This window comes from Panthera uncia, chromosome B1, assembly GCF_023721935.1.
Source record: "Panthera uncia isolate 11264 chromosome B1, Puncia_PCG_1.0, whole genome shotgun sequence".
In the NCBI taxonomy this organism is placed as follows: domain Eukaryota; kingdom Metazoa; phylum Chordata; class Mammalia; order Carnivora; family Felidae; genus Panthera; species Panthera uncia.
In genome coordinates this window covers 129,692,579-129,764,667 of record NC_064811.1, presented here as the reverse complement: position 1 = coordinate 129,764,667, position 72,089 = coordinate 129,692,579, and the positions used below count along the sequence as shown (strand labels likewise).

The 72,089-nt window shown below is 37.1% G+C and overlaps 1 protein-coding gene and 1 pseudogene across 1 annotated transcript; both read right to left on the bottom strand.

Annotated features, from left to right (window-relative positions):
- Positions 1-14,145: 14,145 nt before the first annotated feature.
- On the bottom strand, positions 14,146-14,786 carry LOC125923782 (cyclin-dependent kinase inhibitor 3-like; annotated as a pseudogene).
- A 24,611-nt stretch (positions 14,787-39,397) lies between these two features.
- On the bottom strand, positions 39,398-42,558 carry NPY2R (neuropeptide Y receptor Y2). The gene has a single exon (XM_049632338.1). The coding sequence runs from the start codon at positions 42,547-42,549 to the stop codon at positions 41,401-41,403; it is 1,149 nt and encodes a 382-aa protein (XP_049488295.1). The 5' UTR covers positions 42,550-42,558; the 3' UTR covers positions 39,398-41,400.
- Positions 42,559-72,089: the final 29,531 nt, after the last annotated feature.

The window sequence follows — 72,089 nt, the reverse complement described above, 5'->3', positions numbered from 1 at the left end:
ACGCAGACTACAGAGCACGCCATTAACCTGTGCCTGAGACCTGTGCCTCCTTACTCTGAAAACACAGCAGAAAGATTAAAGAGCTTTGGCTTTACCATGAAAGATTTAAAACAGAATCAAACAAAATATGGCTTGAACATAAACTACTGGCCCTTTGATTGCCTCACATCTCCCGAGAATAGGATCATCAGTGTTGCAAGGCCTATAAGTGAACAGAAAGCCATCCGTGTGAGCCAAAAGGGTTAATACTCATTCCAACTGGCTCCTTACAACTACAGGTGGCTTAGGCAGTGAGGAAATCGGGACATTTGAATTACAACTGCGCAAACAGATTTTATTAGTAAAAGTATTAAAAGTTCAGTGGAGCCTTCCTTTTCTGAAGATAATATTTCACCTTGGCTTTCACACTGGCACCTAGAACTCAGGGCAGGGACTTGTGGTCAGCGTGGCACGGGGTGTCAGAAGTCCTTCCAGGAACATGTCTCATATCCTTGGTGAAATACTGCATTTTCTATAAATCATAGTACCTGCCTTTCAAATCTGAAGCAATGGCTTGTCAACAAAATCTCAAATTTATGAGTAAGTATGCAAAAGCAAAAAGGGGAAACTCGGTGTAAAGTGGGAAATAAGTCAATGTACATTTCTGAAATGACTATGTAAAAACAATTAACCACTTGGGAAATGTGGACCGAGGTTACTTAGCCAAGACCTATCATTACAGCTAATGCAATATCCCTGTGGCTTCATTCACCCAAAAATATATCTAATACAGCCCAATGTGGTTAAGTGTGTGCTTACTGCTGCTTCCCTTAATAATGAATTTTAAATGACTTACAGGCCCTATAGCTCTCAGTCCTGATATGTGCCTCTAATGGGAATTCATGCAGCTTAATCAGTATTCACCTTACTGAAACGATAATGCCATAGATCTTGGTGGTGAAACAAGCCTCAGTCACAAATATTCCGCCTGCCGCTGCCTGAAATAATTAGTGGCTGCAACAGGTGGCCCTGTTACTTTCCCGTGTTCAGGAAAAGGAAGGTCTGCTCACAATAGCATTCTGTGGGCAGCCCGCAGTTCTCTGAATGAGTTGGAGTTTACTTCTCAGTCTTTAAAAATGCATTAAGATTGGTACTTTCCAAGGAAAGTGGCCTGGGAGGATTTTACTGCTTTGATAAGTTGAAAATTAAGAATACAAATGATTGAACCTATACTTTAATGTTCTCTTGGTTTAAATAATTGGCAGGTAGCTTGAGGGCTGAAAATCTCATTCACTGATAATAAACCAGTATTGTAAAACATATCGGAGATGAAACATAGATTTTCTATAGCATTGTGTGACTTTAATACTATACTGTTCATTTATCTATCATATAAAAACTAAAACATTACTTTTCTACTTTTTTCACTTTATACTGGGATAATGAATAAAACCTATTAAAATTAATGTATTATGCTAAGCGAAATAAGTCAAAGACAAATATCATATGATCTACCTCATATGTGTAATTTAAGAAACAAAACAGATGAGCGTAGGGGAAGGGAAGGAAAAATAAAATAAAAACAGGGGAGTAAACCATAAGAGACTCTCATAGAGTACAAACTAAAGGTTGCTGGAGAGGTGTTGGGTGGGGGATGGACTAAATGGGCGATGAGCATTAAGAAGGGCACTTGTTAGGATGAGCACTGAGCACTGGGGGTTATATGTAAGCGATGAATCACTAAATTCTAGTCTGAAAAAAAATAAGTGATAGCAAAAACACTAATGGTTTTCTGGCTTTTATTTCACCTAGTCTAAATATTCTATCATAGAAATAGATGTACAGAATAAAGATGTATTCTAACACAAACAAAAATCCAGAATCCCATTTATTTTTGCCAAGAAGGATGTATGCATCTTTTGAAAATAGTATGTCCCTGAAACATGTACCTATAAAGCAAATTATTTTGAGCTAATCAGGTACATTTCACAAGTTGAAATCTTTTCCAGACAAACATAACTCTATTAGACTGAAAGGCAGAATCAAAAGCATCAAATGAGCAAGTTGGTAAAAGCACAATTCAGAGGAGTTAAGGGCACATGCTTTAGAGTCAGATCTGTCTGGCTTACATATCAGCTGCATAAATTTGGAGAATTTACATAACATCTTCAAGACTCAATGTCTTCACATGAATAGACATTTTTTTCCAGAGAAGACATGCAAATGGCCAACAGACACATGCAAAGATGTTCAACATCACTGATCATCAGGGAACTATAAATCAAAACTACAATGAGGTATTACCTCACACCTGTCAGAATGACTAATACCAACAACCCAAGAAACAACAGATGTTGATGAGGATGTGGAGAAAGGGGAACCCTCTTACACTGTTGGGGATGCAACAGTGTGAATGGAAATAAGTCAATGTACATTTATAAAATGACTATGTAAAAGCAACTAACCACTTGGGAAATGTGGACTGAGGTTATTTAGCCAAGACCTATCATTACAGCTAATGCAATATCCCTGTGGCTTCATTCACCCAAAAATCCAGCAACTGCACTAGTAGGTATTTACCCAAAGAATACAAAAATACTAATTCAAAGGGATACATGCACCCTGATGTTTATATCAGCATTATCTACAATAGCTTAATCATGGAAACAGCCCAAGTGCCCATCAACTGATGAATGGGTAAAGAAAAGACGATGTGTTGTGTAGATATCTATATCTATCTATCTATCTATCTATCTATCTAGATATAGATATAGATAGATAGATATAGGTGATATAGATGATATAAATATAGTATGGTATATTTATGTGGTGTATATAATGGTATATATACACATGCTGTGTGTGTATATATATACACACACCCATCTTCTTTTCTTTATCCATATATACTATATATTACATATAATGGAATATTACTTAGCCATAAAAAGAATGAAATCTTGCTACTTTCAATGACATGGATGGAGCTAGAAAATATACTAAGTGAGTCAGTCAGAGAAAGACAAATACCATAAGATTTCACTCATATGTGGAATTTAGGAAACAAAAAAAATGAGCGAAAGGAAGAGAGAGGGAGAGAGAGACAAAGAGGGAGGCAAATCAAGAATCAGACTCTTAACTATAGAGAACAAACTGATGGTTACCAGAAAGGAGGTGGGGAGGGAGGATGGGTGAAATCGGTGATGGGGATTAAGGAGTGGACTTGTGATAAGCACCAGGTGATGTATGGAAGTGGTGAATCACTATATTGCACACCTGAAACTAATATTATACTGTATGTTAACTAACTGGAATTTAAATGTTTATTTATTGTTGAGAGAAAGAGAGCATGAGCCAGGGAGGGGCAGAGAAAGGGGGGACAGAGGAGCTGAAGTGAGCTCTGCACTGACAGCAGCAAGTTCCATGCGGGGCTTGAACTCAGGAACCATGAGATCATGCCTGAACTGAAGTCATACACCCAACCCACCCAGGTGCCCCTAAACAAAAGCTTTTTAAAAAGACTCAATGTCTTTATCTTTAAAGTTAGATAATAATTCTTACTTTGTAGGTTTTTATAAAGAGTAAATTAATTTTATAAAGAACATAGCTTTGGGGACACCAGACTGACTCAGTCAGTAGAGCATGCAACTCTTGATCTCGGGATGGTGAGTTTAAACCCCATACTGGGCATAGATCTTAATTTAAAATGAAAAACAGAACACAGCTTAGAGTTTTACACATAGTATATTTTTAATAATAAGTACCCATTAGAGGGCACCTGGGTGACTCGGTTAAGCATGTGACTTGGACTCAGGTCATGATCTCACAGTTTATGAGTTTGAGCCTGACATTGGGCTCTGTGCTGACAGCTCACAGCCTGAAGCCTGCTTCAGATTCTGTGTCTCCCTCTCTCTCTTTGCTCCTCCCCCGCTTACACCTGTCTTTCCCTCTCCCTCTCTCTCCCTCTCTCTGTAAAATAAATAATAAGCATTAAAAAGAAAATTAAAAAAATGTTTAAATAATTAGTATCCATTATTTTATGCAGTCAAATTCACTAGACAAATACTTAGTGAGGTCTTTTGTATGCTAGATAATATGTGCTAACTATTGAGGGGTAAACTGGTTAACAAAAGCAAGCATACTTTGTATTTTTTTAAAAAATGGCAAACATATTGCTAACCCTCCTAGAGCTTCACAGTCTAATAGGGAACATGATCAATCAAATAATTCCACAAATAAATTTAAAATTATGATTGGAAAATACATGGCACTATAAAAGTGTATAACAAGGAATATAAATTAAAGAATGGGCACACTTTCTTGGCGAAAGTGATGATTCAATTGAAATATGAAGAAAAAGTAGGAATCAAATAAGTAAGGTAAGAAGAGAAGGATTTTTCAGGCAGCGTTCATGACACCCTGCTGGATGAGGAATCACTGCTCTTTAGAGGAACTGAGAAAAGCTATTGTTACACAACTGCTAAGAGTGAGGCAGGAACATGTAGCTGAGGTGAGGCTGCCCTAGGAAGGGTTGTTTCTACCCAAAGGTCTTGGAAGCCTTTAAACAGAGTGGTACCATAAACAAACTCGCATTCGAAAAGATCGTCCCAGCTGCAATGCTAAGAATGCACTGGTGAGGAGGAAGAGGGAACATGTACAAGCCAATTAGGAAGCCAACGAATGCGGTAGTTTAGGCAAGAGGCAGTGGTAATTTGGACAAGGGTTGTAGTGGAACGGAAAGAAGTGGATGGATTTGGGAATGATTTATTAGTTAAAATTGACGGATATATGCTTTCTTGCTAAAGGTTTATAATATAAATTATTCCTGGTCCGTTCACTCTTGTTCTTTTCTAGATGTCTATTTTATACCTTTTCCTTTATTTTCATGCCCTCTATACCTATCCCCTGTATCCTTATTCTCAGTTGATATCCTTGTTCCTGAGTCACTAAGGAAATGGAAGTAATCAGAAGATAAATTCTAGGGCCCCCAGACTGCACTCTTCTGGTCACCTACCAGCATCAGCACCCACATACTCTGTTCCCCTGCTGTCAGCCTGACTATACTATCCAAGCTCTGTCTCAAGCTGGTCTGTCCACATGTGTATCTGACTCTATCTTCTCTCAACTTCAGTAACTCTCCTCTTTCTGTCCTCCATCATCTCTCTCCTTGTGGGATCATTCTCATTAGTGTGCCAAGATGCTCTTTCTTCTCCCATCTTTAGAAAAACTCTCTTGACCATATTTTCCCCCATAGCTACTACTCTACTACTCTCTTTTTCAACCCACTGCAATCAGACCTGCACCATTCCACCAAAACTACGAGTTACCATAACCAATAAGGGTTAGTTATGCACAGCTATGTATGGTGGGCCTAGGAAAACACAAGAACAGGCTTAGAAGAAATGGAAACTGTTAGTCACAAAAGCATGGCCACATAAACTCATTGTTATTACAAACTAGCCCCCTAAACCTTTCATGTAAATTCACACTGACTGACCTTCTATCTGAAATATTTGGGGCATTAGGTGTTATGAACCAGGACCAACGTGAACATTTATTACCTGTTGCTGTGCCTTCTCTGTTGGCTTACTTCAGGCCTTTCTGTGATTCATAGCTATCTCAAAAATTTAATTGGTTGATTTTTCAATTATATTGCATTTAGGGTTATTTGTGAAATAACCATGCATGTAATTGTCATCATAGGATCATTGCAAATATGAAAAGTAAAAAAGATGCCATTATTAACCACCAGAACAGCAGAATTTAGAACATATCATAGGGGTGGGGGGAAGAGAGAGAGAACGCCTTGGAACCGATTTCTTGAAACTGTTTTTCTCAATCGATTTCTCTCATACTGAAAGAGCTGAAGGCAGAAAACAGTACCGTACATGAAGTGAAATCAACAAAACTTTTTTTAAATAAATGGGTTTGAAGATCAGAGTTATACATGTCACATAAATAAGTAGGCTGAAAGTGTACTTTATCTAGAAAATAATGAATTTAATAAAAGAAACTGTAAGACATCTAACATTTCTTCTATATAGACTCCCTCAGCATTTTCATTTGAATTCTGCATTAGACATTCAAGTTCTTATTTATACATCTGGCACAAATCAAAATTGATGCATTTGTAAAAAGATTTTTCATTAGTGTTGCTATTTGAGCAAATGAGTTGATTCATAATACCTTATAACTTGCTTCGGATGGACGAAAAGCAATATTGTTATTTTGGCATTGAAGACTAATGAGGATCTCAGCATGAGAAACTGAAGATGTTTATATATCATTCAAAAAAATACTTCAACATAGCAACTAAGTTAGACTGAAAGATACTTACCAAAATATGTGCTAGAAAATGTTCTGTTGATCAAATTTTTATTGCATCTATGTACAGTTAACACTCCAAATATCTTCAGGTTTATAAAAAAGTAATGGAGGTAAAGTATACGTTTAGTATAATATGACATTTGCTTGACTTGCACACATAGAAAATACTAAGAACAATAACAAAAAACCTGAAAAAAAATCTAAATATTTCACTGCTTGTAAAATGAAGTATAATAATGTCAATTTTAAAATATTCATATCGTGACTATTATATGAGAGATATTCAATAGCTTTAAGTTTAGGGCTGTCCAAAATGGAAGCCACCAACCATATATGGCTGTTGTGGTCTTGGGAAGTCCAGTTAATCCAAATCGAGATATCGTATAAGTGAAAAATTCACATCAGATTTTGAAGAACTGTTATTAAAAATATATGCAGATAAAATATTATATATATATAATCTCCTTTCTTTTTGAAAGATATTTTTTACTGATGGTAGACTCTTGGATTGATAGTTTTGTTTTGTTCTTCAGTACATTAAAGATATTATTGCATTATTTCACGGTTTCTCATAAAAATTGAGCTACAATTTTCAACTGTTCCTCTGTAGCTAATGCCTTTTATTTCTGTTACCAAAATTTTCATTCTGACTTTTGTTTTCACTCGTTTGAATATGATATACCTGTGAATGTGGCTATGTTTTGTTTTGTTTGTCTTTTGATATTTTCCTGTTGTTGTTCTTTGAGTTTTTGGATCCACTGTTTGGCGTGTGTCAATTTTAGAAAATTCTTGGCCATGATTTTAAAAAATATTTCTTTTTTGTTAATGTTTATTTATTCTTTGAGAGAGAGAGAGAGAGAGCACAAGCAGGGGAGGGGCAGAGAGAGGGAGACAGAATCTGAAGCAGGCTCCAGGCTCTGAGCTGTCAGCACAGAGCCTGACTTGGGGCTCAAACTCCTCAACTGCAAGATCATGACCTGAGCCAAAGTCAGATGCTTAACCGACTGAGCCACCCCGGCACCCCCCTAAAAAATATTCCTTCTGCCAAATTCTCTCTCTTTTCCTTTTGTGTTTCCAAATACACATGCTATACTGTTTGATGTCTTAGCGCGTAGATGCTCTGTTCTATTTTTGTTTCACTCTTTTTTGGGGATAATTTCTATTGCCTTGCCTTAAGGTTCACTTATGTCTTCCTTGGATGTGTTGAATGTACTTATGATCACATGAAAAGTGTTCATCTTTTCTGCTATTTTCCTCATTTGTAGTATTCCCATTTAATCATTTCTTAATGTCCTGTCCCTGTTGAAGTTAACAATTTGATTTTGCGTGCCATCTACCATTTTCATTAAAGACACAAAAAACATTTTAAATACCTGTCACACAGTCCCAACATCTGTGTCATTTCTGGGTGTGGTTCTGGTGATGACTTCGTTTCCTGGGAGTGCATTTTCTCATAAGTATTTGTTTGGCCTGAAAATGCACACACATCCATCTGCTGGGTCTGCATCCACATCTACATCTCAAGAGAGGGTCTCTGTACACGCTATTGTTCCTCGAGGCTTGTTTGCTTGTTGGTTGTGAGTGGTGGTGGCTGTTGTCTGTTCTGATTCTCAGCCGTGGGCAGGAACCTTATCCCTGGGTGTCAGAGGTGTGGCCTTCTCAGTCCTTCTGCCCATATTCTGGCTGGATGGGCCCCCACATGCTTTCTTACCTCTTCCTAAGAGTTTGGTTTCTCTGTTCCCTTCCCTCACCAATGTTCTAAAGGTGAAAGTGTTTGGTTTCTTCCCTCCTGCAGACGTTTCTTTCTTATGAGGAGATGGGGGAAAGGGTCAGTGGAGCTCCCTGGCCTTCCGACAGAGGTGCTATTCCCCACCCCAGGGGTCTGCACCCAAACAATACTTTTTCGTCTCTCTGATCTTTTTTGTGATTATATGTGGGATTCATGGAGAAAATCTTGCAAGAGGGCATGCACTCCTCTAATTTCTAATGTCCCATGGGTTCTACACTCTCCTGCAAGTCTGCCCTGGACCTTCACCAATATGTCAACTATTATGGCTAGGTTCCTCTTATTAGTGTCTACTAATCTGGTAAGTACATGTTCATGTCTCTTCTCTCCTTGAAGGTGCTGGTCTCTCCTTAGTGTTTGGACAAGTGGTTGTTCTGGAACCTCAGTTCTCTATCAGATTGTAAGAGTCATGAATTTGAAGTTATGCCAGCTATTTTTTTTAATGTGTATTTATTTTTGAGAGAGAGATAGACAGAGTCAAGAAGGGGAGGGGCAGAGAGTGGGAAATAGAGAATCCAAAGCAGGCTCCAGGCTCTGAGCTGTCAGCACAGAGACCGATGCAGGCCTCGAACTCAACAAACTGTGAGATCGTGACCTGAGCTGAAGTTGGATGCTTAGCTGACTGAGCCACCCAGGCACCCCTCAAGTCTGTTTTTTTTTTTAATTTTTTTAAATGTTTATTTATTTTTGGGAGAGAGAGAGAGACAGAGCATGAGCAGGGGGGGCAGAGACAGAGAAAGACACAGAATCCGAAGCAGGCTCCAGGCTCTGAGTTGTCAGCACAGAGCCCGACGTGGGGCTCGAACCCACGAGCTGTGAGATCATGACCTGAGCTGAAGTCGGATGCCTAACCGATTGAGCCACCCAGGCTCCCCTCAAGTCTGTTTTTTTTTTTTTTTTTAATAAAGGTGGGAGTGATGTTCTTTCCTGCTCTCTACACTCTAGGAGAGTACAAGAAGTCCTCAATGAGATATTTTATATTCTTTTTTAAAATAACAGGTCTTCAAAATCTCATGTGAACTTTTCAGTTATAGCATATCTCAATTTGGATTAACTGTTTTACAAGATCACAATAGTCAATAGTTTCCGTATTGGATATATATTTAAACGTATAATATATATGTATATATATGGGAATATATGCATATGTATGCATATATATGCAATATATGCGTATACATGGGAATTCATCACTAGCAGACATGCACTATAAGAAATGTTTAATAAAGTCTTCAAGAGAAGAGATGCTGAGACAGGAAGTTGAACCTACAAAAGAAATGTAGAGGGCTGAGCTTGAATAAAGGTAAATTGCACTTTTATTTCTTAAACAAATCTAAAAAATAACAGACAGTATAGAGCGGAAATAATAGCAATGTAGCTTGTACTTACAGCACACAAAAAAGTAAAATAAATGACACTGATAACGCAAAGGATGGGAGAGAAGAATCAGGAATATACTGTTGCGGATCTTCATGGTACCTGTGAAGTGGTAAAGCATTTGAATTTCTCTGATTATTTATAATTTATAATTTATAAATTGTAATTTATAATTACAATTATATTGTAACTCCTAGGACATAAATGGTAAATCAACGTGAGATAAAATGGAACCATAAAAAAAACTCAATTAAACAAAAGTAAGACAAAGGAAGTGTAATAAGAAACAGAGGGAACACATAGTGAAAGAATAACTGGGGAGATGGCTCTCAGTCATTCCAGACACCAACCCTTGAGTCAACCCAAGTCAATCTAAATAAATTCAGGGCCCAGACATTATAGAACAGAGACCGGCCACACTTTTTGTGTGTCTTGTTCAAATTGCTGACCAAAAGAATTGTGAGATGGCATAGTAACAAATTTTTTGTTTTAAAACATTATGTTTTGGGGTAGGTTATTATATAATAATAAATAATACAAACAGTTGGGAAGTACTAAATTGCAAGAAATGAAAATATATCCAAATTAGCCCAAATAAAAATATATTTATGATAAGGATGTAGGTGTATCTCAAAACTTAATTTTTTTTATTTTTATTTTTTAAAGTTTATTTATTTTTGAGACAGAGAGAGACAGAGCATGAACTGGGGAGGGGCAGAGAGAGAGGGAGACACAGAATCTGAAACAGGCTCCAGGCTCTGAGCCATCAGCCCAGAGCCCGACGCGGGGCTCGAACTCACGGACCGCAAGATCATGACCTGAGCTGAAGTCGGACGTTTAACCGACTGAGCTACCCAGGCGCCCCTCAAAACTTAATTTTAAGAAACAGATGTGGGGTGCCTGGGTGGCTCAGTTGGTTAAGAATTTGACTTCAGCTCAAGTCATGATCTCACAGTTCGTGAGTTCAAGGCCCCAATTGGGCTCTGTGCTCTCAGTGCAGAGCCTGCTGCAGATCCTCTGTCTCCCTTTCTTTCTGCTCTTCTTCATTCACACGCCCTCTCTCTCTCTCAAAAATAAATAAACATTAAAAAAAAAAAAAGGAAACAGAGTTCTTCCTTGTAGGTCACCCAAAGTGTTGAGTCACCAACCCGCCTTGTACCTCTTTCTCGTGTCACAGGTGCCTTCTCTATACCCAGTGCAGGTCAATAGACTGGTATGTGAGTCACATTGTCATTGCCACTGATTGCTTTGTGGAGAGTAAGTATAATAAGATAGTAAAAAAGACAGGGTTGATTTCTGTGAGGAAAAGGAAAGACTGATTTAAGGATTCTAGTTCACCATAGCTATTCTATGACCAGAGGCTTAGGGCTCAGCCAAAGTGACTGAAATCCCAGCTACTCTATTTTCTAGCTGTGAGGCATATTTCTTAACCTGGCTAAGTCTCAATCTTCATATAATCATTTGTAATAATAACAATTTATAGGTATACTTAAGGTTCAAATGACACGATGTCACTAATGTCCCTGGTTCTCAAATAAACCATTATTATTTTAGAACTTTTTGGATAACTGGACAGTCAGTAGGTTTAATTCACTAGACATAAGATGAATGAATTTTGAGGGCGGTGTGATATTGTAATGTATAAGAAATATATATTTGCTCTGTTTCTGACTCAGAGCTAGTAAAACCCTTGGAATTTCCTTGGCGAGGAGAGTGGCAAAGGTTTGTTATGTTCATGAGATGACTTTTGGATCCCACCTAAGGATGGTGAAGGAGTTGTTTCATTTTGTGGATTAGTATCATCAGCTTCTTGAGAACTCTTTGTTGAGATAAATTATAGGAGCGACTCTTTAGAAAATAGTATCTGATTTCTAATGCTGCAGAGTGAGAGCATGGTTGGCCTGATGGAAGACCGACAGCTTACTACGGAATAATCACAAACGACTATATGTGTTCTTGAGGGAACAGCCAGCCTGGTGAAGTGAATAAAAGCCACTCTAAGGTCTGTTTACTCTGAGAAGGTGAACTGTCTTTCATGAATGCCAAAATGGAACACCGCCAGATGAAAGAGCTGATATGTTTTACATGAGAGCCATGCAGGGCTGGTTTTATAATAATCAGTATACCCACCCTCAGAATATAGCTCGTCACCCAGGCCATGGTAAACACTATGGTTAAGGAAGCTCCTTTTACATGCACACCCCATCTAACTTTATTGTTGTAAAACCATAAAACCAAACTTTATGGAATTTGCTCTCTCAGCTTCCCTTCATGGGTCTTACAAATGCTAATAAAAACATCCAGTTAATTAATAAGGCAATGAGAAGAAGCAGAGGGAGAGTCAAGAGACTTGTCCAAACTAGGTAGTAATTTTTAAACAGTTATTAAGAAATAAAGAGGAAACAGAGAGGGGAGAGTCACGGAACTTGTCTCAGCAGGGTAGAAATCTTTAGATGCTTATTAAGGAATGGAATGAATAAAATGAACATTGATTGGGTTAAAACAAAAATATTAACACAGCATAACCTTAAGTTGAGTGGGCCGAAGAGTTCCCTATGTTCTTCCAACATTAAAGGGTCCCAAACAAGTCCACTCTGCTTACCCCTGTTTGGAGGAATTTACAAAGCCATAAGGTGGAGATTTTAATGAGAAACTTGACCAAAACCAACAATCTCTTATGGCAGTAGTTAGGGTAATGAAGTTAAAGATTGACAAAAGAGCCAGAGTTCCTTGGTTCCATCTCTTACTGGGGACCCAAAGCCTTTTGCACAAATGTGGGTGAAACAAACACTGTGTGGATAAGAGAAATTTCCAGGATGTCTTGATATGGGAATCCCATGAAGTGGTACCAGAATCCATTGGTGAAGTCCTAACTGGGGCTACAATTAAATTGAAAGAAAAAAATATGTAATGGTTGATAAGATTATAGAAGTTGGAGTATTTAAGCAGGTATTAGGTAAAGAAGTTGTGTCTCCTTTACCTGAATGTCTTATGGGAATGGGTATTATATCTGGTGGGGAACACTTCCCCTACCTAGTATTATAAAACCAACATCTGTTGATTAAGTCCTAAGGAAGGCTACAGTTAGGAATGTAATTGCTAATAAAATTAAGGTATAATCAAGATTTAAACAGATTTAATGTGAAATGATTGCTTCTTTTTTTACCTGATTATATTTGGGAGATAGACATTGTATCTGACTGGAAAATGTTTCCCCTACCTAATATTATATAACAGAATGCATGTACATCCATGCTTCATGCAATATTCATTGAACATGCTAAATGAGAAGCAGTAAGATTGCCTGAGCCTGCATGGTCTAAAATGGAACCTAGAATGCTGGTAGAGACAACTTCTGTCTCTGTGCAATAGCCCTATGTGGAGTATTGACTGGGGCTTATAGCAAGAGTTATATCCTTTTATAATAAACCAGTAATCTAGTAAGTGAAATATTTCCCCTGAGGTCTGTGAGCCGCTCTAGCAAATTAATGGAATTCAAAGAGGGGTTGGGAACCTTTAATTTATAGCCAGCAGGTCAGAAGTGCAGGTAATAACCTGGGGTGACATCTGAAGGGGGCTGTGGGAGCAGTCTTGTAAAACCGAGCCCTCAACTTATGGAATCTGATGCTATCTCCAGGTAAATAATGTCAGAACTGAATTGAATTATAGGATATCTAGCTGGTGTCAAAGAATTACTTCTTGGTGTAGTCAACCTACCACTCCGCTATTGCTTTGGAATTGGTACTACAACCTATTTACTATCGTCAAAGCTTTGCAAAAATTATTATTCAGGGAATGTGTGGAGGTGGATCTCAGTTGTAACCTGACACTACAGTTCAGCAAATTAGGGCAATGAAGTGACAAAAGCATCCTGATGATTATACAAATCACCAGTACACTGTGCTTTACCCCCTTGCCCCAGGATGGTCACCTCCAGTTCTAACCAGTTGATCTCGAGTACCTTTCAATGTTGGGAGGGGAGTGCTTCTTATCATTAATATTCAGAACGTGTTTCAGAGTCAAGTTGGGCACAATTGACCATTTGTCACCGGACAAAACATACATAGGTTACCTTGCTAGCCTTCGTGTAAGTCTTGCAAAGATTTGCTGAGATGAGAAGCGCAGAAAGCCATGTAACAGGGAGATGGTTGTCCTATTGCATACTGTCTGAATACGGACGACAATCCAGACTGAGAAACTTCTCAATACCAATAAAAGAAGAGACTCAGAAAGACTGAGCAGAAGGAGCTGGTAAAGCTAAGAACTTTGGAGCTGCCAATAAAATGGCACAATATTATCTTCTTGGATCTTACATAAACGGTGACTAGAGATGGAGGCAGACTCTGTTAACTAAAAGCATTACAAAAGCATTTAAGGAATAGGACGTGTCATTTTTAATTTCCAACATCAAGCATGACTCCTAGATCCTCGTTCAAATATCTATCTTCCTTTCTGTGTTGCAGTCTCTTGGAGATTGCATATATGCAATTATTTATTTATTTATTCAATTATTCACTTTTTTTTTTGGAATTTGTCAGTAAAAGCTTTAGGAATATCTGCACATATACATTTATATTCAAGCCGATAACACTGGTAAGTTTCATTTCAATACAAATCATGTTAAATAGTTCTTAAATTTCAGACATGGTCGTATATATGTCATTTAAATTTCTTTTTTATCTAGATACAGATCTTGACAATGACTCTCTTGATGCTAGGCGTACAGCTAGTTTGTCCCGAAACTCATGAAAATAATGATGTTGCTTTATAGTCTTGTATTGTTCCAGATCCTCTTGGGTCTCCCAGGCTGTCTACAGCTTGCTGAGAGGAAGCTGCGTGAGACAGGAACAGTAGGAGACAAGTGGGTACAGACAAGATCTCCCAAGTCCTCCATAACAGTGGATTAAGATTTTTCAGTTCTTTTTTAAGGCAGATTATAAGCCCCTCCATTATTTCACAGCAGATGGCTACATCGGGAGTCCCTCCGTCTGGGATTGGATGATCATGAGTGATAATTCCATAGTGATGGTAGAGGTCCACAAGGTTTGGGACGCGGTATTTTGACAGTTCCCCTCTGGGGCAGAAAATAAATACGCCTCGTATATCACAGCTCCTTAGTTCTTCTGTACCTTTTTGGATATCTCTTCTAACATTTTTAAATTTACCATCTGGAAGAGCACATAACCCAAGAAACTGAGAACAATTTACTCGTGACAGGGGTAGTCACGGTATCTGAATTGGATTCTGTTCATCTTCAATAGGCTCTTCTTCTGATGCGTCACATTCACTTGTTTGCAATGAACTGGGTGATTTCATCACGGGCTACCCCACATCACGACTGGCTACCACCTCCAATCACTTATTATTTTATGAACTCATTCATTAAGAATACACTACGTACTGAAGATTATCCTGAGTGTGAGGAATTAAATAACAAATAAGCTGTGGTTCCTGGACTCGAGCTGTTGTCAACCTGGGCAAAGTCGGATGTCAGACAGATATATATACAAAAATTACAATATAGAAATATAAGAACAAAGGTGTTGTGTAAAGTGCCACGGGAGCATCAACCATTTAGTGCCCAACTACACCTAAGGTTGGGGAAGTCACCAGCAAAGGTCAAAAAAGGCTTCTGAAAAAGAATCAATGTGGTATTTAAATGTATTTATTGAAATAGTAGGAGCTTATTCAAATGGCAGGGGAAAGGTCATTTTACATACCAAGAATAGAGGTGCTGGATCAATTAGAAAGCTTTGAGCTGTGACTAACAAAAAATATGATTAAATGTAGCTTAAACAATAAGGGACTTCTAACACTTCTAACTTGGAATGGCTAGAGAATTGTGAAGAAGTGGATAGAACACAATGTTTACAAGGTTCATAGTTATCAGATTATAAAGAGCTGTGTGTACCACATTAAATAATTTTCTTTTGCTTCCTCTACTTTTGTGTCATATTCAAGAATTTATTACCTAGGCCAACGTTATAAAGTTTCCCCCTGGGGCACCTGGGTGGCTCAGTCAGTTAAGTGTTCCACTCGATTTTAGCTCAGGTCATGATCCCAGGGTTGTGAGATTGAGCCCCACTTTGGGCTCCACACTGAGCACAGAGCCTGCTTAAGATTCTCTCTCTTGCCCTCTGCCCCTCCTCCACTTGCACACACATGTGAGCCTTCTCTCTTTCTAAAATAAAATTTAAAAAATTAAAAAGATAACAGCTTTTCCCGTATGTTTTTTTCTAGGAGATTTATAGCTTCAGGTCTTATGTATAAATCTTTAATTCATATAGTTTATTTTTGTGTATGGTGTAAGAAAATTGTCCAACTTCTTTCTTTTTTTTTTTTTTTCTTTCATGTGTATATCCAGTTTTTCCAGCACCTTTTGTTGAAGACACCATTTACCAATTGTGTATTCTTGGCTCTCTTGTGAAAGGTCAGTTAATTGTATATGCATGGGTTTATTTCTGGGTCTCTATTGTATCTATTGGTCTATATGTCTGCCTTCATGCCAGTATCATACCGTTTTAATTACTGTAGCTTTGTAATATATTTTGAAATCAAGAAATGTGATGCTTCTAGCTTTGTTCTTTTTCAAGATTGTTTTAACTATTTAGGGTCCTCTGTAGTTCCATGTGAATTTAAGAATTATTTTGCCTATTTCTATAAAAAATGCTATTGTGATTTAGACAGGGATTGCATTGAATTTATAGATTGATCACGTTAGTACTATGGATATTTAACAATAAGTCGTTCAATCCAAGAGTATGAAATACTCTTCCATTTCTTTGTGTCTTTAATTTTGTTCATCAGTGATTTATAGTGTTCAGCGTACAAGTGTTTCATCTCTTTGGTAAGGTTTACCCTGAAATATTTTATTCTTTTGTGATGTTATTGTAAATGGGATTGTTTTTTAAATTTCTTTTTCAAACAATTCATTGCTAATGTATAGAAACACAACTTATTTATTGTATGTTGATTTTGTATCTACAACTTTACTGAATTATTTGTCCTAACGGTTTTCTTGTGGAGTCTCTAAGATCCAGAAATACTGTTCCTGGGTATTTATCCAAAAGAATTGAGTATATGTGTTGCCAAAGTGAGCACTATCCAAAAGAATTTAAATCACATCTTGAAAAGATATTTGCAGTCCTGTGTTCATTACAGCACTGTTCACAGTAGCCAAGATGTGAAAACAACCCAAATGCCCATCAGTGGATGAATGGATAAAGAAAATGTGGTATATACAGACAATGAGCTATTATTCAGCCTTCAAAAAGAAGGAAATCCGGGGTGCCTGGGTGGCTCAGTTGGTTGGGCATCCAACTTCAGCTCGGGTCATGATCTCGAAGTTCATGAGTTTAAGCCTCAAGTCAAGCTCTGTGCTGACAACTCAGGGCCTGGAGCCTGCTTCAGATTCTGTGTCTCCCTCTCTTTCTGCCCCTTCCCTGCTTGTGCTCTGTCTCTCTCTGTCTCAAAAATAAACATTAAAAATAAATAAAAAGAAGGAAATCCTACAATGTATGACATGGGTGAAGCTAGAAGACATTAAGCTAAGTAAAATAATACAGTGAATAACAAATTCTGTATAATTCCACCTATATAAGGTATCTAGAATACTCAAAGGCATAGAAGCAGAGAGTGGAATTTTAGGGCTAAAGGGAATTGGGGAGTTGTTATTCAATGGTTGTTACAGTTTCAGTTATACAAGATGAATAAGTTCTAGAGATCTAATGTACAACACCATGCCTATAGTTACCAATATTATATTGTGCCCTTAAAATTTTGTCGAAAGAACATGTTAAATTACATTTTTTATAATAATTTTCATTATAATTTTTTAAAAAGTAGGGCAGAAAAAAAAGGAATTTGAATTTCATCCTGAAAATAATAGAGAGTAGTTGAAAGATTTCAGCAGTGGACAGTATGGTCAAAATCAAATTTTATAAGCTATTGTTAAAGAACACAATTCAATTGAGTGAATTGTAAAGATCTTATTGGCTTTATTCAGTGACTTGTGAATTGGGCAGTATCCCATCCAGCACGGAGAAAGGAGCTCCAAAAGCTGTACAAGGCAAGAGATTTTAGGGTCAGAAGGGAGAAGTAACAAGGAAGCAATGGTGGGCATTTGCTAACCGGTTAAAGCAGTTAGTTCCCTCATATGGAACAACGGGAAGTCTCAGAGCTGCTGCATCAGGCAACTTGTGCTGAATAGGCATGTTGAGATTTGTTGCTGACATAGGGCTAAATTTGAATGACTCCATCTTGGGCCTGATCTGGGTTACTTCAACACGATCTTGGCAAAGAATGGAATATGCATTGGAGTGGGGCAAGGCTGGAACCAAAGGTCCAGTAATGAAGATAGATGGGCTCTTGGAAGGATTTTTATTGTAGAAGATAGGGGAATTCAAAATAGCTCTATGGTCCAAACTAGGGGTTGGATACCAGTACTATTAAACATGATAGTAAATAGAACCAAGAAGACAAGATATGTGAAGGAGGTTGAAGTTTTGAATCTCTTGAGAGCAAGAAGAAAAGTTGACAAAATTTAGAAATTCTCTCTTCTACTTCTGGGTATCCTGTACCAAATATACCCTTGGTACCTATCACTGGCCATTACACATAGCTGAGGTTGATTAGTTATTTAATAATAAAGTCTGACAAATCTAGTCATTTGAAACTAAATTGTCATTAGTTAGAACTTAATAGTAAATGGTTAACTTTGAAGGCATGGTTTCTAGCAATTTCTTTTTTTTTTTTTTTTTTTTTTTTTTTTTTTTTTAAGAGAGAGACAGAGTATGAGCGGGGGAGGGTCAGAGAGAGAGGGAGACAAAGAATCCTGAGCAGCCTCCAGACTATCAGCACAGAGCCCACGTGGGGCTCAAATTCACAAACCGTCATGATCTGAGGTCATGATCTGAGCCGAAATCAAGACTAAGACGCTCAACCGAATGAGCCACCCAGCTACCCCTCTAGCAATTTCATGTATGAAAATTTCTTTATATGATCATAAAAAAATTGCGTATCCCACTGGAGTAGAAGTATGCTTTTACGATTTGTTGATAAAATGCCTAATGGCAAAATGTTACCTGGAACCTCTATTAATCAAAACAGTCTCATGCATTTAAAATAGACTACAATTGTGTATGCCATGCATTATTTATTATTTATTCAATCAACAGTGATTAGTGTACATATGGAGTTACAGACCTCTTGAAATAACTCCAACTTCCAAGAGGCCCCAGAACACCATGTGGTGCTTGATTGTTTTGGTTTAATTGTCACATCATAGAAATAAAAGCAGGAAAATCTTAGAAAGTCAGATAGAACCATCTACTTCTGATAATTTAAATGCTCTATAATCTTCAAAATCCAATCCATTTAAATTTTTTTTAATCAATGTAATTTTGACATTTCATTGGGAAGAATGTTGCTCCTTATAAAAACCCATATAAGTGGCGTCTGGGTGGCTCAGTCGGTTGGGTGTCCGACTTCGGCTCAGGTCATGATCTCGCGGTCTATGAGTTTGAGCCCCGCGTTGGGCTCTGTGCTGATAGCTCGGAGCCTGGAGCCTGTTTCGGATTCTGTGTCTCCCTCTCTCTCTGACCCTCCCCTGCTCATGCTCTGTCTCTCTCTGTCTCAAAAATAAATAAATGTTAAAAAAAATTTTTTTTTAAAAACCCATATAAGAAATCCTGATAATTCAGAGTTTTCTTGGCTCCAGGATAAATCACAATTATGGTGATCTTCTCATTTTATTAATCTCTGGGTTTACTTGCTTTCAGTGTCTTACATTACAAGACAGTCTTAACACTATGCTCAATCTGGGCTACATATATTTCCATGCAATTTTAATTTTCTTTCATTATTAAAAGCATAAAAATTTTAAATCCTTGACACTATTTATGGAAGTCTCCCCTTTTCATTAGCAAATCCTTATTAATCCTATTAACTGGTGCTGATATTTATTTAGTACATAAAATATTCATTCTCCAACTTAACAGTTAATTGCAGCTTCCTAAAATGTGTTTCTAGATTGTGTTAAAGAGATATCTGGATTAATAGATAGCAGAGCTGAGAATAACAGTGATTTCTAAGTCAGCTGCTAGGTACACATATTAACCTGCCCCCCCCCCAGTGCTATTTAATATTTAAATTCACTGCTGTATAACAAATTCTGAATAAAATACTTTTTAAAATCTCACCTTATTTGATGATCTATAGTTCGAACATACACGAAGTCAGGCATACATGATTTGTAATTTTTTTAGTGTTTATTTTTGAGAGAGGGAGAGAGAGAGTGTGTGTGAGCAGAGGAGGGGCAGAGAAGAGAGGGAGACACAGAATCCGAAGCAGGCTCCAGGCTCAGAGCTGTCAACACAGAGCCCTACGTGGGGTTCAAACCCATGAACTGTGAGATCATGACCTGAGCTGAAGTCAGATGCTTAACCTACTGAGCCACCCAGGCACCCCAGGCATATGTGATTTATAAAGCCAAAGGAATTATATAAGCAAATGTCTTCTAATGGTTATCATTGGATTAATTTCACCAAAATAATTAATTTATATTGCTTCATATACTCTCTAAAAGGAACCTGCTATTTGTAAACATTTCCTCAAATATAAGCACATGCTTTGCTAATAGAATTTCTTGAAGAATGAAGACAGCAACTTGGATTATAAAGGTCAATGACAGTGCAAGACTTGAGCTTTACAGATCATCAAGATGCTGTCTTGTTTGGCCAATATCCCCAGCAGCTTTTGCCCAGGTTAGGACTCTGAGCATCCAAAGAAATGCCGAATGTGTTCCTGTCCTGCTCCATCTTTAGCTAAATAAGTTTGTAATGTAGTATCTATGTATGTATGTCTCCTTCCCAGAAGTCTATAACCTACTGAAAAGCCAAATTATCCCTACACTATTTGTTGCAAAATTATTTCCCTATCGCTGATTTGAAATCTCACACTTATCAAATGTTGAATGTAATAAGGTCCTTCACTGAACCCTCTACCAATTCCATTGATACCTCAACCTAGTAATTAGACAATGTGTAATAGTTCTAAATGGTATTGCTTCATACAATGGTTAATATCTGATAGAAAAAGGGTTTGTCATTCTTTTCCATAACATTTCAGGTTATAGATATTTTGTTTTCCAAATGAAATTTAAAATTGTTGTTATCAAGATTCTCCAATCTAATTGGAATTTAAGGAGAATTAATTTTGATTTTGAGTATTTTTCTCTGTGAGTAAAATATATCTTCATTTTAAAATTCATTCAATTCATTCTGTAGAATTTTAAAATGTTCTTCATATAGTTCCTGTGTATTGTCTTTTAACATATTAATAGGCTATTTACTTTTCATGCTGTTTTTTTTCTCTTTTATATTTTAGTTATATATTAGTTACATTATTATTGCTAGCCAAGCTACTGATTTTTTTGTCTTAAATCTGTACCAAACAATTGTTTGCCTCTTCCTTTTTTATGTTAAATCTCTGGGGTTTATGCGTATAATTATATTGTCTACAAATCAAACTGTTTTGGCCCTATTTTTCATTGTCTACTTGGTTTTACCTTTCCTTGGCTAATTGCATAGCTAGCACATACAGAATAATATTAAAATTACTGTTCTTCCATGTCTTGTTCCTAACCATAATGAAAATATTTCTAGCATCACATGGTTAAGCCTGATCCCAGAATTTTATTTAAAATATTTTTAATTTTTTGGGGGCGCCTGGGTGGCTCAGTTGGTTAAGCGGCCGACTTTAGCTCAGGTCATGATCTCGCGGTCTGTGAGTTCGAGCCCCGCGTCGGGCTCTGTGCTGAAAGCTCGGAGCCTGAAGCCTGTTTCAGATTCTGTGTCTCCCTCTCTCTGACCCTCCCCCGTTCATGCTCTGTCTCTTTCTTTCTCAAAAATAAATAAACGTTAAAAAAAAATTTTTTTTAAATTAAAAAAAATTTAAAAAATTAAAATTAAAATTAAAAAATAAAATAAAATACTTTTAATTTTTTAAATGTAAGTATTCTAAATCCTAAAATCCATTCAAATCCTACAGTACATTAGAATAATAATGCACCATGACCAAATGGCATTTTTTCCAGACATGTTTCCAAATTGGAAAACTTTAATAATTAACTTTGTAAAACACTAATATCCCAGGAGAATAGCCATGACAATATCATAGCTGATGCTAGAAAAGAACTGACAAAATTGCCCAGGTATTTTTCATTTTAAAAACTTTCAAATACTTGTAACCATGTTGTGCTAGCTTTGAAAAAAGAAAAAAATATGAAGGCTCTTCTTTTGTTCATTGTATCATGAAGCCTTGTCTGAATCCACTTATGAAACCATCTGGGACCTAGGCAGGAATGGGATTCACAATATGAAAAATTAATGGGGCAAGCACACTGGTGAATCAGAATGGACACAGTCTTTACTATGTAATTTTGGGGACACATCTACTGGATAAGACCTTTTCTGGGAAGGTAGAGGGTACAGAATGGCTCTTGTTAACTTTCTCAATTTTTTTCCCCCTTTGGCCTATTGATTTCTGTTTGGATTCTATATCATTATTGAGGCAAATGTTGGCAATGAATATTTGCTAGAGTACCACTTATTTCATTTTTTCGAGTTTACTGTGTGTAAAGTATTGCATGAAAATTATTTGGAAAATTAATTCGAACTTGTATGTGGCTATTGGCCCAACTGTTATAATTTTGCTTAGTTGAAATTTACCTTTTTTTTGTGATTAGGATATCTATTATCCATCCTAATTGAGGTTTTAGCCAAATATAATATTTGGCTTGATATTATTTGTTGTTTTGCCTTTTTTGTATTAATTTTATTCTGTTATTATTATCATCATCATTATCTCCTTGGTTCTGGTAACTTAGGTTTAGTTTTTTCTGATTTCTTGGGTTGAATTCTTAGATTACTTATCTTCTTTGTTCTTTCCTTTTTTTCTATTTTCTGTTATTATATATATTTAGACATTCTTTAATTTTAGTTAATTCAGAAAAATCTAGAAAATACACGAGACAAATGATTAAAACATTCAGCAATTATAGATAGTTACCTTTAATATTTTGAGGTATACTACCCAGATAAGTTTTTATAGTCATCTAAGCTTGTAAGTAGATGAGATTATATCATAATACTTTCTGTTACCAGCGATTTTCCTAAACAATTAAATAATAAACAGTTTATGTTCAGATGTGCACACACACACACACACCATAATAATAATCATCATTATCATTATTTTTAATGATTCCAGATAATTTTATTTAACCTACATCCCGTATGTGAATTAATAATTACTTTCAAATTTTTACCTTCATTAAAAAAATACACAGATCTTTATGATCAAATTATTTTCTTTCTCCCCATTACTTCTTTCCCATCAGGTAAACAATCTTAATAATCTAGTATATATTGAAATCCATATTTGAATATATTTGTGTGTATTTTGCTTTACACATCTCTCAGTTAATACACATCATGGAAATTCTTATAGTTCATCAGTTATATATAAAACACATTTTATTTAATAGCTGCATAATACACCTGAATATATTCAACCATATTCCTAATTATGGATTTTAGAATTGTTTCCAGTTCTTGGTCACTTCAAAAATATTTTTATGTAGCCTTCTGTAATGCTGTTTTTTTCCCCATAAACAGATTCTCAAAAGTGGGTTGCTGGTTCAAATTTTGTATTTATGTTACATTTTAATAGCAATTGCTAGGTTGCTTTCTAAAATTATTGTAGCAATTGGCATTTCCTTCATCAATGTAAGAAGAGCCTACCACATGGCTTTCCAGGGGAATTCTACCAAACATTTAAGGAAGAGTTAACACCTATTCTCTTGAAACTGTTCCAAAAAATAGAAATGGAAAGAAAACGTCCAAACTCTTTCTATGGAGCCAGCATTACCTTGATTCCAAAACCAGACAGAGACCCAGACACTAAAAAGGAGAACTATAGACCAATTTCCCTGATGAACATGGATGCAAAAATCCTCAACAAGATATTAGCCAACCAGATCCAACAATACATTAAAAAAATTATTCACCACGACCAAGTGGGATTTATACCTGGATGCAGGGCTGGCTCAATATCCACAAAACAAGAACCATATGATACTCTCAATAGATGCAGAGAAAGCAATTGACAAAATACAGCAACCTTTCTTCATAAAAACCCTCAAGAAAGTAGGGATAGAAGGATCATACCTCGAGATCATAAAAGCCAAATATGAACAACCCAACGCTAATATCATCCTCAATGGGGAAAAACTGAGAGCTTTCCCCCTTAGGTCAGGAGCAAGACAGGGATGTCCACTCTCGCCACTGTTATTCAACATAGTATTGGAAGTCTTAGCCTCTGCAATCAGACAACACAAAGAAATAAAATGCATCTAAATTGGCCAGGAGGAGGTCAAACTTTCACTCTTCGCAGATGACATGATATTCTACATGGAAAACCCAAAAGATTCCACCAGAAAACTGCTAGAAATGATCCATGAATTCAGCAAAGTTGCAGGATATTAAATCAATGCACAAAAATTGGTTGCATTCCTATACACCAGCAATGAAGCGACAGAAAGAGAAATCAAGGAATTGATCCCATTTACAGTTGCATCAAAAACCATAAAATACCTAGGAATAAATCTAACCAAAGAGGTTAAAAATCTATACACTGAAAACTATAGAAAGCTTATGAACGAAATTGAAGAAGACACAAAGAAATGGAAAAAGATTCCATGCTCCTGGATAGGAAGAACAAATATTGTTAAAATGTCGATACTACTCAAAGCAATCTACATATTCAATGCAATCCCTATCAAAGTAACACCAGCATTCTTCACAGAGCTAGAACAAATAATCCTAAAATTTGTATGGAACCAGAAATGACCCCAAATAGCCAAAGCAATCTTGAAAAAGAAAACCATAGCAGGAGGCATCACAATCCCAGATTTCAAGCTATACTACGAAGCTGTAATCATCAAGACAGTATGGTACTGGCACAAGAACAGACAGATCAATGGAATAGAATAGAGAACCCAGAAAGGGACCCACAAACGTATGGCCAACTAATCTTTGACAAAACAGGAAAGAATATCCAATGGAATAAAGACAGTCTCTTCAGCAAGTGCTGCTGGGAAAACTGGACAGCAACATGCAGAAGAATGAACCTGGACCACTTTCTTACACCATACACAAAAATAAACTCAAAATGGATGAAAGACCTCAATGTAAGACAGGAAGCCATCAAAATTGTCGATGAGAAAGCAGGCAAAAACCTTTGATCTTGGTTGCAGCAACTTCTTACCCAACACATCTCTGGAGGCAAGGGAAACAAAAGCAAAAATGAACTACTGGGACCTCATCAGAATAAAAAGCATGTGCACAGTGAAGGAAACAATCAGCAAAACTAAAAGGCAACTGACATAATGAGAGAAAGTATTTGCAAATGACATATCAGATAAAGGGTTAGTATCCAAAATCTACAAAGAACTTATCAAACTCAACATGAAAAAACAAACAATCCAGTGAAGAAATGGGCAAAAGACATGAATAGACACTTCTCCAAAGAAGACATCCAGATGGCCAACCGACACATGAAAAAATGCTCAACATCACTCTTCATCAGGGAAATACAAATCAAAACCACAATGAGATACCACCTTACACCTGTCAGAATGGCTAATATTAACAACTCAGGCAACAACAGATGTTGGTGAGGATGCAGAGAAAGAGGATCTCTTTTGCATTGTTGGTGGGAATGCAAGCTGGTGCAGACACTCTGGAAAACAGTATGGAGGTTCCTCAAGAAATTAAAAATAGAACTACCCTACAACCAGCAATTGCGCTACTAGGCATTTATCCACGGGCTATAGGTGTGCTGTTTCGAGGGGACACATGTACCCCCATGTTTATAGCAGCACTATCAACAATAGCCAAAGAATGGAAAGAGCCCAAATATCCATCGATGGATGAATGGATAAAGAAGATGTGGTATATATATATATATATATATATATATATATATATATGTGGTGGAGTATTACTCGGCAATCAAAAAGAATGAAATCTTGCCATTTGCATCCACGTGGATGGAACTGGAGGGTATTATGCTAAGTGAAATTAGTCAGAGAAAGACAAAAGTCATATGACTTCACTCATATGAGGACTTTAAGAGACAAAACAGATGAACATAAGGGAAAGGAAACAAAAATAATATAAAAACAGGAAGGGGAACAAAACAGAGGAGACTCGTAAATATGGAGAACAAACTGAGGGTTGCTGGAGGGGCTGTGGGAGGCAGGATGGGCTAAATGGGTAAGGAATCTACTCTTGAAATCATTGTTTCACTATATGCTAACTAATTTGGATGTAAATTTTAAAAAATAAAAAATAAAGTTAAAAAAAAAGAACCACCTCAAAAAAAATAAATATTAAAAAAAATTTTTTAATAAATAAATAAATTAATTGGCCATGAAGACAAAATTTAATGCACATTTTATTAAATGTCATATGAAGAAAGAATCTATAAAAGTTATAAGAGCTAGAACACATGATAGAACTGAAAGACATAAAATTAACTCAATAATGTGTTCACCTCCATTTTGACATCCATTTTGGATAAACTGGCCTATTATTTGATTCCACAAATTAACCTCAACAACTCCTTAAAATCAGGGATCACGTAAACAAATGAAGTGGCCATAAGGCTTTGGAGAGATCTGGCAGATTACTTGTAGCAATAATTTCTCACCAACTGTACTTTTGAAGCATGGCTTTGTGTTTGAATAGTCACAATTTGAAGCTGATCATCACCTCTGTATGCCATTTCTTTATGCTATTCACCTCTGTCACCCTAAGAGAATACAGCATTTTTTTTGTCTCCTCTAAAAAAAAAAAAAAAAAAAGAAAGAAAAAGAAAAAGAAAAAGAAAAGCCTAGTACTCCTGATCTCACCAGCACTGAATGTTGGTAGCTTTGAAACATTTTTCCTGCTTAGCGAAGCTTACCCGTGTATGCACATCCAATCAAGAAACGGAACATTAAAAACATTTCAGAACCTTCCCTTTTGCCTGCTTCCAAAAAACTACCTCACCACCAAGGTAGCCATTATCTTGACTTCTAACAAGATAGATTCATTCTGAGTACTTATTAACTTTATACAAAAATACTCATATGGTATATAATCCATTGTGTTTGGTTTCTTATGCTTTCATGATGTTTTTGAAATTCATTCCAATTGTTGCCCGTGGCAAGAGTTTATTCCTTCCGACAGAAGGAAACTTTTGCAGGTGACGGATTTATTACTTTGATTGTAGTTGGTAGCATGAGTATGTGCATGTTATAACTCATCAAATTGTATACATTAAATATAAGCAGATTTGTGTATCAGTAATGATAACTCAACAAAGCTGAAAAATTACTCCCCAATACTTAATTCCATGAGTATACAACTATTTATCTAATCCACTGTTAGGGCACATTGAGGTTACATTTCTGCTTTGGGCTATTACAAATGGTGCATGTGAACACATGAATATTCTTGTCATGTGTATTGGTGAACATATACATGCATTTCTTTTGGGTATGTAAGTAGAAATGGAATTGCTTAGTAATAGGGTAAGACTATTGAGCTATGGCAGCCAAACGGTTTTTTTTCAGTGACTTGACCAATTAATATGCCCATTCATGCATAAGATTTCTACTTGCTTTAAATCCTCCTTAAAACCAATCTTAATATTAGTATTTTCTTCCTTTTCTTCTTAACCATTTGGTATGTGTAGTTGTACCACACCGTTTAAAATTGATGTCCTTAATCTTTCATGGTGGGAAGTCAATAGATATGCTCTAAAATTGGTAAATCAAGAGATAGTGATTTAAAAACACTGGAAAACTTAAAAACAGAATAGAAATCTTAGAAAATATCAAAAATATACCACATGCATTACCACCACTGTCACCATCACTGCGACTTCAACCAACAAGTAAGCACAGACCATATAGTTATAGTTAAAAAAAAAGGTACATTCAATGTCGCAAAACGTATAACATACAGACTTAGTGAGTTAGCACGTCTGCAAATCAATTGATACAAGAAGGAAAAACTGAATTGAAAAATAATGAGACTTATATAGGAGTAAATTCAAAGCCCAATCATATTCTATACAAAATAAACATGTTTCAAAAAGCAAAATCAAGATATTAAAAGTAAAAAAAAGATGGACAAATATGTAACAAAAAGATGCAAATTAAATTTAAATGAGTTTTGTGTTAGTATGACCAAAGAAAGCAAATTCAAGGTAAAAATAGAGATTCAACTCTCATACTGGGTTTTCTTTTCTTTTTTTTTTGTTTGCACAAAGTAATATCAAAATTAATTTTGAAAAATCTATAAAATATTCAAGAGATCTAGACAAAAATTAGTCATAAAATATTTATAGGGAAATTTTAATTTAATTCTCTCAATAGGTGAGATATAAAGTTGGTAAATAATAAATAGAAGATGAAAATTATATACTTCATAATATTGATTTTTTTATCAGAAATGAATACTTTGTTTTGTTACGTGTTTTATGTGTGTCTATTAAAATGATTTTCTTTTTTAGTTTGTTAATATAATAAATAATGTATATTGATTACCTAATGTGAACTCAAATAAACCCCACTAGATCATTAAGTATTTTCTTTTTTATACATTATCGGATACTATTGCTAAAGTTTTGTTTAGGATGATTTCACCTATCCTCATAAAGGACATTAATCTGTGGTTTTCTTTTAAAGGACTTACCCTTACTCCCACCTTCCATCTTTCCCCACTATCACATTTTGGCTTGAGTTTAATTATTTTTAAATCTGCATATTACTTTTTAATGTGACACAAACACACCACTTATATACCAATTATACCCAAGATAATTGCTTAAAAGCCATACTTCTGAGCCCAGACGAAAAGCCTGAAACAGAATCTGTGGAAATAAGATCTGAGAATTTAAAAGCATTTAAAAAAGCATCAGAGAGGGTGCCTGGGTGTCTCAGTTAAGCATCAAACGCTTGATTTTAGCTCAGGACTCAGTGTCACAGTCCTGAGATTGAGCCCAAGTTGAACTCCACACTGGGCGTGGAGCCTTCTTAAGACTCTCCATCTCCTTCTACCCCTCTCTGGCTTGCTCTCTCTTTCTCTCTCTCTCTCTCAAAAATAAACAAACAAACAAACAAATAAACATCAGACACTTATACACACTAATATTTGGTCATACTTACATTTTTATTTATATGTTTAATTATTATATTTGAACTTTTATAGATTGATCTAGTAGCTTTTAAAAACATCAATTGAGATACTAATAAAATTAATCAGTGTGTGTCCAGTTTTTCCTACCTTGCCTTCACATCCTCTCCCAGCTACTGCATAATAGCATTATTCCTATATTAACAAGAGTTACAATATTTGCATTCTGGGCTCTAATGAGAGCTTTCATATTTTGTTGAATTCCTTCTGTATTTAAAATAGTTTAATATCGTACAGTTAGGTCTTGCTTTTATATCCAATATGCCAATCTCTGCCTTTTAAATTATAGTGTTCAGACTATTTACATTTAACATGATTGCTGATAAGATTAGATAGAAGTTATTTTGCCATTTGTTTTCTGTTCTTCCCAATGGTTTTGTTCCTGTTCTATCTTTGTCATCTTTTGGATTCTTGAGTATTTTTGTGAATTCATATTAACTCTTTTGTTGGGTTATTATCTATCTATAACTTATGAAAACTTTTCAGCCATTACATCAAATATGTTGTCGCTACTTCATTCCTTTGTTGACTCCAATTACACATATTTAAGGTCCCTTGGAGTTGTCTCACTGATCACTGATGTTCTTTACATGTTTATAATTTTTTCTTTGTGTGTTTCCTTTTGGATAATTTTTATTGCTATGCCTTCAAGTTCACTAATTTGTTCTACTGCAACTCCTAATTGTCCTTCCATTATCTCAGACATAATTTTCATTTCCAGAAATTTGGTTTGGATAATTTTTTATACTTTCCAGTCTATAAATAAAAATATTGAATATATTGAATAGTTATAATAAGAGTTTCAATGTTCTTATCTGCTGATTCTAACATCTATGTCAGTTCTTGGTCAGTTTAGTTTGATTTATTTTTCCTCTTATTATGGGTCATATTTTCTTGATTTTTGTGTACCTGAAAATCTTTATCAGAAGAAGGAATTTCTCAATTTTACTTAAGGGAGATCTGTATATATTTTTTTATAGCTACAAACATTTTTGAGCTGCATTTTGTAATACAGTTAAGCTATTTGGAAACAGTTTAGTCCTTTCAGGTCTTGCTTTTGAGATTTCTTGAGAAGAACAAGAGAAGAATTTTGTCAGGTCTAATGATTCCTCACTACTGAGGCAAGAACATTTCAGGTACTCTGCCCAACCCCCAGTGAATTACAAGGTTTTTCAGTATATTAAATTTTCTACCCTTGCATGTTCTCTGGATACTATAACTCTAATATTCTAAGGTAGCTTCTTTCTATAATCAGGAATATTTTTTTTAATTTTATTTAAATCCAAGAACATATAGTGTAGTAATGGTTTCAGGAATAGAATTTAGTGATTCATCACTTACATATAACACTCAGTGCTCCTCTCAATAAGTGCTGTCCTTAATGCCCATCACTCATTTAGCCCAACACCCCTCTATCAACCCTCAGTTTGCTCTCTTTATTTAAGACTCTCTTATGGTTTGCCTCCCTCTCTGTTTTTATCTTATTTTTCCTTTCCTTTCCCTATGTTCATTTGTTTTGTTTCTTAAATTCCACATATAAGTGAAATAATATAATATTTATCTTTCTCTGACAGACTTATTTCACTTACACTCCAGTTCCAACCACGTAGTTGCAAATGGCAGGATTTCATTCATTTTGATTACTGAATAATATTCCACTGTGTATATATACCACATTTTCTTCATCCATTCTTCAGTCAATGGACATTTGGATTTTTGCATAATTTGACTATTGCTGATAGTGCTACTATAAACATTGGGTGCATGTGTGACTTTGAATCAGCATTTTTGCATACTTTGGATAAATGCCTAGTAATGCTGGGTTGTATGCTAGCCATTTTTAATTTTTTGAGAAAACTTCATACTGTTTTCCAGAGTGGCTTCACCATTTTTCATGCCCACCAGCAGTGCAAAAGTGTTCCCCTTTCTCCACATCCTCACCAACATCTCTTGTTCCCTGATAATGAGTAATGTTGAAAAATGTTTAACGTGTTTGTTAGCCATCTGGATGTCTTCTTTGGAAAAGTGTCTGTTCATGTCTTTTGCCCATTTCTTCACTGGATTACTTGTTCTTTTGGGTGTTGAGTTTGATAAGTTCTTTATAGATTTTGGATACTAACCCTTTATCTGATATGTCATTTGCAAATATCTTCTCCCATTCTATCAGTTGCCTTATAATCTTGGATATATTCTTAACATATAGGTAGCTCTACACTTTGATGAATACTCAAAGGAAAAGCCCTGTGGTTCTCTGTAGATCATTATCCTTGAAGTTTTCTTTTTTTTGGACTCTGACTTGCAAATTATATCCTCCTTTTTCTTCTCCAACTTCCAACTTTATTTCCTGAACTCAAGGATTTTTCTGGACTCTATCTGTGTTCCCTCTCTATCTGCTGAATGCTGAGGATTCTCTAAGTAAAACAATTTGGGAAAATTTTAGTACTAATCTTAAGGTTTTTTCCCCTTTCAGAGATTATTATTTAATGTGTGGTGTAAATAATTGAAATCATACAGAATATGTTTTCTGATAACTAAGGTATTAAATTAGAAATCAATATCAATAATATGTCTAGAAAAGTCCCAAATATTTGAAGATTAATACACTCCCCAGGTCCACAGATCAAGAAGAAATCATAAAAGAAAACAGGAGATAATCTAAGTGAGTAACAGTGAAAATACTATACACCAGAATTTAGGAGGGGAATATAGCTGAAAAAGATTTAAAGGAAAATTTACACATCTAAAAGCTTACATTACAAATAAGATATTAAAAAAAATAAGCTTCAGTTTTGAGAAGGTAGAAAAATTGCCAATTAAACCCAAAGTATATAAGAAAAAAAAACAGCATAAATCAGTGAAATAGAAACATGAAAACAATAGAAAAATTATCAAAGCCAAAGGTTAGGTTTTTTTAAAAGATTAATAAAATTGGTAAACCTTGACAGAAATAATCAAGGAGAAGGAAAAGAGAAATCTAATTATCAAAATCAAGAATTAAAGAAAAGATATCAATATACCTCTAACAGAAACTGAAAGGTTAAGGGAATATTACAATAAATTTATTTGATTTTATTTTATATTTTATTTTATTTATTTGATTTAATGTTTATTTTTGAGAAAGAGAGAGAGACAGACAGACAGAACAAGAGTGGGGGAGGGGCAGAGACAGAGAGAGACACACACAGAATCCAAAGCTGGCTCCAAGCTCTGAGCTATCAGCACAGAGCCCTGACGTGGGGCTCCAACTTACGAACCATGAGATCATGACCTGAGCTGAAGTCAGGTGCTCTAGTGACTGAGCCACCTAGGTGCCCCTACAATCAATTTAATGTAAAAAAATTTCAATAGCTTGGATGAAAGGAACAAATTCCTTGGGAGATATCATATACCAATACCAATCTAAGGAAAAAAAAGAGAAAATCTGTAGAGTCCAGTATTTACTATACACATTGAATTTGAAATTTGAAGAAAACCTTCCCACAAGGAAAACTCTAAGCCCAGATGATTCCATTGGTGAATTTTAGCAAACACTTAAGAAAGAAATAATATTAATCCCATGCAAACTCATTCATAAAATATAAGAGAAAGAAATACTACCTAAAATGTTTTATGAGGTCACCTTAATACTGATATGCAAACTTGATAGAGTTTACAAGAAAATAATTATATAGACCAATATTCCTTATGAGCATAGATGCAAAAATCTTCAACAAAGTATTAACAAAGTGGTTTTAAGAATATATTTTTAAAAAGATAATACATCAAACTCATGTGTGAGTTATACCAGGAACCTAAGGTTTGTTTCCCATTAAAAATTCAATCAGTAGGGGCACCTGGGTGGCTCAGTCAGTTAAACTTCTGACTTCAGCTCAGGTCATGATCTCATGGTTCTGCAAGTTCAAGCCCCATGTCAGGCTCTGTGCTGTCAGTGCAGATCAGATCCTCATAGATCAGATCCTTGTTCTCCCTCTCTGCTCCTCCCCTATGTGCACTCTCTCTCACTCTGTCTCTCTCTCTTTAAAAAATAAATAAACTTTAAAAATCAATATAATTCAAATTCATACATTAAAATACAAAGGTATTTCATAGTTGCAGAAAAATTGAGAAAATGCAAAACTCATACGTAATTTTTAAAAAAGAACTTCAGCAAACTAAAACAAGAAGATAACTTCCTTAATCTGATAAAAGTTATCCGCAAAAAAACCTATGGTTATCATACTTAATGGGCAAATATCAAATGTTCCACCTAATCATCCCCAGAGGTTAAAAACAAACCAAAGATATCATCCCTTCTATTCACCACTTTACTAGAAGTCGTAGCCAGTGCAAATAATTCAAGAAAATGAAATAATAGGATTCAGATTTGGCAAGAAGGATGAAAACTATCTTCATTCACAAAAGGCATAATTGTTTACACAGAAAACCTTAAGGAACTTGCAACACATTGCTAGAATTAATAAGTGAAGTTTCAAAGTTTAGAAAAAAATTAACTGTATATAACAATACCTAGTTGGGACATGATATTAAAAAACAATTCCAATTTTAATAGCATCTAAAAGCATAAAATACTTGATTAATTTAACAAAAGATATATTAGCTATGCTGAGAAGAACAGAATATTAAGACAAATTAAAGAATACAAACAAATGAAGAGATATACCGTGTTTGGGTATTAAAAGAAAATGTTGTTAGGATGACAATTCTCCTTAAATTGATCTATATAATTAATATAACCTCAATCATAATTCCAGAGTATTTTTCTACAGAAATTGACAAGCTAGTTCTAAATTTTATATGGAAATACAAAGACCTGAGAATAGTCAAATTAATATTGCAAAACAAGACCAATCTGACAGACATAATTACGATATTTTTAAGATATTGGTATAGGTATAAGGATAAACAAATAGAGCAAACAGATAAAATAGCCAGAAATAGTTCTAAACAGTCAACTAAATTTTAGCAAAGATGTCAGGGCAATGCACTGTGGCAAAATAAAGCCTTTCAAATGATAGGTGTCGGGAGAATTGAATAAATATATGAAAAGTAAATAAACCCAAATACAAACATTAATTGAGACAAATCATAGATGTGAAAGCTAAAACTCTAAAGCTTCTTGGAAAACACACAATATCTTTCTGGCCCATGGGTAATGGCCAATTGATATAAACAGACACTTCTCTACAGAAGACATATGAATGATGAATAAGCATATCAAGAAGTGATCGACATCATTAGTCATCAGAGGAATGCAAGTCAAAGGCACAATAGGATTTCCACTGCAACGGAAAAAAACAGAAACACTAACAACACCAAGTGTTACAAAAGTGTGGAACAACTAGATCTATCAAACTTTTCAAGTGGGAGAGTGCACTGGCTATTTCTCAATAAGTTCACTATATATCTATGCTATGACCTAGTAATTCATCTATTTTTTTTTAATTTTCTTGAGGAATATAAAAATATAGCTCTACAAAAGGACTTAGGGAAGAATATTTATAGCAAATTTAGCCATAAAGGCCAAAAACTTGAAATAATCCAAACATATATTAAAAGAATGGATAAATAAATTGTGGTGTATTCACACAAATGAATGTGACCCAGCAATAGAATAAGAATGAATTAATGATATACACAGCAACATGGATGAATCTCCCAATCATTGTATTATGTAAAAGGCACCACATACCAAACGATACATATTCTATGGCTCCAAGAGTATAAAGTTGAAGAAGAGACAAACTGAATCTATGACAACAAAAATCAGCACAATGGTTGCTATGAGGATGGGGCAGAGACTGACTGGAAGTGGACATAAAGTGATGAAAAGCCTGCTTCTTGACTGAGGTAAGTGATCACATGTGTATATACCGGTCGAAACTCATAAAATCATATACATAAATCTGTGCATAGAACTGTAAATTTTATTTTAATTAAAATATAAAATATAAAAATAGAGGATTTATTCCGAGTGCAGGGGCTGGTTGAGATCTCAGCAACACTGCAGACATTCAGGGAATCTTCCAGTGAGTCGGTACCCATTTGATCTACTCAATGCAGACAAACAGAACTGGCGGTCTTCTGCCCCATTTCTTTAAAATGTTGCTGCTCTTTCCCCACCATTCTTACTTTCCCTTCCATATCTCCCTCTCCCCACAGGAAAAACAGCAAAAACAACAACAACAACAACAACAACAACAACAACAACAACAAACCACTTGCTAGAGCACGCTCTCACATACATTTCATCCCTAGCTGGTAAAAAGCAGGAACCAATTATCACAAGAATTTGCTATGTTAAGGCTCAAAAAACTTATGTAATTATTTATTGAATGAATGGACTTCCAGCTATTAAAAAAAATCAATGACTAAATTAAAATGTGTTTCCTTCCAGAGAATGATGAGAGCTTGCAGGTGATTTTAATTAAAAAGGGTCAGTGTTGGTCTCACGAGTACACACAATCCAGGTAAGGAGATGCTTGTCGAAGATTTTCCACCTTGCTCCAGGACGCTTTGCTCAGCATTACAGACCCTGTGGTGCAGCCATTACTTTGCTCCTGACTCCCTCTCTTTTCAGCATTCCTTGTTTCTGGTTCAATCCAATCCCTGCCCAGATGCGGCCACTTAGTTCCATGGACACTGCTCCCTTGGACTTGGCTGTTGCTCTGACCTTCCTAGATTCAGTTCTAAGCTTTGTCTGATGTAGACTGACTTGTGGGCCTCTCCTGCATTATGGAATTCATTACCTGTTCCTGGGATTTCCATTGCATTGCCTGTTCTTGTAGCCAGTCTCTGGCAATGGAAAACAGAACTAGGGAGGAGGATGATAGGAGAGAGAAGCTATGAGAAGGACATGGGCTTGGGAGTAACAGAACCTATGATAAGAAATAATGAATTCTCTGCAAGAATGACATAATTGCACATTCATGCAACTGTCTTTAAGAATGTGCTGGTGGGCAAAGTGTATTTAGTAAGACATGGTGAATATATTAGTACAAACGATTAGTACCAGTAGCACAACTGTTCAAGATATATGCTCAACTATGCTTTGCACAAAAGTAGCAGCACATCACAATATTTACAGTTTCATAATTCCACTTGTACTCTCTAATTATATCCACTAAAAAAGTAGCTGTTGGGACCTGTTTTTTTTAAGTATAAAACTCATGACTAATTATCTGTTTCACGTCTGAGAATATAATGACAAAAACTATTCACTTGGGGTTTTTTTCCTTTATTTTTTGAGAAGATAATGCAGCATTTTAAAATTTTAATGTTATAACATATGCCTGTATCATGACAAGCTATGTTGTGTTTGGCAAGTAATTTGTTAAAGTGTTAAGTCTTGGCAGTGATAGGGCATCTGGATGACTCAGTAGGTTGAGCATCTGACTCTTGATTACAGCCCAGGTCACGATCTCACGGTTGTGGGATCAAGCCCCACATCGTACTCAGCACGGAGCCTGCTTGGGATTCTCTCTCTCTCTCTCTCTCTGCCCTTCCCCTGCTCATTCTCTCTTTCTCTCTCTCTTTCAAATTAAATAAATAAACATTAAAGAAAAAACTTTGACAATGATTTATTCATAAAGGACAGTAGATTCAGAGTTAGTCATTTTCACTTACTTCCATTCAGTTACATATTCATGGACTAACAAGAAAGAGTTGGAGTTACAGATAACATGTGAATTGTCTAACCCACATTCCATCTTTCCTGTAAGTTCACCCATATCCAGAACTTGTGAAGTCTGTGAACATCTGACTAGTGGACCACTGCAGAAAAAAGGTCAATGATCTAACAGATGTCTTTTATAAATCCTCACAAGTCGATCTTTAGTGACCCTTTGTTTAATAAAATTCCTACCTTTGATGTCATAAAACATAATCATGAAGATGTCTGCATTCTTTACTCTTGTGTTGTTTCTTTAGGTTCTCTGTTTTCCTATGGAAAAGTAAATCCATTGGTTTTTTTCAGCCATATATATTAATATTTCATCCCTTTATCAACTTGAAAATGTCAAAGATTATTTTCTCTGTAAGGCATCACGTCTTTTGCTCATCCCAAGAAGTTAATCGAGAATTTATATTCTTCTGTGGATTTTAGATCATTAAATCTTGATATAATTCTTTACTCCTCCATTCCAATCAACATACCACAGGAAGAAAATGGTCCTTCCTTATACTTTCCTCCTCAGTCCATCTGTACTAAAGGGGAAGTTTTAAAGAGAATCTTTAACACACTGGCCTTGATTACAGAAAAAAAAAAAAGAAAATATACAGTCAACATGCATCATTGTAACTCTGAAGAACCTGGGATGAGGCTGAAACTAGAAATTTCACCATTTGGGCAATTCTTAAGATTGCCAGATTGTCTGATGGCAATTAGGCACCATATTTTCCCTTCCATGCTCTCCCTATATCTTAGGGGCTAGAAACCTAAGAACTACATTTTCCCCAAATCCCCGACAGCAAGGCTAGAGTTATAGTCCACAAATGAGAGATACTCACATGAATTCTGAGATGCAAAAGAGAAGCAAAAGACATTATTGATTCTATGGCAGGGGTGGGCAGGAGTGTGGGCTTATCCAGAAGCAATAAGATTTTTTTTTAATTGAAATATAGTGGACACACATTACATTAGTTTCAGGCTCAAAACATAGAGATTTGACAAGTCTATATGTTATGCTGTGCTCTCCACAAGTGTAGCTACTATCTGTCATTGTACAGTCCTATTACAAAACCATTGACCATATTTCCTATACTATACGTTTTATCCTCTTGACTTATTCATTCCATAACTGGAAGCCTGTATCTTTCACTCCCCTTCACCCATTTTGTCCATTCCCCTACCCACACCCCTTCTGGGAACCATCAGTTTGTTCCCTGTAGTTATGGGTTTGCTCCTGCTTTTTGTTTGTTCATTTGTTTTGTTTTCTAGATTCCATATATAAGTAAAATCATATGGTATTTGTCTTTCTTTGTCTGACTTATTTCACTTAACATAATAATACCCTCCAGGTCCATCCATGTTGTCACAAGTGGCAAAAATCTCATTATCTTTTATGGCTGAATAATATTCCATTGTGTGTTTGTGTGTGTTTGTGCGTGTGTGTCCATTCATCTATCAATAGATATTAACAGGCAATATGATAATAAACCTGAACTCTTTCCTGTGTATCATCCACTCTCTGTTGTAGGCATTAGCAGTGGTTTCATACAATTATGTGCTTCCTGGTTTCTTCAATGCCGGTGGAAGCTTTTCTTAACCTTCACTTCTCCAGTTCTTCCAGTGATTTTCCAAGACTTTAATTTCCTGTATTAAATGACTTTTTGCTTTAAATACCTAGCATGGCTTCTCTTTAGCTATCTGAATCATGACTAGTACAGTTTACTGGCCCTTCCATGCTTCCCTTGTGCAACGTTCTAGATAATTTTTAGTGAACCCTAAATTATGTGTATGTATAGAGCTTTTTCCAATTATGCAAGTGTCTATACTTAATGGTCTTCAAAAAAAACTTAATCCTGAACAAATATACATCTTTACTTGACTCCTGTATGGCTAAAACTCTACTTTCCTGCAAGTTGAATAATAAAACTGGGAAAAGTTTATGGTTTACAATCTTAAAAATCTTTCTTCAAATCTTGGCTTTAGTATTTCCTTGACTCATTGACTTAGTTTCCTTTTATTGATCACAGACTTGATGCCAGAAGCTGCAAGTACCTGTGATACCACAATGATTAAACCAGTCCCTGTCCCCTGCCCTCATATGCTTAAAATCTAGCAGCAAAGATTAGAGAAATAGAATTTGCAAGGGATAAAACATAGAGGTAGAGTCAGGTACTAAATAGCCTTCCAAGTCATAAAAAGATTTTGACTTTATCATAACTATGATGAGGAGACATTGAAGAGTTTTTATCAGGAAAGTGATGTGATAAAATTTCAGGTTCTGAAAAATCACGCTGGCTAGTGGGTAAAAGTTGGATTTGATAGGAAGATGACTGGATATAGAGACCAATTAGGAAGCTGCAACATTAAACCAGAGGAGAGATAATACAGGTCTGAGAAGATAATCGCAACTTGTACTATGGTGGGGAGCATAGGGATGAAGAAAAATGAATTGATTCAAGGAACATCTAGAAATTAGAACAAAATGTGGGAATTGTTTGGACATGTGTACTAAAGAGACCCAAGAGTCCAGGGTGACCCCAAAGTATAAGACCTTGGGGAACTAGGTGAGTAGCAGTGTCATGATTAGGACAGGAATACAGGAAAACAAAGTGGAGGTGAGGTGGGGTGTGGATCAAAATGGCAGGTTCTGTTGTAGACATGTTGGATTTAATTTGCTGATGAGATACCCATGTAGATGTGTCAAGTCAGCTGATAGGGATACAGGTTTGAAGTTAGTTTAGAAGAAAGGTCTGGTCTTAAAGATTCAAACATTGTCAAAACACGGACTATAACTGCAGCCACAGGAGTGAATCCATTCACTCACGTTCAAGTACAGGAAAGAAAGAAAGCTAAACTGCCTAGAAGCCACCATTATTTTCCTTCTTTTGGTTGTGTCAGAGGCTTACGATTTCGCTTTGGACAGAAACTTCGATATAAAATATGACGCAATTTCTCTAATCCCAATGTCTTTTATTTCAACAGATAAAATCACAACATAAAAAGATCAATTACATCACAAGTATTAACTGGATCATTAAATGATTCTGATAATTTACTACTACAACCAGTAATACAGTGGCATACGCATTCCTTACAGGGTAAGAATTCTCCAAGAGGGAAAACAAAACAAAACATTGTAACCACGATTATCTATTAGCATCTTAAGCAAACTAATTGCTTTTTACAGGACAAAAAGTTTTTTCTTGAACAGTTATGTAGAGTCCCACAAAAAAAAATGAATTTGTCCGTTACATGGTACATTACATATATATATATTATTTTTTGTTTGCTTCTTAATTAGTCTTCTGCTGTTTTCATTCTCTTTCAGTATTCCAGAGGTACAGCCCACTTCAAGATCTTTACTTCTACATCGGAAATAATTCAACAAGAGCCACAGTATGACTTTTAAATATATCCGTAAAGTTGAACTCTCTCCGTTCATGAAGCTCATGTTTGTACCTAAACGTAATATTCATGCTGAAGTTTTTAAACTTTAAGAAATCTATTCCCAAATCCAGTCATACTGACAAAAATATGATTGCAATGAAACTTCTTTAACAGAATCCAAAGACGTACAACTATTTTCACATCTCAGTGTGTTTTCATAAACATACTAGGGTTTTAAGCATCTTTGACTGGGTACTATTGAAATAAAAATAGTATTCACAAAATCATTCAATGAAGAGTACTATAGCGTCTACACTCCACTATTTATAGGTAAAATTTTATTATGTATATATTCATAAGTTATCCAAAAATACATAGCTAATTATTTTGAGAAGAGGATAATTTATGTTGAAATTGGTCCAAATAGAACATTTGCAAAGTGGAATGCATGCAGTGTTTTTAATATTTCTTAACAGATGGGTTCCATTTTGATGAAATTATATTGTTTTATTAATCATGAACCATGGAAAATGAATTCCACGTCCATGGAAGATGAATTTCAAAAAATAACACTACAGTGTTCTGTAAACACAATAGAGCTATGTATCTGTGCAAAAACTGTTTACCAATAACCACAAAACGTGGCAAAATGCCACAAAAATTATTTTATAATCTGAATCAATTTTAGTGAAGACAAATTCAACTCCAACATAGGAATAATACATGTTCAGAAAGTTGTAACAGTTAGCAATGGTTAAAAGTATTGAGCTGTATGTTCATTTGTTGTCACATAAATAGTATTTACAAAGCAGCAACAACTTGAAATGAGAAGCTAAATGATGGGCTACATTTCTAAAACTGAGAATTTCAGCTTTCAATTTTGAGTTGCAGAAACTTTTCACTAAATGTGTATTTGGTTTTAAGAACACCTGGTGAACTCAGTGGTAAAGATTTCCCTCATCACTCGCCAAAATACTAATTATACAGCAAATTTCAGTTTATCACCTGGAAGTCATTCAAATAGCTGGTAACGTTCCCTGAAGGACTAGTCCATAGGAGGAATAATTTAAAACAAAACAAAACAAAACAAAACAAAAAAAAAACAATACAAAAGAGCCTGCAGCTCCCTAGGGAAATTGGTGTTGGGTAGTCTTTTCATCAGATGAGGGGGCAGTGAGCAGCACATCACCCCCAGTCCATGCCCTAATATGATTTGAAAGGCAATTTATTTAGCCAACCACTTCTAGCAATGCTGATGTCATGTTGATTCCTTGTTCAGGTTTCCTTCACTCTGAGAAATAGTCAAAAGCATTCCTCTGCTTTTACTCATAATTTGACCTAGCATCCAAGCAACTATAAGCAAACTGTTCACTGCCCTATCTTTGAAAAGGAGTATTTTCACGGAGGCTCTGCCAACCAGGTTTCTTTCCACAGATCACACTGCAATTGCTTCCACTCGGATCCTCTTCTCCTGCCTTAAAATGGGACATCAGGATGCACCTGGGAGCCCTTCTCAACCGATTTATAGCTCTGGTCGGAATTCATCTACACATTTTCACACCAGAGCTTACTTACACGTTGGTAGCCTCTGTGAAAGAGTCATTGGGGCCATTGTTCTTTTTTACCTCCAGGTTCTTTTTAGTCTTGAACGTCACAGACACCTCAGAGTGAATGGCATCCAACCTCTGCTCACAGCGGAAGGCTGCTAGGAAAGCCTTTCTATAGTTGCTGTTCATCCAGCCATAGAGAAAGGGGTTGGCAAAGGTGGAGCACATGGCGATAATGTGGAACACGGTGAAGATGAGTTTGTACTCCTTCAGGTCTAGGACTTGGTTGTCAATGTCAACAGCAAGTTGGAAGGCATGGAGAGGCAACCAGCTGACTGCAAACACCACTACCACGCACACCAGCATTTTGGTCGTTTTTTGCCTTCGCTGATGGTAGTGATCATTAGCAGCTCCAGGGCTGACATGGTTCTTAAGTTTACTCCAGATACGAGTGTAGGAAAAAGATATGATGCCCAGAGGCAAAACGTATAGGATCAACAAGGAAGAAAGACTGTAGATGGTGCCATAGATGTTCTTCTCCTCACCAGGCCACTTCTCAGTGCAGACCACAATCTCAAAGTCGGGAATAATCTCAATCAGCGAGTACTCGCGGAAGATGGCCAGGGGGCTTGCAAGCAAGGCACTGATGCCCCAGGCCAGGCCAATAATCAGGAAGCTGATTCTCTTGGAGATCTTGCTTTCCAGGTGGTAGACAATGCAACGATGCCGGTCCAGGGCAATTACCGTCAAGGTGATCGTGGACACTTGCACTGCCAGGCCTTGGGCATAGGGTACCAGGTGGCACAGGACAGGACCCATTTTCCACTCCCCCATTAAGGTGTAGGTAAGAGTGAATGGCAAGCACAGGGTGTTCACCAGAAGATCTGCCACAGCCAGATTGGCAATGAAAAAGTTGGTTACTGTGCGCATGCTCTTGAATTTGATCACCACGTGAATCACCAGAGAGTTTCCAATTACCCCGAGCAAGATGATAGAGCAATAAGCTAATATGAGGATAATCTGCACCTCAATCAGCATGGTGCTGTCTAGAAGCTCTGGCTCAGGGTCAGGGGCCAGCTCACCTCTAGGAGTGGTTTGCCGTGGATGGTACTTCTCCACCTTCATTTCTTCCACTGTCTGGTTCTCATCAGCCTCTGCACCTACTGGGCCCATTTTCAGCACCTAGCACAAGAATATACAATTTGAAGAAGAAGAAGAAGAAGAAGAAGAAGAAGAAGAAGAAGAAGAAGAAGAAGGAGGAGGAGGAGGAGGGGGAGGGGGAGGGGGAGGGGGAAGGGGAGGAGGGGGAGGAGGAGGAAGAGGGGAAGGAGAAGAAATAACATGGAGCAAGGAAAACACAAGGGTGACGCAAAGGAATATCACAAATGGATTGGTTTCATTTTGGTTAGGGCTCAAAATACATGTCCCCTGATCCCTGTAACTGTGCACAGTGTAACATTTTAATAAAGCAGGACCATTATAATAGTTTATTCACAAATATGGATGAATTAAACCAGGTCCCTGAAATGTATATTACAACAGTAAAGTGTAATACCTATAGTGTAGACATAAATCCAGTGTGAATGCTACCAAATTGAGTCAATCTATTTTGAGTGGGATAAATGTTACAAACTTTACCGATTAATTTTATAACTTCTATTAACTCTTCAAATTTATTTTAAGGTAGACAAAGAAAATTACCCTCAATATCTTAACTGCTTCAAATTTATAAATACAGCAACAAATTTCACAGAAAAGAGAAAAATATTAAAGCCCTTTGAGTGGGGCCTGGACTTTGGAAGTATAACATAGAACACATAAATATAAACTGAGCATATTCATTTTATAGCCATTTTTTCTAGTGTTTGGGTTAGTGTTAAAACTAGGTAGCCTGTGTAAAACGGTTGCTTTTTTTGAAGATCTGAAATAAACTTCCTACTGACACACAGCAGAATCCCACACGGGATCTACATGAAAAAAAAAATATGTCCAAATCTGAAGCATCTCTCTCTCTAACCTCTAAATATAAAAGTTTTGACGCTTTTCTTCTCCAATCACACGCCCTCAAGACTTTTCTTTCTGCATGCCCTACTTCAGTCAATGTTATCCCCATTGATTACACCGTGGGGAAGGTTAAAAAGCAGGTAACCATTCTAGACTTTGTCAACTCATTTAGTCTCCACATTTAAGAGAACCCTCAGACTGACTTTTTTTTAAGTTTATTTATTTTGAGAGAGAAAGAGAGTGCAAGCAGGGGAGGGGCAGAAAGAGATGGGTGGGGAGAGAGAGAATCCCAAACAAATTAATGAAATCATGTATGCATGGTATCCACAGATCGTGCAAAACAGAACCTATTCAAGAATGTAAGGGAGGGAAAATTAAATGCAGAGTACCTAGTGACTAGGGCTATCCACTGGAAATAGAATCACTATGGACTAGTCCTGTGGGAACGAGATCCAGAGAGAGGCTACTGAGGCACTGCCCAGAAGAGAAAGGGAAGGAGAAGAATACAGGGGATTTTCCATTCCTCTGCCCTCTAATTACCTGCCAATGCCTCCTATGACCAAACTCAGCCAAGTGCCCGGTGACTTGGGAGCCTGAAAATCTAGTCTGCAGGAGTCAGCCCTCTAGAGGAAGGGTAAGGAATGGAGCTGAGGGCCCAACTAGGCATTGTCTGTGGGCTGAATAAATATGACTCACCTACCAACGTAGGTAGATGCTATTATGATTAATAAAAACCAAATTTATTTAAAAGAGGTTCAGAATTAATGACAGCAGCCTTTTGTCATTGTGAATACATTCAAAAATTACTAAGATGTTGAGCTCTGGATGTTTTTACAAACTTGAAAAAAGAATTTCACATTAGAAACCAACATATGATATTGTTTTCAGCAATCTGGAGACATGGGGGAAATGATATGATCACATTCGAATTTCAGAAAGACCATTTTAATGTCAGAGTAGGCTCTTTCTAGTAAAAGGCAAGAGCCTGAGAGTGGAGGCACTACCCCGTTGTTATTCCTCCCCTCTCCCTGCACAAATCCTGGTTCCTGGCATAGGTTTTTAAATGCTTACTAAATGCATGTTATAATAAGTGTAAGCATCATGAGGGTGAAGCCATGCCTGGCATTTTGCACATGCTCAATTATTATTGCTAAGTGAATGAATGAATGAATGAATGAACGAGAAGAGGAAGTGACATAAGTCACAAGACTATTAGAGTAATTGTGGTAAGAAATCGAGGACAAAGCCAATGTGGTAGGAATGATGAGGACCCGTGAGAAAGGTGTATAAAATCAGTCTAAGGGGCACCTGGGTGGCTGAGTCAGTTAAGCATCAGACTCGGTTTCAGCTCAGGTCATGATATCACAGTTCGTGAGTTCAAGCCCCACACTGGGCTCTGTGCCATCCTAGTGATTCTATTTCCAGTGCATGGCCCTGGTCCCTGGGCTTTGGTCACACCACCTACTCCCTGTGTCTGTCTGGCTGGAGGCACTAATGACTGTGTTCTTGCTAATCCTTGAGTGGCTTCAGTATCCTCTGCTTGGCTTCCATCACTTGTGTAATCAATTCTCCGCATTTAATTTTCCCTCCCTCACATTCCTGAATAGGTTCTGTTCTGCATGATCTGCTGATACCAGGCGTACATGATTTCATTAATTTGCTCTCCCACTAATGGTTCTGCACCAGCCTACAGAAGATAATCCAACTCCATTATATGACATTCAAAGCTCTTCTTGAACCCATTCCTGCCTATCTACCCTCTGGCTTCATCTCTCCTGACACGCCAATAGGTATCTTATGCTTCTGTCATACTAAACTACTTCGGATTCCTTCAATACATCAGCTTTTCTCATGCCTCTCTGCTTTCCCGTTCTGACCTGGGAAGCCTCTCGGTTACCCAACAATCTGTGCCGACTTCTAATACTACAAGAAGCACAAGCCCCAATGCAATCATTCCCCCACCACAGCAATCTCCTTAAGGACAGAAACTGGATCTTTTCCATCCATTGTGTAATCCTTAGCACGCTAACATGTTAACAGCACCCAGTAATTTGGCAAAACAAATAAGAAGCTACAGGAAAGCATAATTCCTTGTTCTGATATGACATCCTTGAGCTTATTTTCTTGTTCTTAGGTAACCACCCCTGCAAGAAAATTGTTCCAAGATCCCTCTTAAATCAATCCCTGATTAGAGCATTAAAAACTGCCAGTCAGTATAGACCATAAGGAAACTTTCTATCTGAGGGGCCTACCACACACACACACACACACACACACACACACACACACACACCCCTTTCAAGGAGCCTTACTGCAGAGAGAGAGAGAATTCCATATAGTCATATTTTGCTTTACTGATATTTTCTAGTTCTGTCTGCATAAATTTCAAATAGCATGTTCCAAGGAGCCTTGACTCTCTTTTGTATTTGCCTCCATTCTTTAGAAATTAGGGGGAAACGTGCAACTAATTATCTACATCTTGGAGTGTATATTTAATAGGCTACACGTTCTCCCTTAAACTAAAAGAGACTTTACAGAGTACAATTAATCAATGCTGACAAGTCATTAACAGGATTAACAAGACTCCATGAGGTCTGAGTTTGAGGTTTGCCACAAGCTAAATTGAGAGTAAGCCTGAGATAGAAGGATATGAGTTTGTTTATTAACTTGTTTTGCTTTTCCTGTTCAGTTCCATTTTCTTCATTTCAAAGCCCCTTTATTTAAAACTTCTCTGCAGGAATGGTTATTGATCTACAGGCAATTAGCGTATGGATACTAATCACAGTTCTCAAGCACACTGCTGGCCCTCAGCCAGGGCAGAGCATTGCCCAGAGAATGCATCATTTCATGTTTAGGCTTCTGGAAAAGTGGAAGAGGAAAAGAGATACACAGAGGGAGCTGACTGATTTAAACTCAAAAGCACAAACATTAAAAGATAAGTAGGTGAGGGAAAAACCCTTTCTTTGAAACAAGACAATATGAAGCATTCACATCAGTCGGGTCTTTTAAGAACTGTGAATGGTGCAGTTTTCTTGAACAAGTGAATCTTTAGAGATTCTGTTACAGAAATATTTTCCTGTTTGTAGAATAGGAAAATGACTTCAAGTTTCTTTTTTTTTTTTCTTCCAGAGATAAAGAACTTCAAATCACCTGAGTGACAAACCAGTTTATACTTTCACTGCATGTTTAAATTTGTGGGGCTTTTTTTTTTTTTTTTTTCTACAGTACCTTAATTGCCACAGATTGGCTTTAGTAAAACTTAACATCTGATCAATCACAACACCTTCCAGGCATTTGTCCCGGGGAAAAATCCCAGAAATCATGCTACATACTCTATACTGGTTAGTCCTGGGGGAGGGGAGTGGACTCCAAGAATGCTGCATATAAGACAAGGCTGTTTGGTTCACAAGCAGAAAGTTGAAAACATTCACTGAAGAGTCTGGTAATAAATCACTTTCCCTATGTTTGAACTTCTGGCCTTTCCTTGCAAATAGCATGGTCTATTTCATGTGATTGCGTGTAAATGACATGCCCCTATCGCAAAACGTCTTAAAGCTTTTACTTTTGCCTCCTCCCTGTGCACCATATGCTCCTACCCAGTGGGTGAGCCCTTCTGGTGCAAAACCAGTGAGTGCTTAAATAAATGTATTCATTCTTGAACAGCTTTGGAGAATTCAAGATGACCTCCTGCTTTAGACAGGTGTTTGATTTTTTTTTTTTTTTAAGAGAAACAGTAACAACTTGCTGCTCTGGAAAGATGATAACTTCTCTCTAAGAAGGGTCAAGGAAATAGTGAAGAACCTTCAGCAGAAAGGGAAAATTCTAGCGAAAGTAGAAAATGGGGATGGCTATCACCCCAACCCCCACCTTCAGCCTAAATGAGAGAAAAAAAGTCCCCACACTCATGAGGACCTCCCCCATACCCTCTTCTCAGGACCAGAGCTCTTTGGGGGTATTCTCGTTCGCCAGTGTGAATCCGAGTTACGACTTACTTACCCGGTCTTGGCGTTTCTGCTGAGACGTGGAAGCAAGACGTGTACGGCCCGTCCGTGCAACGATTATCTAGCCCTCAGAGCTGAAGACGGCACTGGAAGGTCCCCAGACGCAAGCCCAGTTCCGTCCGTTCCGATGGTGCAGGACCGCCAGCGGCGCGCGGAAGCGCGGCGGAGCGCGGCGTCCGCCGGGCAGTCGAGCCGCTGCGAGCTGGCGCTGTTCCGCTCTACCGCCGACCTCCGGGGCCAAGCGCGCTGGGGCACCGCGCTGCGCGGCACAGAGCAGTCGGCTGCGCTGGTGAGGATGCGAGGCTGGTGGGGGGCGGGGGCACGTGGGTGCGGGGAGAGGCAGCCCTTCCCTGGGAGAAACAACAACAACAACAACGACAACAACAGGTACAGAAGGGCGGGGGGCGAGGGTCCCGCCGCGCAGAAAGCTGGACGGGAAGTTTCCGTGGCGAGGGAGGGGGACAGCGTCCACGGTGTCGCCGCTGTCTCCAGGTTTCGAAGCCCGCGCAGCGGGACCCTACTCAGCGCGGCGCCCCCTCGCGGATCCCAACTATCGCCTGCAACTGCTAGTTTCACCCCAGTCTCCGGCGACCCCCAATTGTGATATTCTGGCGGTTTGCACCACTCCAACCTCCTTTCCCTTCCACGAACCCCTTCCTTTGCTCTCCGCTTCTCCGTTCCGCGAGAGATGGCCCTGCAAAAAGCTCCTAGATTCGGGGTTCACCAAATCAGCCAGGGAAAGTCGAAGGCGAAGGCGGAGCGGGGGGACTCAGGTTCGGGCGAGGGTGCTGAGGTCACGGCGCAGCGAGCAACGGGAGACCTCGAGCTGGAGGGAGGCGGACGTGGAGGCAGAGGGCCGTGCCTTGGAAGGGCTGAGAAAACCCCACAACTTCCAGCCAGGAGTTGCTTCTTGTTTTGCTTGTTTGTTTTTGTTTGTTTGTTTGCTCATAGGAACAGAGTGGGGACCCGGACCCTCGCAGAACCACAGAAGAGCGTCGCACAACTGCGCCAAGGACAAACCCAGGGCACTCACACCAGGGGCTGGACCCGTCGCCGCGCTCCCACGGGAAGGTAAAACGAGTTCAGATGCCTGTTGCCCACCACTGACAATTCCCCTAACGGGTGTCTGCTGACAGTTTACAAGTTGGGTATTGCGAGTTCAGATTCAAAATCCGGCGGGCAGCGTGTGTGATGTGCACTCTTCCTGCAAAAGGTAAAATAGAGAAAACAATGGGTGACAAACAATCTTTCTCCAGTTAGTTGACTTCCTGATCCTTCGCTCTTTGATCGTGACCCAAGCCACTAATGCCAGGATGAGTGAGTGCCTGTGGAATACTCTAATCTTTTTGTGGCGAAGCCTTGTTAATGCCTTGAGCCATCAAGCTGAGTTAGTGGATCAGAGCAAAACAGGGTTGTGGCATCAGTCCACGACGCTGAGGGGTCTGTTTCCTCGGGATTCCTCCCAGAAACTCTAGTTAGAACCATTCCTTATAGAAATTTGCAACCAGCCTCTCTGTCCCTTGTTCAGTTTTAGAGGGGGAAGCAGATCCTGCCAAGTTAGGAAAACAAAGGCCTGAAATTGGAAACCAAAGTCTTTCCTAACTAGCCCGTGTTGAGGTTTTGCACACATTACTTTCCCTCTATTCATTAGTGTCTTTATTTCTGAAGTGAGGATGGCCATACTCAGTTCACTTGGAATTTCTCTTAAGTAGAAAAAAAAAACAGTTTAAACAACTCAAAATAATATTCTTTCCAAAAATATTAGTTATGGCTTCCCCTAAAGAAGATTGGATTTTCAGTCTTTTCTGGGCTTGCCCACACCTTCATAATATTGCATGTATAAGTATCTTTATACAGCTTAATCTGAAATTGATTATCTGGTTAATGTAAAATTATGCCTACAGGAGCATAGACATTTTTTATAAAACAAAGCAGCTTGGGCTTCTCAGTTACCATGAAAGAAAAGTAAACTGAACTGGAAATATACAAGATGTTCCATATAATTCTACTTAAAATATTTTTGTAAATATTTCTTAACTTGGGGAAATATTCCTTGTCACGCCTGTGTTTTGTGCAACAGGTTCCATGCTTCCTAATATATTTGCACCTGTGACTAGTGAACTCTGTACCCAAGAGTTGTAATTTTAGAAGAGTAGGAGTGGCTTGAAACAACAACTACAAAAACATATAGAAAGCACAGAAGAGCAATCAGATTAATTGCTTCGGAGGGTTTGACTGACTTCGATGACATTGATTCTACAAACATTTTTGCCTCCCATACAACTGCCTTTTAAAAGCAGCCTAGCAGTCTTATACAAATATTTATCTTATTCCCTTACAGACATGCGTGTCTTAGGAAACACCCATAGTTCCACAGACATCTCGTCAGCAACTTTGAGAAGACTAAATGACCTCTCTCTCTCCCAATAAAGTACAGAATTGGATGAAAAAATGGATTTATTGAAATTAAAGTTGCTTTATTGTGTGTCATATCATCAAGGATAGCTTTGGCAATGAACTCATGACATTTTTGTTCATTCAAGTCTGACTGATACCTTTTGATGTGCATACACTGTGTGCTATCATAACAATGAACCACTCTGATGAATGCCAATAAAACCTATCAAGACACTGGTAGAAGTTTGTGGAAGGAGTGGTGAAATATGGATTGATCCATAGGGAGACAGGACAGGATTATTGCTGCCTGATTTCTCTTGTGTCAAATCACGGAATTTCTCAGGCAAGTTCCACAGCTAAGAAGAATGTACGTTGGTTGTTCCTCAGATAGGGAACAGACTCAAACTCAGATGCCTACCTGGCCTGGGCCAGTGACATAAATGCCCAGCTAAGTTGTGGGAGACGGTGGGGAGTGGTGGGCACTGCCACACCCGTGAAAGCCCAAAAGTACAAGCCTTTTCTGAAGGAGGAGGCTGCTGATTCCACTGAGCTGCCCTGCAAAAATCTCAATTCAGTATTGTCAGATCTGACATTTTAAGAGAACAAAAATGCATATTCTTAAAAATCTTTCCAATTTTAAATGAAGGAAACTAATTTTTAAAAAAGTCAAACCCCTTGGATGCCTGGATGGCTCAGTAGGTTGAACGTCCAACTCTTGATTTTGGCTCAGGTCATGATCCCAGGGTTGTGGGATTGAGTCTCTCTCTCTCTCTCTCTCTCTCTCTCTCTCTCTCCCTCTCCCTCTGCCTCTCTCCTCTGCTCATGTTCTTTCTCTCTAAAATTAAAATATTGAAAGAAAAGCTTTTTTAAAAATAAAAGTCAAACCCCCAGGTGGGCCAAAATAAATAGACACGGATAGATAGAGCAAAACCTGTAGTCTGGCCTGTGGGCCTCCAATATCTGATATTAGTATGTGAGGTTTGATAAACCTCCTAAAATACCTAAAACATAACTCTATTATCATTTCCCCTACCTCACAGACCATTCCTCAGTGCACATGAATATAAAAGGAATACAACCAAAGATTAATTGCCAAGTAAGCGTTTTTCTTTTCCACTTCTGGTTGAATAGATATTCCCAATGAGACTCTGAAGTAAAGGACCTGGTCAATAACTGAACAATCAGTATTTATATAGTTACAGTGAAGAAATTTCAGACAAACTCTTTGTCAAAAAAGACAAAGTTAGATCACATCAGTAGAGAAAACCACTTGTGATGCACTTACTTTAGATAAAGTACATGATGATATGGATTTCCTTCCATCTAAATTTATTTTGAAAGCAAGGAAGCTTCCCCCAAGTTGTAAATAATTTCATTGTTTACACTATAAAAAGAAAAAACAGAAAAAAAAAGCGAGGAAACGAATACACATGATCTAAAACATCACTGTCCAATAGAACTTTCTGCAGTGATGGTAATGTTCTATCTCTGCATTGCCCAGTAAGGTAGCCACCCAATCACACGTGGCTATTGGGCACTTGAAATGTGGCTAGTACAACTTAGAGAGTGAATTTTATATCTAAAAATTTTTCAGAAACACCAAGAAGAATAAGTATGTTTTGGTTCCTAATGGAAAGTCCTCCTGGGGTCATTTCTGCCAGAAAGCTAGTTTGTTTGTTTTCTCACCTTAATGTCAAGTTTCCCTGAAAGACTATTAAGTAACTCTCAACTCATACCAAACCAACCTAAATCATAGAACAAAACAGTGTGGTGCAGCTGGAATGTGGAAGCTGATTCCAGAAGAAGAAAGAAATAAGCTCCATAAGTCAGGACAGCAGCCTAGGAAAGGAAGAAGATTATAGCACCAAAAGAGAGTAGCAAGCCCAAGCAAGGAATTCTCTAAACCCCAGTAATGGAAGAAAAGCTCAGTGAAGCTAATAAAATAATGTACTTAACACAGACTAAACAAACAGAGCCTAATGACAAGTCCCTAGTAAGGAAATAATAATCACATTAACTTAACAGTTAGTTACAGTGTTTAGTATATTTGAAAATGATTCTGTCTTGCTTTATTCAAACGTTCAATAGGAGCACCTAGGTGGCTCGGTCGATTAAGCGTTCGACTTCAGCTCAGGTCATGATCTCTCAGTTTGTGAGTTGGAGCCCTGCATTTGGCTCTGTGCTGACAGCTCAGAGCCTGGAGCCTGCTTCAGATTCTCTGTCTCCTCTCTGTCTGCCCCTCCCCTGCTCACACTGTGTGTGTCTCTCTCTCTCAAAAATAAATAAACCTTAAAAAAAATAAAAATAAATTCTCATAAATTTATTTATTTATTTATCCTCAGGTTTATTAGGTCCTTACAGAAATTCTTTGTAAAGTTTCAATAATACTCCCTTGTAGTAAAAATTATGGAACCTAGATATCCTAATGGCCATTTGGGTATAATAATGATGTTCAATTGGTTGTAAATAGATTTCTGATTGGATGTGTGCTCACCTTTCCTTTCAGGCAGGAAAAAAGCACAGTGGGAGTGAAGTTAATAACTGATCAGAGATGATGGAAGTTGCATCAACTTGACATAGAAAAGAGAGACCAGTTTATATGAATGGAGCTGGAAGTGTGTTAACTTTTTAAATAAGTCTTTAAATAAACTAAGTTTTTAAAAACTGGTCAGTCTAATCACACTTGTGATGAAAAGGCTGTACTTCCATCTACATCCTTACAAACCTGGTTCATTTGTAACAAGTGGACCAGTAAACATGTGAATGGATAAGAAGTGGTCAACAAATAGTTTCACAAAGCTGATGGGCTAGATTTTCTTAAAAATTTTGTGGGCAGCAGTATGTTATGAAGACAGGTGTCTCAGTCAAGAAAAGCAACTAGTCATTCAAAGTGAAATGTATGCTAAATCCTAAGTTGAGCATAAATATCATTTGCTATGATTTGTATTTCTATGGATTTGGAGTTATTTTTGTTTTGAATTTTTAATTGCAGATTCAACGTGATTAAACAGGATTGTAAGCACTATATGCAGCATTTTGCTGAGATTTTTATCTTTCAGTGATCATCCAAAGTATACTGAGACTGGTAAGGAACCAAATCTAAAAGAATATTTAAATGCAAATGATTCACAGTTCAAATTTTAACATAGAACAAAGGAAGGGAGATTTTTATGTGGAATTCAGAATTTAATCAATGCAAATTTTCATTTGATTATCTGAAACATGCACAGAAGGCCCGTGGCTAAAGAGGAAACATGCACCCTCTTAGAAATTTCAATTTTATTTAATAAGTGTTTATCCTTGTAGCATATAGAGACATAATTTGATATATATTTTTTGAGTCATACACTCAAAACAAATTTAATTTTTAATTTTTTCTCAAAAAAATGCAAGCAAAATTAAAGCTCTCTCTCATACAAAATTATTATTGGTATCTCTTGACAGATGAGAAACCAAAGATTTCTATATAATTTTTACACATCATTTTGGAGATGGTAAAATGGCTATTCAAAGTAAAATTTTTAAAACATTAATTGTATAATGCAAGTAAGACTTAGCTTAGGACTCACTACTCTTTATTATAAAAATGAATTATATACAATCCATATAAATGTTTTATTACTCACAACTCCTACCGATAAATCTTTATTGAGTGTCTAATTTGTTACGGACACTATACTAGACACTGTCCATGACACCATGAATTACACACAGACCTGCCACTGATTGTCTCTAGTCCATTAAAGGTGTACAGACTTTTAAATAAAAAAGTTCCATAGGAGTGCCTGGGTGGTTCAGTTGGTTAAGTGTCTGACTTCAGCTCAGGTCATGACCCCATGGTTTGTGGATTTGAGCCCCGCATCGGGCCCTGTGCTAACATCTCTGTGTCTCCCTCTCTCTCTGCCCCTCCCCCTATCATGCTCTGTCTCTATCTCTCTCAAAAATAAATAAACATTAAAAAATTAAAAAAAAAAAAAGAAGTACCATAAACAGAGTAAGATTCTCTAGGAGACTCTGACATTATAGATTTGGGGCCACAAGGAAGGAATGGTCAGTTTTCTGTTTGTTTTTTTATAAGTGTTATGTGTTGGGAGAATTAAGGAAATGCTTTTTTGGGGAGGTGACTCAACTCAGTGTAAACCTGGATAGAAACGATTCTTGGCTTTACCCAGCACTGGGATGCCATTTTCTTCTCCACTGCATTAACTTGGATGTGTGCTACTGAGACAATGAGGAACTTTCTGAGGAAGAACAATCACTTACACATGTCAAAGTGAAGTTTTCAAAGTTAAAAACATTATTCCCAAACAAAATATATAGTGAGTACATATCAAATATTTAATTGATTAATAAGAGCACCAGCACAATGGTAAAGCTGGATTAAAGTAGGATCGCAAAGGTAGATGCCTATATCTAGCCAGTGTAAGACAAAGTCTTGCATAGAATTAAGATCTTAGATATAAAACAGGTTGATCGGGGTGCCTGGGTGGCCTAGTTGGTTTAAGTGCCCGACTCTTGATTTCAGCTCAGGTCATGATCTCACAGTTTGTGAGTCCGAGCCCACATCAGACCTTGCATTGAGCCCGTCCCCTCTGTCTCTGCCCCTCCCCTGCTCACACTTTCTCTCTCAAAAATAAATATTTTTAAAAAAACAAGTTGATGGCCTGCTGTACAATAAAGCAATAAGTTACAAACTTATATTTTCCACCAGACAGAAATCATTTGCATGTCTACTGGACAATAATCAAACTTAATTTTCTAAAAATTTGTATCAAACTTAATTTTCTATAAGTTTGCAGCAAACTTATAGAGCCTGGGCTCTAATCAATAGTAAATAATAAGTCAAATTAAGTTACCATCACCTGACAAGTCAACTGATCTTCAGGCTCATAAGGCAATGCTCCAATCTGACATTGAAAAAGCATACAATCGTTTCACTCTGCTTTTTCATTGCCTGACCACCCCAAAACCTAGTGACATAAAACAGTTATTTTATGCTGCTCCATTGTGGGTCAGAAATTTGGGAAATGCTTAGTTAGGTAATTCATCTCCGACTGATGTGGCCTCAGCTGGAGACATAGGATTCTCTTCTAAGATGGTACCTTCACTCACATGCCTGGATCTGGGCTGGCTTTGCCATAGTAGCTGGAGGATGCCTCATATGTATCTCTCTTCACACATGGCAATCTCAGAGTTGCCAGACTTAATGCATAGCTTTTGGCTTCCCCTAGAGAGGACTTTCTAAAAGAGAGTATTCTACGAGACCCAGGCAGAAACTGCAAGGCTTCTTATGATCAAATCTCCCAAGTCTTAGAACATCTCTTTGGTTACATTCTTTTGCTGAAGCAAGTCTCTTGGGTCAGCTTATAAAATGGGAGAAGAGGCATATACTCCACCTCTGCATGAGAGAAAGGCATGTGTGTACCAGGAGGAAAGGAACTGATAATGACCTGAGAGAAATGTCATCACACATCCCTTTGCCTTATACTATTTTGGATGTATTTGTGTGTATGTGCGTGCACACATGTGCACGTGTGTGCATGCGTGAGTGTGCAATACGTCCATTAAAGAGGGGCTTTTCTGGGAAAAGAACAGCAGCCTCAGAAATAACACAATGAATTTTTCTGTTTTGGCTTGCATTTCATAAATTATCCGAGATCTTAGACTGCAAAATCTGAGATCATCTCTGCCAATGGAAGCCCTAAGGCAAGAATATATGATGGAAATAGAAGAGGTGCTTCCAACATCTGCACTTAAGTGAACACAGTGATTGTGATAGGTACAAATAAATAACTTTAGGTGGGTTTCCCCCATAATGATTTACTTAATGCAAATAGTACTCAAACTTGTTCTCAGAAACCCCAGGTAATATGGCAGCATAACATTGCCTGATAGCCAATCCCAACATTTAACCACCACATTCTCAACACTGCTTTCATTGACCAATATAGCCCAGGAGAGACTGGAGACCTCTATTCTCTACATGGCCTTATTGCTCAGTAATGCACACAAGTTGGTCTTGGAGAACTATATTCAAGAGTGAACACATATTACGTTCTTTCAATTTATGCGCAATTTCTTCTTGCAAAAGGCTATTAAACTTTTAGAACATACAAGCTTATAAAGTTATTTGTACCTAACTACCTGATAAATGGCACTGTTAGCTGTGTTTTGGCCTAGAAGTCATCATGAAATTTCTGCCCTCGGGCCTCGTCTATCTGGGAGTAACATTTTGTTCATGTAGGAGGAGTTCATTTAATTTAGTTAATCATGTTAGTTTCATAATACTTGAAACATTTGATTTGAAAGCTATTTTTCAGTGAAAGATACTATTGGGAAACTATTCGTTCACTTACAGAAAAAGGATTTAATAAAAGCTTGTGTGCAGGTGTAGGAATGCAGCGCCTATGTTTTACAGAGCTCTTGGAATTGTTCTGCTTCATCCCACCCTAGCATGGACAACAGAGAGCTCCTCCTAGACAGGAAAGTAGGAAGGAAGGCAGGAAGAGACATAGGCACATAAAAGAAAGTAGAGAGGGTACACTTCATAACAGAAATCATAAGTAGCATGTACGTATGTATGATATTGTAGTAAGAACATTTAATTTAGGTCTATTCTCTTAGGGTTTTAGGAGTATGATACATGATTGTTGACTATAGGTACAATGTTGTACAGTAGAGTTATATAGCTTATTCATCCTGGTTGACTAAAACTTTGTCTGGTGAGTACTAAATCATGCATAGTATTTAAACTCCAAGTTGTGACTAGGTTTATCCAGTAATATGATATCTATACAATATAATAATAACACAGGTATTATAGTTCTACTAAAATCATTATCAGGAAAACCATATGATAATGTGGAAAATTTTAGTGCAAACAAATATTTATTTTTAAATGCAAAAAATGCACTTGGGTGACTCAGTGGGTTAAGCGCCCGACTCTTAGTTTGGGCTCACGTTATGACCTGACACTTGGTGGGTTTGAGCCCCACATCAGGCTCTGCACTGACAGTGTGCAGCCTGCTTGGGATTCTCTCTCTGCCCCTCCCGTGCTCATGCATGCTGTCTCTCTCCTCTCTCTCATGAAATAAATAAAATTTAAAATATAAAAATAAAATAAATGCAAAAAATCTGTCTTTAAAGTATAACCACATATTTTTAATTATGACTATGAAAAATGACTGGAAGGAAAATATACTCCAAAGCTAACTATATTTTTTATGCCATACAAACTATATGTGGTTTTTTTCTTTCATCTTTCTTCTCGCATTTTCTTTATTTTTTTTTTTAAGAATTTTTTTTCTAATGTTTATTTATTTTTGAGAGAGACAGAGACAGAATGTAAGTGGGTTAGGGGCAGAGAGAGAGAGAGGCACAGAATCCAAAGCAGGCTCCAGGCTCTGAGCTGTCAGCACAGAACCCGACGCGGGGCTTGAATTCACGAGCTGTGAGATCATGACCTGAGCCGAAGTCGGACACTCAACCGACTGAGCCACCCAGGCACCCCTCTTCTCGCATTTTCTTAAGTTAACCTATTTTGAATAATGAAAATATGTATCATATAACGTTTATTTTAACAGAGGTGGTTCTGGCAAAGTGAAACATATAGAATCTGTTCTTCAGATATTCCTGAAATCTCTCAAGATTAATAGATTTACTGTTCTGTCCACAGAGTGCTCTTCAAACACCACAGCCCACGGTAGCTCTTCCCAACAGGGAGCCCACATTAGAATCGCACATGGAACTTTATAAATACAAAGATGAGAGGGTCTGATCTAGTGGCGTGGTTACCTTTGTCTCTTCCCTAATTCAAACTACTACTCCAAACTCGAATCTAGAACCAATTACAATCACACACTAAAAGGCCACAGACACCTTTCTCTCAGACTCCTATTTATTTTCAGTCACTCCAGCCATTCCAAACTCCCCTGAATTCAATCTATAATCTCCCTCGATTTCATTTTCTTTGTGGCCACGATTGGGCAACTTCTGTTCAAGATAATTATGTTAGTGTATGTCCTTTCTCTTCACTGTCTTTCTTTCCCTCTTCCACAACCCCTTAAAAGTTTAAAAGATAAAGGACGTGAATTTTCTCTTTGGTGTTTTTTTTCCTTCTCTTTCCTTCCATCATAACCTACTCTCAGGAAAGCCTTAGAGGTAATTCGTGTTGGCTTGCCTGCCATCTTACCAGAAAGGTGCAGCAGAGAGAAAGGTGCTCTAATGGTGGAATGGTGAGCACCAGCCAGTCTGTAGAAGGGATGTGCTTCTGCTTTTGTTTCTATTTGGAGATTTTAGCAGCAGAACCTCCTGACCTTCTGAAAATCGCATGGTCGTGTGTGGGTGATCATTCAGGATTTTGCGCTAACTCTTAGAAATAGTTACTAAGATGTTCAATGTTCAATTTAACCCTTTAACATTTAGACCACACTTGAGTGAAAATTCCATTTCCTGGGATTTAATCTATGTTTTCTTTATCACCACTGAGTTATTCCCTCAACACTAATAAACAAGAGCAAATATTATAGAGTATTATAGTCTTCTAGCCGATCTGTCCTCTGGCATTTTTTAAAATGTTTTCTCTTATGTGGCAGTATAAAAAATAGCTCTAATAAGGGTTTTGATGGATTCATTCATCTTGCTCTTGGTTTGTGAGCACATCAAATCTGATAAAGAAATTGTTTTGTTTGGAGATGCCAATTACTTACTTAAGTTTACCTGTCACAGTGAAAGCATACAGAAAATGCAAATATGCCTTCTGTTGAGTGGATTATATAGGTATAATACTAAGATTACGATTGGATGAGCATAGTGGAGACAATACAAATGTGGAATACAATTACATAAACCAGGGCTATGTTTGTCAAACCATGGTGCTAGGCTTCCCTTCATCAAAGTCATCTGAGGTCCCTCACAGCAATGCAGATTCCCAGACCTCACCCCAGACTCTGCAGCCAGTGAATCTCTTGGAGTGAGGGATATGATCAGCAATCAGCAGGCTTCCCAGATCATGGGAACGTATATCTAGCTTTGACCAGCGCTAATCTAGAGGAGCATCTTGTTAATATGCAAATAAGTAAGGGAACAAAGAAATGAATAAGTAATAATGGCAGAGAGAGAGATAGAATTGTAGTACCTGAATTATTTAGACTTTTCTGTTCTTCAGAGATTGCTGGGAAATGCTTCACTTCCCATGGCTCATACAGATTTAATGTGTCAATGCATCTTGTTTCCATAGAGAAAATTATTTGTAGATATAAATTATCCAGTGTAAATTCGTGGGAATACATCTCTTTGCTTAATTAATTCTCTAGCTAGAAGTCATGAACTAGAAGTTACTTCCTTAGGGATATAGTACCTCACCAAGCCTTGCAGGTCAAATATTTCTGTCAGAGAGCAATTACCCACTTGTGTCTCTCTCCCAACACTTGGAATACCTTCAGTTTTACATCTTATGTGATTATTTCACTCCCTGATGAACACCTGTCTTCCCACCTTGAAACCCTGAAGGAAACAAAAATCAAACAATACTCATTTTTAATGCTTTTTGTGTAAAAAACTAAAGAACTAAAATGGGAAAATACCAATTTGCTTTATTTCCTCTAAGTAAGTGGCTTGGATATTGACCCACCTGTTTGTTCATTTGATCAATGTAGATGTAACCTTGTATCTTAAAGTTCTGAATGAACACTCAGATAAATTCCAGGTAAATTGCCATTGATATTTGGCAATCTTGACTTAGGTCATTCAATGAATTTCTAGGTTAATTATGCATGGAATATTCATTTACATTTTCCCAATTCCTAAACCGTATGTACCTTTTGTACAGAGAGCACAAATTACAAGTGTTTAATTTAAAAATTACATAGGAATATCTGCGAAGACAACGGGAATATATGACAAGCGTCTTCATTTGATTAACTATCTGTCCCCTCCTCACCAATAGGAGACAGAGGCAGGGTAAGGCCACAAATAATAGGAAAGTGGCAGAGAAATTGTTGCCTGTTGGTTCTTGAGTAGCCTCTCCTTTATTTAATCCACTTCATGATTACAAAATGTGTTTTCAATACCTTGCTTTTCTTAAAAGCTTAAAACTAATAGCCATGTTCTTGACCCTTTCACTTAAAGGACCTAATACTTGAAAATGGGCATCTAAGCCACTTTCAAGTACTAGAATCATTCTATAATCTTCTAAGTATTTTCCTGGTTAGGGGCACCAGAAAGATGGCTTTTTCTATCGCTTGAAATTGGAATTTTTAAAATTTTTATTTGCATTCAAATGTGACCCATGCAATTCTTGTATTGTCATTGCCTCATTTTCAAAACTCATCTAAAATCAGTTTCTGTACGAGCTTGAGCTGCATCTTCTCCTCTGGGGATCTAAAAACCAAGGTATTAGTCCTGATGTGTATTCAGAGACTAACACAGAGGAAAAAAGCCTTTGTTCAGATATACAATTTGAAAGGCAAAATTCAGATGAGCTCTGCTTTAAAGACAACTCAGTATAACTTAAGAGCAAGAAAGACTAAAGTATATAGATAATAACTTTGTGCTTTCAAAAGGATTCTTTGCTTAACAAAATATTTGCTAAAGAATTCCTTTTGGTAGTGAAAGTCAACCATATTATTTGATTTATAAAAACTTGAATTACCAGGAAAAATGCATATGTTAAGGATAAGGGCAACAGCAAGACGGTGGGTCTGGTAGTTTATAAGCAACTGGGGCTGAACACATATTTTTTATTCTTTCTGGATTTCACTGAGCAACGACTTTGTGGCATGAATTTTACTGTGTGCCTATGATTGAGATCTAATCTTTAACAATGCTGCTATAAACAGAGATTAATGAAATCAGGCCTTGGCCATACAAAAGCTGACAATCTGGTGCACAAGAGACAAATTATTAAAGTTAATTGTATTGCAAGGTGATAAGTCCTATAATAGATGTGTGATTCATAGAGGAGATGAAATTTTATTTGTATCCTGCAGATACAAATGAATAGTCTGCTATTTGATGGAAGCTGGGATAGAGGATGGAAATTCTAAGCAGTTGAAACAGCAGTCACAAACCTATGGAGATATGAAAGGATCTGACAGGAATTTTGGTATGTTTTTTATAGGAGTGACTAGGAAATTATAGGGGGAAACATGTAGTAGCCACGTAATTGAAGGCTTTGTACTCTATCCTAGATAGTTGCATTTTATCGTGTTGGTAATCTGTGGTCACTGAGAGATTTAAAGCACACAAAAAGTGTTATTTTCTGAGTTTTGATAAGAACATTCTGGTAGCTATGTAAAAGTTTTTTGGAAGGGTTGGGTATGTCTTAGAGCAGTGATTTACAATAGAGACAGATTCTAAGAAAAGAATTACATGGAGAATTTCAAAGTACTCTACAGATTTCTGCTTTTCATCCAAACTTAAAGAATCACATGGGACTGGGTCCTGTAGTTTTTAAAAGTGCCCTTATTGTTATACCTTGTTGCATAACAAATTAGTACAAGCTTTTCGGCTAAAACAACAGTTACTATCTCAGAGTTTCTGTGGATCAAGAACTGGAGAGTGGTTTAGCCAGGTTTTCCGCTTTCAAGTCACTCACAAAGCTACCATCAAGATGTTGGCCAAGGCTGGGGTCTCATGTGAGGCTCTCCTGGGGGAGGATCTGCTTCTAAACTCAGATGGCTGTTAGCACGACTCAGTTCCTTGTGGGTTGTTGGACTGATTGCCCAGCTCCTTGCTAGTTGTTGCCTGGAAGCTTCTCTCTTTCTCTCCTTTTTATGGGCCTCTTTATATGGAGGCTTACTTCATCAAAGCCACCAAGGGAGGGAGAGAGTCTACTAGCAAGAGGGAAGTTACAATTTTATGTAACATAATCATTGAGGGGACCTTCCAACACCTTTGCCTTCTTCTACTGGTAAGAAATAATCCACATGGTGCCCATACTCAAGAGTAGGACATTTCACAGAGCTTGAATACCAGGATTCAGGGAAAATGAGAGACACCTTAGAGTCTGTCTTTGACACTCTCCACGTGATTCTGCTACTCATTCAGGTTTGAAAACACTGACCTAGAGACTTAGGGAATACACACAAAAACATGACAAGGATGAAACTTCGAGGGGAGATCTCAAAAGGTTGGAAAAGAAATATCTAGGGTTGCCTGGGTGACTCAGGCAGTTAGGTGTCAAACTCTTGATTTTGGCTCAGGTTCTGATCTCATCAGTTCATGGGTTCAAGCCCCACATTGGGCTCTGCATTGACAGTGTGGAGTCCCCTTGGGATTCTCTCTCTCTCCCTCTCTCTCTGCCCCTACCCCACTCTTTCAAAAAGAAAGAAAGAAAGACAAGAAAGAAAGAAAGAAAGAAAGAAAGAAAGAAAGAAAGGAAGAAAGAATTAGAGTAGGTGATTATTTGTAGGGATGTAGGGGATAGCTTGATTATCAAACTTTGAACTTGATGATTGAGGATATAGTGATGGCTTTAATCAAAATAAGAAGTCAAAAAAAAAAGAAAGAAAGAAAGAAATCTGTCTTGAAAGAATGACAGTTGAGTTAGTTTTAGATCTGTTGGAGTTGATGTGCCCATCAGTTGATGTTACGAAAAAGTATTTACAACTGTGAAATATGGCCAGAAAAAAAAAAAGTGAGTAGCATGTGTTTTCAATGATATACAGTGGCATTGTTTACCAGGCCCTCCAAAGGTTTAATTTATTACCTAGGAAAATGTTCTTTGTTCAACTCTCTATTTACAACTGATTAAAGTTCCCAGACTTAGTTAGGTTACACGTTAACTTATATATTTTTGACCGGTAGAGTTGCAAATGATTTCTTTCTGGTACAAGAGATAACCCAAAGGTTGTAGCTTATTTTGCTGTAGGACGTTAAGTGCTTTCTTTACCAAATTAGAAATCTTATGTTAATATTTCTTCATCAACTTGTCTATAAATAACTAGACCCTCAAATGCTTTCTGAATCAACCCTATCATCTCACTGTTTCGGCCATTTTTAATAAGTTGAATAAAATATTTGACACGTTTATATTTGTGTGATTCATGTTTCTTATTTTAGTTTGACTTTTTGAAATTTATACTTTAGTGATTGGGGAGGTACCACCAAGATGCCCAAGGACACTCTTTTTTTTTTTAATTTTTTTTTTAACATTTATTTATTTTTGAGAGACAGAGACAGAGCATGAGCAGGGGAGGGGCACAGAGAGAGGGAGACGCAGAATCTGAAGCAGGCTCCAGGCTCTGAGCCATCAGCACAGAGCCAACACGGGGCCTGAATCCACGAGCCATGAGATCATGACCTGCGCCAAAGCCAGGTGCTCAACCGACTGAGCCACCCAGACGCCCCCCAACCAAACTCTCTTAATGGAGCCAATTACACTGTACTGGCCAACCAAGAGATCTCTCTCTCTCTTTCTATCACTTCCTCTCCTTCTGAAATTATTTTAACTTGCAATCAAACTTTACCTTTGCTGACTCTTTGATATCCTAGGTTTTATTATTTCTACTGATTTTTTGTTTGTTTCCGGTTCTTGTCTTTTATAGATTCTGGTTTCAGTTTGCACATAGGAAATGTTATTCCTCAATAATGGCAACAATGAACAGAAAACAATGATCTGGCCATTGGATGATCCCTACTAAGATGATGGGGATCTATTCTCTGTTGCGTGATAAGTGACAGGGAATTCACTTTCTTATTATTTTGTGATCATTTATCTACTTGTATACACAAATCAACTAAGGAATCATTCTGTGCCCACTAGAAAAGAGAACGTCTTTTTGAGGTCTGGAGTAGTGTATTTTTGTGTTTCTGTGTTCACTTTACCCATAGCTGAGGTTATGGGAGTGAAGTTGAAAGTTGTGTACTTACGTGTCAATAATAAGGCAAAGTCTTTATCTTTTGTAAGAATGTAAAATATTTCCTATTTCCATTAGGTAGTAATTAATTAGGTTTTGAAGTTCCTCTAATTAAAGGAGCTTTGTTGTAACTGGTTTTCAGAGAATAATAAGAATAATAAGAATAATAATGTAAATCTCATATTTCCCCATGTTTGTACAAAATAAAGATGCTGAACTATTCATATTTCCATATGTTAGACTTTTAGAAAAAAATTTCCTTTTCACTGAAACCTAAGAAATATTTTTATGTAAGAATCCAAGTTCAGGGGTACCTGGGTAGCTCAGTGGGTTGAACATTGACCCTTGATTTCAGCTCAGGTCATAATCACAGGGTTGTGGGATTGAGACCCTGGGTGGGGCTCCATGCTGAGTGCGGAACCTGCTTAAGATTCTCTCTCTCTCCCCCTGCTCCTCTCCTCTCCCCCTGCTCCTCTCCTATCCCCCACTCACATCTCTCTCTCTCAAAAAAAAAAAAAAAAAAAGAAAAAATAAGAGTAAAGCCAGTATTAAAAAAAAAAAGAATCCAAGTTCATGTAATCAAGGCAAATCCTGAGATAGATCAGATTACTTAAATAAGCGTGATTTAAAAGCACAGTTATATGACTTTTCCCTGATGTGATTACCAGATTTGTGTTTGTTTTGATACTAGTTTATACTAGCTCATCTAAACTGCCTAGATTTCTTATACTGCTTCAGTGATCAAAAACAAAATATTTATAATTACGGATAATGTAAAAATTGTGTCCCTCTAAATTGGATCACAGGGCTGAAAAATTGTTTTGTATCAGCAGTCATAATATTTTCTAATGTGTAAGCTTAAAACATGATATCCAGGATTGTTAGTTAACTTTACAACCTCAGACTAATATTAAACCTAGTTAATAAATAATCTTTGAATTCCTAGATAACTTTTTAAGTAAGAAGGAATATTGATATCTTGGTCATAAAGCATAGTTTTTAGTATACAAAACTTTTGTCCTTAGTTCAGTATATTACAGAGTGGCTATCTTCTTGGGTCTTGTTCATAAATATATACTGTTATTTTTGTCACATTTCAGAGATATAAAAGTGATGTGTGGGGCTCTAGTTGGTGAGTTTTGCTTGTTTGCTGGATGGCCTGTATGTGATAAATGATCATCCATTATGTACTTCCCAGTTAAATAGAAGTTAGTTAATTTGGTTAAATTTTGTAGTTCTTATGGGTAATTTGAGCCTAGGGCAGGAGCATATATGTATATGAAATAGAATAGTGTATGAAATATGAGGTTCTTCTCTTGTTTTCAATGGGAAAGTTTTGTCCTAAAATAAAGTATAAGATTGTCTTAAAGCCTGAAAGAACATACTGAAAGGCAAAACTTGATTTTGTACAGTAAGTTGGAGAAGGTTTGAGAGAAGTGAAATTTATTTACTTTGATTATATTATATTACCTGAGATATAAAAGAATTATGTTCAACTCTTGGCAAAATTCACCCAGATTGATGGGCTTATTCAGGTGTTATTTATTTATTTATTTATTTATTTATTTATTTTGAGGATATTATAACCTTTTTATTCCCAGATATTGTATGAACACATCTAGAACAGTTTTCTTTCTGGTAGGATAAATTTGTTTAAAGTATTTAGTCTGCCCGTAACAATGTATAGTAAAAGTATGTTTGTTTTACCTTCTATGCAATCCACCCAGATGGTAAATAATATTTTGTGTTCCATATTGTATCATGCCTTTGATTAGTTAAAAAAAAAAAACAGAAGATGAGAATATTAATTTGCATTTTTAAAAATAGGATCTAGGGGTGCCCAGGTGGTTCAACTGGTTGCACGTTAGACTTGTGTTGGAACCTTGTGTCAGGTTCCATACTGACAGCACTAGGCCTGCTTGGGATTCTCTCTCTCCCTCTCTCTGCTCCTCCCCCAATCATGTGCTCGCTCTCTCTCTCTCTCTCTCTGTCTCTGTCTCTCAGTTAGACACCTAACTGAGCTACCCAGGCACCCCAGGCTCACCCAGGGTGAGCTACCCAGGCACCTTACCCTATAAGTAAGTAGACTTTAACAATCATCATCATCGTCATCATCATCTGTCCCACATTTTACCAGGGCACAACTGGACAAATTGGTTATGCAGTGAAGGCCATCACAGAGTACAATATTTGAGAGTGAATCTCATCTGTTCGAGTATGTCAGGCTCAACAGTAAGAAGTAAGGATTGTACTTTATATGTGGAGCCAGTACCTACAAAGCCAACTGAGTAGTACAGATCTGGTAACTCTTTTATGGCTTAGGGGGGGTCCCTACTTCACAGTTTAATGAAAGTCACTTCTGAAAGTGTATGTTGTAGGATCTATAAGAGGGAGAAATGTACTCAAATTTATTTATAGGTTGAGAAGGTTTACTGGGCTTTGTTTCTTAGCCTTGACATGAAAGCAAATAGCATGGGCTTTTCAAAGTCCAACATGAAATACCCTAAAACAATTCCAAGTAGAAATTATTTCTCTGGCACCAGTAATCATTCTACATGGCTCTTATCCAGTAAGATTTGGTTCAAAGAATGACCTTTGGATCTGCAGGGTAAGGGAGACTTGAGAAAGTGATGATAGATGAGTTAGGGACTCTGTCATAAGACTTAACTGGGTACGAAATACCAAATACATTTACAAAGCAAATATTTGTATTACCAAATACAAATACATTTGTAGGCAGAGGGTGGAATTTACTAAAGATGTACCTTAACTGCTGTTATTTTATAGATTTTTTTTAAGTTTATAGATTTTTAATAAGTTTATTTATTTATTTATTTATTTTGAGACAGTGGGGGAGGGATAGAAAGAGAGAGAGAGAATCCTAAGCAGGCTCTGTGCTGTCAGTGCAGAGCCTGATGCAGAGCTCCATCTCACAAACCCTGAGATCCTGACCTGAACCGAAATCAAGAGTCAGGTGCTCAACCCACTAAGCCCCCCAGGTTCCCAATAGTTGTTATGTTAATTATGAAGTAGACGTCATGTTGGCTTGTTTAATGTGGGTTTGGGATTCAGTTAGGGGCTTTGGGAGAGGTTTGGGCTTTGCAGAGGTAGTCTATGTTGTTGAGTCCCTGTGTAACTTCTATCCCATCACTGTTGGTGCTTTGCTCATGCACCCAGTAAGGAATCGCTCTACAGAGTAGGTCCTCTTATTCACCTGATTACTGAGTACTTTTAGTCTTGGAGCAAGCATTGACATGGTTCACAAGTGTCCTCACTCTAGGACATCTCTCAGATATCCACGATCCTTTCTTCCTGCAAGCCTGCTTCTTTCTATTCCTCTAATCCTTTCAAATAATCATTGGAAATTTCCTGTAAATGTATGTAAACCCATGCTTCTGGCCATCTCCTCCTCCAGAAAATCTTGGGAAAACCATAGGCTCCATTTGAAATTATGCCCAACTTGAAGTAATTCCTCCTAGACTGTCTCTCAGGGCCACCCCTTACTGGTGAATGCTACAGTTCTTCACTCCTGGATGGAGCCAGTTTATTATGCAAAAGAATTTGGAAATTAAACTCACATTTTTCATCACTGTGTCAGAGAGAACTCTCCCAGAGGTTATAAATATGTACTGAAAGAGAGGCATCCAGGGGCGCTTGGATGGCTCAGTTGGTTGAGCATCCGACTTTGGCTCAGGTCATGATCTCACAGTCTGTGGGTTCGAGCCCCATATCAGGTTCTGTACTGACAGCTCAGAGCCTGGAGCCTGCCTGTCTCCCTTTCTCTCTGCCCCTCCCCTGCTCATGTTCTGTCTCTCTCTGTCTCAAAAATAAATTTAAAAAAAACATTAAAAAACATTTAAAAAAAAAAAAGAAAGAGAGGCATCCATTGGCAAAGTAGGCACAACACATAAAGAATGTGGGCCAATTGCTTCTGCAACTTGTAGATTCATTATTTGTTCAGGCCATGGAATTGCTCTTAATACATTTATTTGGGGATGGAATGCCACTAGGAGTACTCAAGTTTATGGTTTAGCAGATTAGCTAAACCCAAATAGTCATGATGGGAAACGGATTGCATGTTCTCCTGGTGTCCTGTGTCACTCTCTTCAAAGCTCCTATTGAAAACCAACAGCAGTATCTCAAAATAATATTTCTAACCAAGAAGACTTTACTTGAAAGCCCAAGGGGCTGTCATTGTGATTCTCCTGTTGGGGCCTCGGAGAGGCTTTGCATAACACACATACATAAAGCATCATTAGATCTGTTGGATCAAATTGCCAAGTGACATTAGCTTACACTTCTCTGTCATCCAGTCACAAATGCTTCTCTTTCTCTAGGATCTATTCAAATTTAATGGTTTCTAGATTGTTGGTAAATTAGTTGGGTGACTCTGACCAAATGTAGTTTTTTGTTATCCCTAAACTCCAAAGATATCCACCAAGTGACTGATGTACATCACTTTTAGCGGTAGTTAATGCAACTAATCTTACATTCCGATGGGGTATTTCTACATAACTAAGACCACTACTGCCCCCCCCCCCAAACATTACTAAAGTAACAGACCCTGAATTTTCATGGGATTTATTTCTCATTCTTACTAGAACATTTAGGGTATGTTGTTTCTCAGTAGGTCCTGTCGGTATGAAGTCAACACATGTATAATCCTGTAGTATGATGAAATAATCAAAATTTCTATTGATTTACTTATGGCCCAGAGTCAGGGACCTGACGCAGTCTTGAAAGGCCAGAGGGTGATGGGGCGTGGCTGTATCTGCCAGGCAAAAGCAAACCTCTTCTGATGTTTTCTACTCACTGTGATCAAATTATGAAATATGTGATATCGAAAGCTGAATTCCAGGTGCCAGGAACTGTTTTGGCTTACTAAACCAAATAGTAAATGAAATATACCTTGATCACCTTTAAGGAGTTACTGCCTTATTGAATTTCTGTATAGACTAAATAGGGGAGTTAAGTGGGGAAATATAAGAATCACTCCTTCTGAATCTGTGTTTGATGGTGACACTAACATCTGTGATTTCCTAAAACTTCCTTTTCTTCATTTTTGGCAAGGAAAGAGGGTCCCACAAACTATTACTTGGTACTTCACGATATCTCTCATTTCACAGAAGAGACAAGCAATGTGGCTGCCATGAGAGTTGCCAAGTAGATCAACACGAACCATACATTCAGAAATTGGGATGATTGCTACATTCTGGAGTCACAGACTATGACCCAAACTCCTTAAACCAAATCACTCTAATTACCCTTTACTGTGATTAATGAAGCACAGTGGTTTCTGGCTCCTGAGCCCCAGGAATTACTAATTTGCTCTTCACTGAAGAATTATGGGTCTTTGAACTGATTCAGACCCAAGAGTTGAGTTACGTTCCATGGTTTTCCCTCATGACAACTCAAATAAGTTCCGGTTTTCTTTTCCTGTTTCTTTTCTTTTTGTGGTGGGGGTGTGGGCAGCAGAGCAATGTGGCAGAGATTAAAAAGTTATATGATTTAACTTAGGCAATAACTGAGAGGGGCAACAACTCTTTTGGCCCTAGGGATCCCATACTGATTAGCCATTAGTTATTAGGTGGATAAAAACATTCTACTTACTCTTCTAGGACTAATGCCATAATTTCCACAATAATGGAAATCACACCCACCTTAAATGGTTAAATTCTATTGTTTGGCTTCTTCCATTGGGAATCCCATCATCCACCACTGAAACCAAGAAGCCTATTTTAGTGGCAGCCTCTCCATGTCTCTCTGGAGATGATAAACTCTACGAAGAATAGCCTCCACCATGTTTCTCAAGGGAATTTGTGCTGTTCTCACCAGTGTTTTTCTCAGTGTTCTGGTTAGGAGACTGTTCTCCATTCTCTTTTAGAGAAGATACTTAAAGGGACAGATAAATGGTTGGTGCATTATAAATACCAAGATTTATTTCTTCCTAACTCTTTGAATAATATTTCAATCTACAGGTGATGCCATCCTAAAGAATACACTTAAAAATGTTGTGAGGGGTATTTAGAGGCCACAAGGATGGGGATTGAGAAGGTACTACTGCCATTTATTGGGTGAGATCAAGGTATTCTAGGCATCTTCAAGTATCAGGACAAATCCTCACTACAAATATCCTGTGTACCATATAATTTCTGAATGTACCATGAAGTAATTGTGCAAGTGAAAACTTAGATGAGCCTAGGAATTAATTTCATTGTCTTATAAAAAGTGCAAAGTGTTTTTTCACAGTTTTAAAACATTCTGACTTTTCTAGTAATACAGAGACATATAAATTGAGGGGGTACTGTAATTTGTTTAAATGCTTAACTTTACTAAGAGTCTTTCACCATTTTGGTAAATCTCATCACTAGTAGGCTACTTACATTATTTGAATTATCACAAAATAATTTCATGAGTCCAAATTTATAGGTGTTACTATCACAGAGAATCTATTCATCTGTACATGCTTCTATTTGTCTATCTATATCACATAGTTTTAAACGTGTCAATATTCAAGTAAATATTTAATATTAAATTTTTGAATTTTTCATAAAAATGGACAGTTACTAACATTCCTACTCTAATACAGGAACTATGAAAACAAAAAGCTTAACATTTTGCAAAGAAAAAATACGAAAAATCAAATATATAAATTAGAGTTCCCAGGTTTAAAGGAAGATTGTTTTTCCCTAGAATATTAAAAATAATCTAGGCATAAAGGTAAGGATTTCATTGTTTCTTACAAAATAACAGAAAGAATCACAAACTTTATAAACCATACAAATTGCTGAAAAAATCAATCTAGCCAGCTGTATGAGTAATACAACGATGAAAGAAAATCCAAATTAAAATCATTCTGTGTATTCCACTGAGCAGTTATATTGTTTCAAGATGAGGAAAAATGTAGAAAATCATCTGTGTAATGAATTTCATTCAAGCAAATTTTTAGGACAAGTAGATATGAGCACCTTTTCTGTTAAAGAAAACCACTTCCCCAATTGCACACATAGGACTTATAAGCAATTAAAAAAAAATCACAGAGGAAATGTTATTTTTAAAATCACTGATGGCAGCATTTCCTTCCATGTGGAAGTAACAGAGTTTGGAATTACCTTCCTGCTGTAAACAACTAGAAAACTGAACAAGATATAGAAAACAGCTATCCTTACAGATAAGAGAATAGTGCAGGACCATGGTCCCTGGTACAAAATAAACAAATGAGATGACGTCTATAATTCAACCAGCTTTCTTCCCAGAGGACATTTCAAGAGAAGAGTATGAAATTCTAAATATGGCTCATTTATCTCATTGAGTTGAGAAGACAGTGATCAGAGTTTGGAGAGGCCATAAGGTCAAGGATTTACAGGACAGAATATAAAAAAAAAAAAAAAGAACTATAAAACCTGTCCTTTGAATTTTTGATTGAACACTAATCTGTGAATGCATAGGGGAGGTCCTCATGAGACTAGAAAAATAACACTTCCTTGGAAAGAACAATTACTAGAGAAATGTGAGACAGAAACTCTCCAAGAGCTCATACAGGGGCTGAAAATCTTTTGAATTCTCACTATTTAGAGTTGAGAGGGCTCACCTGATATACAGGGCAATCAGTAGAGATTTAAAAAATGGTCATGGCTAAGAAATAGAGCTAAATAAACCCAAGGTTAGAGGATACTAGAAAAACTACCCTGAAAAAAGCTTAAAAGCAAACCTTAAATAGATCAGACTGTCCCACAAGTTAGTCATCTACCTACCAGAACAAATTCCAACACTATTCAAAGGAGTACAATAAAATCAAGTACTCAACCATGTAAAAATTATAATATCTGGCATCCAGTCAGAAATAAATAAATAAGCAAAGAGGTTGGAAAAAGTGGCTCATAACAAAGAGAAAAATCAGATAATAGAAACAGACACCAAAATGGCAACTATAATAAAATTAGCAGATTAAGAACATTAATACAGTTACCCTAAGTGTTTGAATATACTCAGATATGTAAATGGGTACATCTTAATGCTCATAATTAAGAGGGAGATGGAATATATGAAAAAAGAAACTTCTAGATATGAAAAATACAGTATTGGAAATAAAAATCTTACTAGATGAACTTACCATCAAGTTAGAGCCTATTAGGGGTGGGGTGGGGAAAGAACAGTGAGTTTGAAGTTAAAGCAAGCAAAACTAGCCAAAAGGAAGAAAAATACTTATATGTATATGTATTTATGTATGTATATGTAGTATATGCATATACATACACACACACACACACACACACACACACACACACACATATTTGAAGAAATGATGTCTGAAAGTTTTCCAAAGTTAATGAAAACTAAGACCAAGCAGACTTTAGAACACAAAATATAAGCATAGACAAGAGGGACTTCTAAAATAAGTATGTCAAGTGTTCTATTTACCAAGAAGTTATGATAATCCTAAATGCATAAT

What these genes read in the sequence shown, in the direction of transcription:
- NPY2R (XM_049632338.1), bottom strand. Translation starts at nt 42,549, where the DNA reads ATGGGCCCAGTAGGTGCAGAGGCTGATGAGAACCAGACAGTGGAAGAA.